Here is a 71563-nt window from a genome sequence, read left to right on the forward strand (position 1 = left end):
AGTCGGAGGGAGCAGGCAAAGCACGGAAGTGGAGATCGCTTCACTTGCTAGCGCGTTAGGGCTGAAAAAAAGCTTCAAAAAAGCTACATTCAGAATATAAGATGCACCCAAATTTTCAGCCTCTTTTAGGAGGGAAAAAAGTGCATCTTGTACTCTGAAAAATACGGTATTCAAGATGAACAGTGATTAATATTTATATGTAAGCATGTACAGGGGTGGTATTCACTTACCTTCGCTACTGGTTTGCAAATGTGATCACATGCGCCTCCTCCATATATGCACAGCGCCTTCTGTTCATGTGCAGAGGGTCAAAAACAGGATGTGATGATGTCCAAGTGGGTGGGCGGAGCCTCCCTCCGCTGGCACTACCGGATCATGCGATCCGTATAGAGCCGGGTGAATTTCACCACTGAGGGTGTAGGTATATACATAATGTATGCATATTGCAGGTCTATATGTGTGCTATGTATGTGTACACATTTGAGAGCAGGCAACAGATTTTCATTTTTAATGTGTGCCAGTGTGCCCACAGTAAAAAATGAAATAAAGGTTATCTTATCTTATCCTATCCTATCCTATCAAATCAATCTTATCATCTTCTCATTTCATGTTATCTCATCTTATAAAGTCACTGTGATGCTGAAACATACTTTAGAAGATATTAAGCCTAGCCAAGAACAGAGAATGCAATATTAATTTCTTACATAATATTGTGATAATTGAAACTATCAATTCGTGTTTCAGAAAAACACCAAAAGAATTGTTACATTCTCCAATGGGTAGCACCAAACTATATCCAAGCTAGGGTATAGGCAGTTCCCCCATTTCATTTCAGGCCCCTTCATTTGTATTTAAATAAACAGAATTTCCATTGACATTGAACATGTCTTTGGCTGCAAATATTGAGAAAACTGAGAACTGAGGATCAGACAGGAGCACAATATTGGCTGAACATGCATTTCTGTACAACATTATGAGTTGATGGGTTTCATTAATTAAACTGGCGGCTAATTAAAAATGCCTTAAGGAATCCAAATAGCATGGTATAAAAATAGATTCAGAGGACAATTTAATTACATACAACTTTGCCATGTTTTTCAATGCTTGCCTCGGCCTATTGCAAAAAAGTTTAGCCATGAAATCTGTTCTGGTTTGTCTCCTTGTTAATTCTCTTTAATGTCTTCAAGTTGGCCTTAAGAATACACCTGTTACAGAGCATAAATCCAAGGCAGCAATAATTTTCTGAGTAGGGTTTTAAAAATAGAGTCACTGATTATTCCAAGGTTATTAGTGCCGATTAGCAGGAGCCCTAGGTTTGTTTTAATAATGTAAGGTATTATTCCTTTTAGCAAACAGCTCTAAACAAAATCATGAAAATATAATTCAAAACTCCCAAAATTCTGTATAAAAAAACACAGAGTTAAAATTAGATGGTTTGCAGATGAAAAATGAGTAACGGGAAAACAAATAAATGGGAGGAGGGAGGGAGGAAGGAAGGAACGCAGGTAGGCAGGCAGGCTTGCATGTCACCTAAAACTACTGCAAAAAACAAAGAAAACACTCAAAATGTATTTATTTCAAGCCCAATGTTTTTGAAAAATAATTTTTAATACAAAACGTTTTCTTTATACTTATCCAATTTATGTTGAATTGATTCAAAAGCTTCCATTCAAATTCCACACCAAAAATTTTAGAACTTTGAATTTCATATTGATGTTTGTCTTAAGAAGTTCCATTCTGAGCCATATTTGAAGACTTTAAGAGATTTTTCAGAGATGCATTTCATTGCCACTGTTCATTTAGTTTTCTTTTTGTTTCTATTTCTTCCATCTTTTAACTTTTATCAATGGCAAGGATTGTGCCAAGGAGACCATTTGAAGGAGTTCAATCACAAAATTTCAATCAATCACCAAAAGGTCCACTCTGATATAATAAATTGGTACCTTATTCAACATGGGAGATGAAAACTGCAAGAGAAGGACTTCTAAGGAAGTTCTAAAATAACAGAGTTACATTTAAATATGGTTTGTGGACTAAACCACAATTGGCTAGACTCACACAACATAATCTAAAGCCAAATAAATTGTATTATGACTTGGAGCAAAGTGTGGTTTATAAACCATAACTTTGTCTTACTGTGTGGCTAGTTAATCTACTTAAAGAATATCATATGTGTGATCTCAACTATTATTTTCAAAAGTTAATTCAGTAAGAGCAATATTCTGTTATGCATTAGTATAGCTGTGGATAGTATTTGCTTTCTTGCTTCTCTTGAATTGGGTGATATCAACAGCAACTTTAGCATGAGACCTGTTCATTAAGGAACACTTAATTGTCCCTGATTTAGGATTCTCCCACCATTGTTGTCTTTGTTTGTCCTTCTGGTAAAATCTTCATGGCAGCCTAAAAGAGGATAATGGAGGAATATGGTAACAATGTGTGAGAGAGGAAAGGAAGTAATCCTTGAAGCCTAGGCTGCAGGTCAATCGTGGCTTAGAACAGGAGTGTCAAACTCATGGTATCGTGTTGTCATCATGTGAAATATCGCAACTTTTTTCCCTTCACTAAAACGGGGTGGGTGTGGCCAGCATGTGAAGCGTCTGGCCCGCGGGCCGTGAGTTTGACACCCCTGGCTTAGAATGTCTTTATCTTTCTTGCTTCATTATTTGTCAATAATGTAATCCACAAAATAAATTAACTGAAACTAGTATGTTCTTTTCAGTAAAAAGAATACTCACCAGCCAGAAATATTTTCGTAGAAAAGAAATATTTAAGGAACTCATTAAACCTCTGAAAGCAAAGCTTTTCTCTTTCTCTACAATTAATTCCAAGAAATTATATTGATATATTTTTTTTTAATTTAGGATACTTTTGTGGTGATTATATCCTATTTGATCATATTCCTTTAGCAAATCATCCTTCAAATAATGTTTCAATCTTTTCAAGGATAGATATTGACACAACACAGCCTACTTTTCCTAATATTTAGTTTGGGAAATGATGAAGAGCTTCACCATATTCTCTGTTGAGGAAAGAACGTGTCCTTTATTTCTTTATGGACACTTCTGCTGCTCACAATTTGGGACATGATTTTAATATCGTACACTTGTTGGAAGAAATGTCCATCTGTGTTCAGTTCCAAGTGGGGAGAAAGACACTGGAAACATGGAGACTGTTTGGAAAGCTGGTTTAATGGTAGACAGGACCACATGGTTTGAGGTTCTGGGCAATTGAGCACATGGAAGAGAGATTTTAGGCTTAGGGCCTGGGTACTTACGGGACCGCCTGCTGTTACCGCATGCCTCCCACCGACCCGTACGCTCTCACAGAGAGGGACTTCTCAGGGTGCCGTCCGCCAAGCAATGCCGGCTGGTGGCCCCCAGGGGAAGGTCCTTCTCTGTGGGGGCTCCCACACTCTGGAACGAACTTCCCCCGGGTTTACGCCAAATACCTGACCTTCGGACCTTCCGCCGCGAACTGAAGACACATCTTTTTATTCGCGCGGGGCTGGCTTAAATTTTATTGATTTTTTAATTTTCTATTATTAATTTTAAGGGTTTTTAGTTTTTATATATTTTAAAGTTTTTTAGGCCAATTATAAAATAAGTTTTTTAATTTGTATTTTAAATTGTATATTGTATTGTCTGTTTTTACTTTGGCTGTACACCGCCCTGAGTCCTTCGGGAGAAGGGCGGTATAAAAATCGAATAAATAAATAAAAATAAATAAATAAATTTATACCCTCTCTTGTGTCCCGCCTTGGAGCTTCCTATTCCTGTGTAAGGGCAAGTGTTCTGATTGGTTGTCAGACTCCCATGGGGCCATGCAGGGGTAACTTTGTAGGTTGTCTTGAGTCCAAGGCTTGGTTAAATCTTGCTGGATGATGATTTAATGAATAGGGTTGTGTTCTTAAAGGGCCAATTCCTACTATGGCTTAATGGCTTTGTCCTGGTTTGGATCTTGAGTGAGGGCTAATCTTATCATGTCCTCAGGGTGAAGGTCTTTTGTTTTGTAGATAGACTGGCCCAGTCGTTTATCTTGTAGATAGATTGGCACCAGTCTTTCTGGGGCTTTAACAAAGGTGGGGGCTGCTTTCCAAGAGCATGTTTCTCCTTTTCTCATCCAGGGAGGTATAATATTCTGCCTTTTTAATGTTGCCTAGAATATTTCATTCTTCTAGGAGAAGGGTGGGTGCTAACTTTCTACAAACTCATTAAGAAATACATCTCTGAGGAAAAAAATTATGGTAAGGACACATTAATTGGCAACTTCATCATCAATCTTCTTTTTTACCAATCATTTTATTAAAAATAAAATGAGAATCTTGACAGACTCTAACAAAAGGTAAAAGAAACAAAGTTTTTACCCTTATTTATAGGTCAAATTTAATATACAATTAACCATCAAGGAGAAGACTATGTTAATCCTGGCAGTCTTGCAGCTGTTCAGTATAAATAAAAAACACTAATGTGGACTACAACAGCTGGCTCTCAGATTCAGTTCCACTCCTTGGTAGATAAATGTCATGATTGAAATCTATGTTTCTTCTGTCTCAGCCAGGGTGCACAATTGAGTTTTGTTTCAACTTGAAACATCCTTAAATAAATAAATTGCAGATTATTAGACATTATTTTATCATAACCAGCATCAATAAATAATCTTAAATAATGATGATTACTTAGTAAAAAAAATTGCAGTTTCATTTGGAAAATTATATTAGGTATGACAACTATTGACTTCTACTTTGACGGAGTGTGATCTATTATCTATCCATCCATCCATCCATCAATCCATCCATCCAGTAGTTAAATCATTATTTGTATTATAATGTCTTTATTTATTGCAGAACTCTGCAAAAGTTTTACTGAAGTACAACAAAGCTTGCCTTTTCATGGGTTTTAGTCAGAAAGTTTAAAGCAACCAATTTCTGCCTTTCAAATGTAGCATAGTGGGGGAGGGGGTGAAACCAAGCATAAATAGTTGAGCCCGCAACTCATTTACACTTCAAATATTCTTCTGAGTTGGTTATTCCTCAATTAATAAAATAGCTGGTGTATCCCTAAAGTAGTATAAAGTGACACACTGTGTGAAATCAATTATCCTTTCCAAAATCATTAAATCCAGGAGCCTGTGACTCCATCTCTGCTAATTCTGGTTGCAGCCTCTTTCGTCCTCCATTAACTCTGGTGCTCTTAACAGGCTGCCAAAAATAATTTCCCAGAATGTAAATAATTCAGAAATTAAAAATTAATAAATAATAACAGGCAGCTCCTGGGAGATAGACTGGGTCAATTAGTCAGTTCAGCATTCTGTTTCTTCACAGCAGGGGGATACCCATATTCGTTACTTGGCTCTGGCCTCCAATTCTGGGGCCTGACTTTACGTCTCTTCATTACTGGATTCAGTCAGACACAATTACCTCCATCACTATCTCAGTTCCTAACTTCAAAGAAACACACTTTTCCTTGTCTGCCATTTTTCCTCCTTGCAGCAGCCTCAGCTTGACGTCTCTGGTATGTCTTCCATGTGGACTAATTAATAAGACTTCAACTTACCATACTCGGTACTTTTCTTTGATGTCCTACCTTAGTCAATCATCCTATTTAATTAGAATTTCAGTGATAACTTTACTTATCATGTGGGTAGATTAACAGCATTTTAATTCTCTTTTTTACAGGGTAATTACATCTGCTCTTCTTTTTTGGATAAGAAAATATTTCAGCCCAAATGCATTAGACTATATGCATTTGTTTGTGACCGATTGCATTCTATGGAATTATCTTTCTAAAGAATACTGTAATTTTGATTGCTAAGTAAATGCAGTTGATGTGGAAATGACCACTGCATCCTTTTAATGTCACATAATATTTACTGGTGCATATTGTAGGCAATTCAATTAAATCATACTAACAGAAGTTGTTGCATGCTTTAAATTCCTAAGAAGTAAATAATAGTGTACACTTTTTAAATATATTCTAGGCAACATTATTAACAAAAACAATACTATACGTTCTGGAGTTATTCCATATTCCAAGTGCTTCCTTACATTACTTCAGTTATTTTTAAGATCCTATAAAAATGGTCACTAAATTGACATTCTATGCTAGATTGGAATGAAAAGTATATTGAAAAATGTGGCTTATTTAAGGTTACATTAATGCTACATTTCTGAAACACACTTCAGTTGGAATATTTTTATTTTTAACTTGACCCCTTGCTATTTTAAATTACATTTAATGTATATTTATGTTTATTAGTATTTTAACTGAATTTGGAAGTTGGAAGATAAAATTTAAGAGGGCAAAGCCAATCTAGAAAACTACTTGATGAGTACTAGAACATTTTTAACAGCTAGAGAACGGTAGTGATGTTAGGAAAGGGTAATGATGAGGTAAGGAAATCAAATCATGGGAATTTGATAACAAGTTCCCAAAGAACAAGCATCTTCACACAAAGGATTTAATATTTAGTTCAATATTGGCCCCACATCTGTCCAATAGATGATACTGGCTTGTATTGAAAAGAGAGTCAACTTTTCCTGGCTTTGTGCTGCTTATTTCAAATTGGAGCAAGTTTAAGCCTTTTCTTTTGTGATCCTGATGCTTGTGGGAAATCCATCTTCTTAAAGGTGAAAACACTTGCCTTTTCCCACTCCTGAATTCAAATAAACATTTGATCTTTTTGTTCAAAACCAAAGCAAAACAAACTAGCAATCTAGCATTTTGCACACCAGGGCTAATTGTGCGAGTAGTTCATGAAACAATCAGGATTCATGTAGGCCAGATCTCCCTTCTGAAAAAGCTAGAAATTCTGGGTCACTTCATTTCAGTGATGTTCTTATAATAAAAATTCTACATGTATATAATTCCTTGCTCAAAAGAAGTTTCTGACAATCTTTGTTTAAAAAAGTCATTAAAATTTATCAGTATTTAAAAATTACAAAGATTGTTTCTAAAGTTCTGGAATTCCACTGATACAACAAATTGAAATGGAAAAGTTCTGAAACAAACACAAATCTTTCCAAGAGAGGCTATCCTCCCAAAATCACTTCAAGACTGCAATGTAAAATTGTTCACAAGGAACCCTAGAATTGCAGGGACATCTTTCTTGTCTTGGTAAAAGTCAATGTACAGGACTTCCCCATCAGAAAGCAGTGAATTAATGGGAATGGTACAGAGAAGAAGCCATTGGTCAGCAAGAACCTGCATTCCTCTTTCAACTTCACTAAAAAGCACTTGAATGACCTTGCTCAGACCATCAGCTTTGTGTTTTACACCATTAGAAAAAGTTCAATTCAAATTCATTGGATCAATTTATTTATTTATTTATTTTATTTATTTATTTTTGTCACAATAATATACATAAGCATCACACAAAATGGTTATATATTATATAAACATATTGTTGTTGTTAGTTGCGAAGTTGTGTCCGACCCATCGCGACCCCATGGACAACATTCCTCCAGGCCTTCCTGTCCTCTACCATCCTCTGGAGTCTATTTAAACTCATGCCTACTGCTTCAGTGACTCCATCCAGCCACCTCGTTCTCTGTCGTCCCCTTCTTCTATTGCCCTCAATCTTTCCCAGCATTAGGCTCTTCTCCAGTGAGTCCTTCTTTCTCATTAGGTGGCCAAACTATTTCAGTTTCATCTTCAGGATTTATTATTTTTTAAATTTGTATACCGCCCTTCTCCCGAAGAACTCAGGATCTGGCCTTCTAAAGAGCAGTCAGGGTTGATCTCCTCTAGAACTGACTTGTTTGTTCGCCTTGCAGTCCAAGGGACTCACAGGAGTCTTCTCCAGCATCAGAGTTCAAAGGCCTCAATTCAGCCTTTCTTATGGTCCAACCTTCACAGCCATACATTGCAACTGGGAAAACCATAGCCTTGACTATACACACTTTTGTTGGCAGGGTAATGTCTCTGCTTTTTAGTACGCTGTCTAGATTTGCCATAGCTTTCCTCCCCAGGAGCAAGCATCTTTTAATTTCTTGGCTGCAGTCCCCATCTGCGATGATCTTGGAGCTCAGGAAAATAAAATCTGTCACTACCTCTATTTCTTCACCATCTATCTGCCAGGAATTGAAAGGGACGGATGCCATGATTTTAGTTTTTTTAATGTTGAGTTTCAAGCCAACTTTTGCACTCTCCTCCTTCACCCGCATCAAGAGACTCTTTAGTTCCTCTTCGCTTTCTATATATGTTTATATATAAACATATATATGAGGAAATATGACGAAGTATAAGCATATATGTATAAGGATAAAAAAACAATAGGACAGGAACGGTAGGCACGTTTGTGCTCTTACACACACCCCTTATATTCCTCTTAGGAATGGGGTGAGGTCAATAGTAGAAAGTTTTTGGTTAAAGCTTTTGGGATTATGGGAAGAGACTACAGAGTCAGGTAAAGTATTCCAAGCACTGATGATTCTGTTACAGAAATCATATTTTCTGCAATCTAGATTAAAGCGGTTAACATTAAGTTTAAATCTATTGGTTGCTCTTGTATTATTGCAATTAAAATTGAAGTAGTCTTTAACAGGAAGGACATTACAATAGATGATTCTATGAGTTAAACTTAGGTCTCGTCGAAGGCGACAGAGTTCCAAGTTTTCTAAGCCTAGGATTTCAAGTCTGGTGGGATAAGGTATTTTGTTGTTTTCAGAGGAATGAAGAGCTCTTCTTGTAAAATATTTCTGGACACGTTCAATTGTATTGATGTCAGAAATGTGGTGAGGGTTCCAGACAGGCGAGCTGTATTCTAGAATTGGTCTAGCAAATGTTTTATATGCTCTGGTCAGTAGTGTAGTGTTTTTGGAAAAGAAGCTACAGGATTTTGGAGGCAGAGAATAGATGGGGGCGGGGCCACTCAGAATTTTTACTACTGGTTCTCTGAACTACTCAAAAATTCCACTACCAGTTCTCCAGAACTGGTCAGAACCTGCTGAAACCCACCTCTGGTATATAGCCAGACTCAATCCAAGATATTTCATTATTTGAGACAATAAAAAAGAAAGAATGAAAAGATGCCACCCTCTCCTTCCACATAATAAAACCCACTGGAGTGGAAATTGAAGATTTGTTCAATCATTATGTTTGGAAAGGGCCTCCATTATTTTTGAAAGTAGTTTAGTTGATCCACACCCCTTATATTCCTCTTAGGAATGGGGTGAGGTCAATAGTAGAAAGTTTTTGGTTAAAGCTTTTGGGATTATGAGAAGAGACCACAGAGTCAGGTAATGTGTTCCATTAGCAAAAATTCCTGCCACCCCCACATTGAAGTAAAAATGCTTTTAAAAGTAAAAAAAAAAGCCTCTGATGATCGCGAGGCTCAGCTGGGATCATCAGAGCTTTTAAAAGCATTTTTTCTACAACCTCTTTGGTTGAAGAGGTTGTTAAAAATGCTTTTAAAAGGCTCCTCTGAAGATTCCAGCTGAGTTGCCTGATCGTCAAAGGCTTTTTTTTTCTTTTAAAGGCAAAAAAAAATGCTTTAAAAGAAAAGAAAAGCCTCTGACGTTCAGGCAACTCAGCTGGGATTGTCAAAGGAGCCTTTTAAAAGCATTTTTTTACAATCTCTGGCTGAAAAAATGCTTTTAAAAGTTAAAAAAAAAGTTGGCCATGCCCACCCAGTCACATTACCTCCTACACCAAGCCTACAGACTGGTAGTAGCAAATTTTACATTTCACCACTGTCTCAAATGCACTTCTGCGCCTGGAGACAGGATTGACAAAAGTTGAAGCAAGAACCTGTATAGCGTCCTTGAATCGCTAGCTAAAGCTTAACTTCTTTCTGCAAGGTATTGCTCCATTAATCCACCAGGACAAATTCTCCTCATCATGGATCAAGGCTGTTGAATCCAACCTTGCCAAAGTAGGCTTCTCCCTAGCTTCAATACTCAAGATGGACTACGACCTAGCAAGACAAACCTTGCAACAAAGAGTGAAGGACATCAAGAGGGAGGCGGGCTTATGGAAAGCTCCAGATGCCATTAGATGTTTGTTGCTCCTGCTAGCTATCTTGGTCAGTAGGAGTCAGCAAACCACCGGAAAGCATTTTTGCTCGCCCGGTGCCATGCGCTTCTATCGGCCATCCTGTACGGCAAGTATTTATTTATTATTTATTTATTTTATTTTATTTATTCATACTTTTATACTGCCCTATCTCCCTAGGGACTCAGGGCGGTTTAGAACCAGATAAAAACATAAATATATACAGAATAAAACATTGATTTAAAAAAGTTATTCAATAGGCCGAATATTTAAAATAGAAATATAAATAATAAAACCCCATTTAAAACCAAATTTAAAATTTAAAAAATCCTAGTCCAGTCCTGCGCAAATAAATAGATGTGTCTTAAGCTCGCGGCGGAAGGTTCGAAGGTCAGGAAGTTGGCGAAGTCCTGGGGGAAGCTCGTTCCAGAGAGTGGGAGCCCCCACAGAAAAGGCCCTTCCCCTGGGTGTCGCCAGTCGGCACTGCCTGGCCGACGGCACCCTGAGGAGTCCCTCTCTGTGAGAGCGCACAGGTCGGTGAGAGGCAATCGGTGGCAGCAGACGGTCCCGTAAATAGCCCGGCCCTATGCCATGGAGCGCTTTGAAGATAATTACCAAAACCTTGAAGCGCACCCGGAAGGCCACAGGCAGCCAGTGCAGTCTGCGCAGGAGAGGTGTTACGTGGGAGCCACGAGGGGCTCCCTCTATCACCCGCGCAGCCGCATTCTGAACTACCTGGAGTCTCCGGGTGCTCCTCAAGGGGAGCCCCATGTAGAGAGCATTGCAGTAATCCAGACGAGATGTCACGAGAGCGAAGTATAAAAGGATACCATTGACGGACGCTGTTCCTGTGGCTAAGGAGAGGTGGACATTGTGGGTCGTGCTCCTTAGATGTTCCTTTTACACAGAGATTAGGAAAAAACATATTCTGCCAAGTATCCTGGCCACTCTGATACTACCTATCTTCAGTGGCTGCTTAAGGATGAAAAGTCCATAATTACAGCACAGGTGGCCAGATTCTGCACCGCAGCACTGGGGATTCATCTCAAACACGTCTTCTCCACCATAGTTATATTATATAACAAATGTGGCAAATCTTTCGCACTGCTTTTAGCGTTGAACCTACAATGGGCCACAGTTTATGGACTGTAATTTTAGTATAGCTAGACCATGTATAATTGACAGACTAGATTTTATTATAGATTTTGTTATTTATTATTTTATACTAGAATTTTTATTGTATATTTACTGAACGTTTTTATTTGTTCTGGTCTCTGGTCTAAGACTTTAATAATAAACTGAATGACCTTCTGAACTTCTGGAGGAATATTTTATGGAGGAGCCAAATGTGGAACTTTTCAGGTTACATGGATGATGTCATTCCACCAAGCAGCTTTTGTAGCAGCTTTCAAGCAAAGAGATGGGGATATCATGGTTTGATGATGCTGAGTGCTCAGGACATGGACAACTTGCCAGCATTGAATGAAGCAATTCCTCAATTGGACCTATATCCACATCTGATAACACAAAATAGCAAAAATAAACAAAAATTCAGGAAATCCCAAAGGAGATTAAGTTTTTCACAAAATTTGGTATAATAATATATTAAGTATATTTGAAATTATCTTCCCTTTGTTTTAGTTTAGGATATCTGTCACTTGAACATGGGAGCTAAATCTATTTAACCAGTATCAGCACTATTGTTTAAAATATTAATATTCTGGTAAAATATTTCTTTTAGAGATCATTTCCAAATTCCTTCATCAGCAATTTAAGTTTTGTTCTTTAACAACTGAATTATGTTACCCTTTTCTATTTAGGTCATTGTTATTTAATGTCATTTAATTGGGTCTCTTCCCTCTAGGGTTCAGGACCCAGAAAGGTCAAATTTAATACTCTAATTGCTCTGAAACTCATTTGTGGTTGAAAATGTGTTTCTTTTATAATGAGCTTGCATAATTTGTTTATACATATTTTTTTCTCATTACTTCAGGAGATAGAGATATGCTGGTGTCTTAAATTTGCATTTGAGAACATCCAGTAATTAACCAAAATAATAATTATATTGGTATCAGGCTGTGAGGATACTTCTCAGCAACATGTAAGTTACAAATTTATAAATAAGGCCATGAATACACATCAAAGCTTTTGGAAGGATACTATTTAAAAGATGAAAGCAGAAGCAGCTAATGATGGTGTCAAACCTTCATAAAGTCTGGAAAGTCAGCTTACTTTTGAACAACTGAAGCTCTGCAAATTTAAGGCTGCCCTTATATTTAGGATTCTCTGGGCCACGAATATCTAGATTTCCAGCAGATGACAGAAAAGTGCCAGAAATCCTGACATTTAAATTATAGCCAAGATACAATAGTTATAAATATGTTGAATTAAAAGAGGAGTGTATGTAAACATAATTTACATGGTATTTCATGTATTAATAATATGAATGCATATTAACATTCCATAAAAATGTTGCGGCTATCATATAAATAAGAGCATACAACCATTTTATGAGGAATTTTACAACTATTGCTCTCTACTCTCTTAAGTTATAAATATTTGGAATTATACCCTCTTTGTTGTGTGAATGACACTGTATGTAATTGAGGTTGGTAGTGTAAGTATAATTAACTGCCTGGGTCATTCAGCATGGTAAGCTTTAATATTGACTTTGGTCTTGTCTTGTTTCATCTCATTTTGTATCAGAAATGCAGGAACTAGAAATTAATTAATTATTAATTTATATTTAAAAATACTAAGTACTTTAATAAAAGCATAAATTTATGTAGTAGCAGCCCAATGCCAGGCCACATTGATGGCAGATACCTCTGAGCAGCAAGCCATGCTGTGTGCATGTTGGTCCCAGGATTGTATTCTGTGTGATTGTTGGTCCCTGCATTGTAAAAGATGGATAGTTGAATTGTGCCACATTCACAATAAATATCCTTGTCCTCTGGGAGAAACCCCCATTTTTCCTCTGGGAGAAACCCCCATTTTTCCATGGCTTTGGTTTAAGCATATTATGTGAGCCTATGACTAAGGATATGGTACATGAACCCAATCAATTATGGTTATATAATATATATTTAAGCATGCTAATAAATCTGGCCAATTATTTGAACAGTCACTGCAAAAAAAAAAATCATTCTAAGGATTATGTTCCATACCTATTATCAATTACTGTTTGTTCTTTGATCTATACATATGGAGAAAAAGTAGTAATTTTTACACAACTTGTCTTTTTTATGGAAGGTGGAAACTCCAATACAACCCTGCAAGCAAGCAAATTATTGTTGTGCTGATTGGTTGCAGTCAGCCAGATGTTTAGACTGGATTTGGCATTTTTCTCCACGAATAGAATCCTTCCTGGGGTCATAGGATAGGCAAATGTTGTTTGAATTATAGTTGGTTGCAGTTAGCCAGCTGTTTAGACTAGATGTGGCATTTTTACTTACCTACTGAGCAGGGGTGAAATCCAGGAGGTTCTGGAGAACTAGTAGCAGAAATTTTGGCAAATACCACCTCTGGCTGGCCCCAGAGTGGGGTGGGAATGGAGATTTTGCAATATCCTTCCCCCAGGCCCACCAAGCCACAGCATGCCCACCAAGCCACGCCCACAGAACTGATAATAAAAAATTTGGATTTCACCACTGCTACTGAGTCCTTCCCAAGAACCTGGGATACGCAAATGCTCTTGTTTAATAGTAAAGGTATCGTTGCAGGATATAAGCTGTTCAAAATAATCTGCCTTTTGCAATTAACTGATGGGGATGTTGTCCCTACAGATGGTGTTCAAGTAGTGCTCCAGTAGTGATGTTCTGGGACTGCATTCAAGGCACTTATTGGTAATATACTTGCTTTCTTTTGCCATAGCAGTTCTATTTCTATTTGCTGGTCTTTATATTTTGTGATTTTCTCCACTTCTCATCTGCTGTCTCTAATATTGCAATGTCCACTATCCAGACTTTTTTGTCTTTCTTGTCAACAGGTATTAAATTTGGGGTGTTGCGTGGCAATGCTTGGCTGTTTGAATTTTAAACTCCAAACGTGTTTTAGCTTCTTCGTTTTCTATTATTTTGTCTATTTTGTGGTCCCACAAGTTCTTGCTTGCAGGCAAATGGTATTTCTTGCAGATATGCTGTTATTTATAGTCAGTCCATGAGATCTTCTTGCAGGGAATTAGTAGGAGTACTGGAGCTTTTGACTTACAACAATTGAGCCCAACATTTCTGTTATTAGGTGAGTTTTGCCCCATTTTATGACCTTTCTTGCCACAGTTGTTAATTGAATAACTGCAGTTGTTAAGTTAGTAACATGCTTGTTAAGTGAATCTGGCTTCTCCTTTGACTTTGTCAGGTTGCAAAAGGTGATCGCATGACCCCAAGACACTGCAACTGTCATAAATATGAACCAGTTGACAAGCATCTGAATTTTGATCATGTAACTCTGGGGATGCTACAATGGTTACTGTGAAAAACAGTCACTTTTCTCAGTGCCGCTCTAACTTTGAATGCTACAGGATTACCTGTAGTTCCATTTCTTCAGCTTTTTTCCAGAGATATCTGCTGTCTTTTCAATTCTGATTTTGTATGCATTTGTTCTTAAGGTTTGGTTCTGTGTAGCAAGAATTAGCCTGCCTCTTTTTCAATTTTCCTGCTTTCAGCCAGTCAGGACTTGCTATCTGATTTTTTCTTAATGTACTGGCCATGTAATACTTTGCTTTGCCATGTCTCTTTATTATTCTTCATCTTTTGTTCAGGCCAGTCTGGTCTCTGGTATTCAGTAAGCCTTTATAGTGTGCTATACTGCAGTACACCACAAAGGTGCACCTCCTTCACTTCCTTCCAATGCCCTTTCTTCTTTAGTTATCTGGTATATTTGTACTATTCCAGGTCCATCTATGCTCAACATCAATGCATGGAAAAAAGCATAATTCATTGTCATTATTTTTCTGGTCTTCCTGTCCAGGCTTTTACTTCAGCTTGAGTCCAGTCCACTATTTCAGCTTTATACCTAGTGCAATCTTATTCTGTTGTTTCTATGCTGTTCTAGATGCTAAGTTATTCTTTCAGTTTCAGTTCCTCTTGTTTTTAAATTAGAAGATAAGGCTAAGAGGAGGGTGCTTGATTTGAGAATAAGAATAATTAAATAGCAAGGCTGGCTCCTTCTACAACCAATTCCTCCTGATTTGTCTCTTGAGGTACTTCTGGCAAGGATTCAATTCCTTTGTCCTGGATATTCATAGAAGCCAACAGGAATTTATTAAGAACTAATCACACAAAATTACATAAAAGAAACCATCACTTTTTACAGCATAATAGTTTAGTTTATCAGTGTAATGCAACAACCATAGTGCACCTTTATTTCAGCAAAATAGAATTGCCTATGAAATCCTAGTTTTTTTGTTTTTTGTTTTGCATTTATATCCTGCCCTTCTCCGAAGACTCAGGGCGGCTTACACTATGTCAAGCAATAGTCTTCATCCATTTGTATATTATATACAAAGTCAACTTATTGCCCCCAACAATCTGGGTCCTCATTTTACCTACCTTATAAAGGATGGAAGGCTGAGTCAACCTTGGGCCTGGTGGGACTTGAACCTGTAGTAATTGCAAGCAGCTCCTGTTAATAACAGACTGTCTTACCAGCCTGAGCCACTAGAGGCCCTAGTAAACAAGATGTGGGCTGAACTAATGTGGAATATCAAACTTGTTGAACAATTGTGTCCAGTATACTATCCAGGCTCCAGGTCACGCTGAACAAAGATGCCAAGTGATTTTGATTATGATCCTATTATAGGTCCTGTTTTCGTCCTTGTATTTATAAATGATTTGGATGAGCAGTAAGACAATTATTATCAGATTTATGTATGATATAGAAATGGCAGGGGGAGGGGAACACAGTGAATTCCTTAGAGCAGGCATGTCAAACTCGCGTCAAATTGTCGTCACCTGGCGTATTGTGACTTTTTTCCCCTTCATTAAACCGGGGATGGCCATGGCATGATGCACCTAGCCTGTGGGCTGCAAGTTTTATAGCTCTGCCTTAGAGGAAAGTATCAATATTCCATAGGCTTTTGACAAATTCAAAGGACAGAAAACAATAACATTAATTTCACTACTACAAGTATAATGTCTATTTAGCTAGAAAAAAAAATTCCAAAGCATGAGGATAGATTGGTAGAACCTGTAATTGACAGCAGTTCATGCATGATCTGTTTGTCTTGGTGGATCACAAGCTGAATGTGAGCCATCAATGCAATAGGGCTGTTTATGTAACCCTATACAAAATACAATCCCAGGTTACAAAAAAAAAAAACCATACCAAGATCAAGGGAAGTCACTGTTTTTCTCTATTTCTCCGTTATCCAGACCATATCTAGAATGCTTCGGGAAACAGAATTTTAGGAAGGATGTACCCAGACTGGAGCATATTCATGGGAAAACAACTATGATAAAGCTTTGGAATTAAAAACAAAACCTCTTGATTCATTTGCAGATGGCCTATTGATTACATAATTGTAGGCTCAATAGGTTGGAGTTAATCAGTTAATCAAAATAATGAATATATTTGTGCCTTCAGGTCAGTGTTAATACCTCATGACTGCAGCTGTTTTGGCAAGGTTTTTGGGGGGACATGATTTGCCATTCCTCTTTTCTAGGACTGAGAGAAACACTGGCCCAAGGTCACCCTGCTGGCTTTGTGCCTAAGGTGGGACCTAGCACCTCTTAATCACTACTACACCAAACTGGATCTTTATCAAAAAGATATTTAATAAATATCAGTAAAATGCAGCTCCTTATTTAAGTCAGACCAACTGAATTCAAGGATGTACTTCTCAATACTGTTTTTAAAGATATTTTAAAAAAAATAACATGGAGCATAGTTTGGTGCTCAACATGCTCCCCTTTTCAATAAAAAATTAAGACACTGGTTCAGTGGTGAAATTCAATTTTTTTTTACTACCGGTTCTGTGAGCGTGGCTTGATGGGTGTGGCAAGGGAAGGATACTGCAAAATTGCCATTCCCTCCCCACTCCTGGGGGAAGGATATTGCAAAATCTCCATTCTCACCCCACTCTGGGGCCAGCCAGAGGTGGTATTTGCCGGTTCTCTGAACTACTCAAAATTTCCGCTACCGGTTCTCCAGAACCTGCTGGATTTCACCCCTGCACTGGTCCCAATAAAATGAGAAATGATAATTAAAATTACTAAAATTACTAAAAACCCTCACAGCTTCAACCTGAAACTGTCTCTGAGGACCTCACCCCATTCCTAAGAGGTCCGTAAAGGGGGCGTGCATAAGTGCACCAGCATGCTTACCATCCCTGTCCTACTGTCCCCATTTATTTGTATTCATTCCTTCGTTCATGTCCCTGTTCATACTTCAGAGGTGGGTTTCAGCAGGTTCTGACCAGTTCTGGAGAACCGGTAGCGGAAATTTTGAGTAGTTTGGAGAACTGGTGGTAAAAATTCTGACTGGCCCCGCCCCCATCTATTCTCTGCCTCCCAAGTCCCAGCTGATCGGGAGGAAATGGGGATTTTGCAGTAACCTTCCCCTGGAGTGGGGAGGAAATGGGGATTTTATAGTATCTTTCCCGTGGGATGGTAATGGAGATTTTACAATATCCTTCCCCCAGGAGTGGGAAATTTGAAACCCAACAGCGTCATACTTATACCTGCTAACTTGTACATGTCTGATAACCAAACAAACAAATCCCAAGCTTTTGAAGCGCTACCAACTATTTATAGCTACGGTTTTAAGTCTTCATCTGCAAATTATTTTCAGTGCAGTTTGTGTTTCCTAAAATCTAAGCAAGATTACAACTATTTGTTCTTGTAAAGAAGGTTCCCAAGAAATCTTCGGTCTGCAGGTTACCTTGGTAAATCGGAGGACGAGATATTCACCCTGCAAGCGCAGCCGTTTTGTTAAAAGAGAAAGCAGAAATTACATGAAAGCATGTAGGCTTAGGTAGTGCGGACGGTTGTTATGTCTTTGATATTATGCTAAAACGTAACGCTGCGTTTTAATAGAAATCCTGCCTATTCCGATAAGCTGAACGATTCAATAACCTCAGTCTTGTGGGTTGCTTTGGCCAAAGAGGGAGGTTGTTTTTTTTTTAAAGTAATATACAACACTATTTATATTTATAGTGTAACATGACAGCTGTTAATTCCTGACGCAGTAAGAAAACTGCCTTTAATGCAGGGGTCTCCAACCTTGGCAACTTTAAGCCTGGAGGACTTCAACTCCCAGAATTCCCCAGCCAGCTTTGCTGGCTGGGGTATTCTGGGAGTTGAAGTCCTCCAGGCTTAAAGTTGCCAAGGTTGGAGACCCCTGCGTTAACGCTTATCATCCCACTTTAAATTTTTAAAGCTAAACTTCCTCCGAAGAAAAACGGCAGCGCCCGCCCGCCCCCCTTTCCCTGGGAAGCTGAACGGAGCGACGTAACCGCACTTCCGGTTTCCACGTTTCAACTTTAACCTTTCCCCGCTGCCGCTTTCTTTCTCTTCCGGCGCAAGCTTCCGTTTAAGGTTGGTTCTTCTCATTTCTGGGGAAGAGTGGGGGGGTTTGATTTCAATCGGTTTCCATCCGTTGTGTAGAAAAATTGGGTGAGCTCAAAGGTTTGTCGCGACGCGGCTGGGAGCCTGGTGTGAAGGATGGAGGGTGTGCGGTTGCGATAAATGGAAGAAATAGGAGAGGAGGAGGAGGCCGCGATGGCGATCGCAGGAAGGAGGCCTCTCAGCCCGGCCTTGGAGTAATAAGGCCTTCTCGAAACCTGCCCGTCGTTATACGTGATCTTGAGTCTCCAGCGGCTCAGCTACTGGAGTGAGCAGTTTGTTTCCCTGGCTGCTCGCTCATCTGTAGTTCTTTTTTTTTCTTTCTGCAGTAGATTTGAACATTTTAGGATTGTGACATCATGCAAATACATTTGCCACTTGCCCAGAAATATATTCTTGATGATGTTACCTAGTTTGGGTTAATGAAACGTCTGCAAGAAAACAAGAATAGAATAGTATAGAATTTTTTATTGGCCAAGTGTAATTGGGACACACAAGGAATTTGTCTTGGTGCATAGGCTCTCAGTGTACATAAAAGAAAAGATACGTTCATCAAGAATCTATTATAATCTATTCTAAAAAAAAAAAAAAAACAAGCAAGCTCAGAGAGCACCAAGAACCTCTCAGAAATCTTTTCCCAGGACCAACTTTTGGTTTTTTGGGAAGGGGAGAGGGGAAAATGTTCGTGCATCAGGGTTTTTCCCCCCCAATTTGAGGCTATCTTGTGTGGTAGTTTTGGCTTATGCTCATCTCCCCATGAAATATCCGGGGAGGACTGCTTGGGGGTGGGGGTGGGGAAATAGTATAAACTGTTGGTTTGGATTAGCAGAATCTGGGTGCAAAGCTTTGCTTTTCATGTAACAGCGAAGGCTTTGAGAGCTAGAGAGCATCAGCATTTTTAGGAACATACCAAATGTGAAGGACATGCTTAATAGTATTGGTATAAAAATATTTTGACCTTATGACATATTTTCTGTCCACAAGAATAAAAATAATTATTCGTGCTTAATGTCAGCAGCATGACTTTTATAATCAAGGAGTGCAAAGTAGCATTAGATGTGATGAATTCTGACTCTTAGCAGTCCCACACTGCAATTATCCAGAGATTGTGGATACTGTAATCCAAGCGAATGGGATATTGGAGATGGCTGGTATATGGCTAAATCCAAACAGTTCTAGTCCAGCAATGACCCTTGTCATAGTCCATTCACTTTTTCTTGTTTTAGGCACTGAAAATGGTCCAACGTCTGACATATCGGCGTAGGCTGTCCTACAATACAGCCTCTAACAAGACCAGGCTGTAAGTCCAATCTAGAATTCTTGGCTATTTTCTAATTGAATGTCTTTTGTTTGAGTTTGTGACCATACTAAGTATTTGTTATCTGGTTCATATAGGTCCAGGACACCTGGTAATAGGATTGTTTATCTTTATACTAAGAAAGTTGGCAAGGCACCAAAGTCTGCATGCGGTGTATGTCCAGGAAGACTTCGTGGTGTAAGTCTTTTTATATCTATCTATCTATATAAATTAGCTTTGTACAAAGACCAAGCAGCAGGACACAAGACAATTTATATGAGAAAATCAGATTTGTGTGACTAGAGAAATAACTTGTTTTTTTTTTCCATTGTGAAAATCTGTTTCATATTGGTAGTTTTCTTTGCCTTACATTGCTTTGTGTATGTGTTTGTGTACCATAAACATATAGTAATATATATTACTAATAAGTGTTTAGTAATTCACTTACTGATAACTATTCACGTGACTACTTTTATGTCCCTTTCTATTGATTTATATTTAAATAGGTATAATATAACTTCAAATTTAGTAGTAGTTTTTAGCTTTCAGAAAACAATGCTAGACAATAACATGATTGTTGAGCTAAAAATACTTTGCTTGCTAGAATTTCCTCTTTTAAGGCAGCATTTTTCTTTTATCCAAGCTCTTTAAAAATTCTTTAACAGAGAACATTAACTTTTGAAGTGATGTGGTAAATGCAGTGGTATATTCCAGCTGCACAGATACCTATTTGTTCTGTCACCTTTATTTTCTTAATCTTAAATTATATTGCCAGCTATCTCACTAAAGGTGAATGTGGGTGGCATAAAATAATCCAATACATAAAACACATAAACACATAAAAATATTAAAAAGCATCAAAAATTAAAGATTACTAAAATTATGCAAACCCTAGGCGTGGAAGAGGGTGAGTATATCTGTCTCAATAATGGAGCTATCCAAATATGTGTTCCTGGTTCCTGGGACCCCTCCCGCAGATCTTCAGGGATTTAGGGAACATCATGAGGGATGGATCCAACTTTACCTCTGGTGTGTTGGGAGAGAAAATGTTCCATGAAACAGGGACTAGGCCAGAGAAGGCCTTCCTGGGATCTACCAAATGTAAGTCCCTGATAGATGATCCTCAGCATATCTTCTCTGTCAGATGAAATGGGACAAGCTGATGTAGTCACTTCATATGTATGAAACTATTATATTTAAAGTAATTTCAGGAAGTGTAGGTTTATCTGTTGCGAAAATATTAACAGCCAAGTCCAAATTTTGACAAACTTAATAGTGTTTTAATGAAATACATAGCAATACATCATGCCTACCTGAAATTTTCATTTCAGTGAATCTATTCTGAATATTTTTCTTTTTGGTATTAAACAGTATAGTCTTTGAAATTAAAACAAGCTTACTCATTTATAATACTTATTCAGAAATCTTTTGTCATATCATTATGAACAGGTGATTTATATAAGCATAAAAATTATAAGGGCTCTTTTTAATCCGATAAATTTCAGGAGTGAGTTACAAAAAGATGTATTTTATTTTCGATAGGTCCGCGCTGTTCGTCCAAAAGTTCTTATGAGACTTTCCAAAACAAAGAAACATGTTAGTAGAGCCTATGGAGGTTCTATGTGTGCTAAATGTGTTCGTGACAGGTAAATGATATTTTTAGTACAATTTTGCTGAACTTCATAGGTTCGTTTGAATGTACCCCAATTACATATATATTATAATTTGCTCTCTGTCAGTTATCCACAAAACTATAGATGGGAACATAGTTTAGAATAGTCACCTACTTTAGAATAGTTTTACGGCATGTTGATGTAAAGTTAATTGAAATGTTCAAAGTAACCTAAAGAGCTATATCCATCTGCTTTGTTTTATTTTACCTTTCCATTATACAGTTGGAATATCTAGCAACTGTAAGCTTATAGATCCATTGGAAAGGGGAGAAATGCATATATTTGTAACCCGTGGAGGCAACTTGATGCTAAAGAGTCTGTTTTATAAAAAATGTCCTTTGTAAACTTAACAAAATTAGAATTAGAAAAAGAACTACTGTTTCTTCCTACTTCTTCATAAAGGCTTTATTTTAACGTGACATGTAGATTGAATCTACTAACAAATACTAAATTTTTAAGTGATGCTTGTTATGATTGTGATATGGCTTGTTGCTGAATTATAACAATGCTTTTCTTATTTATTTTTTAGAATCAAGAGAGCATTCCTTATTGAGGAACAGAAGATTGTTGTCAAAGTACTGAAGGCACAAGCACAGAGTCAAAAATCAAAGTGATTTTTTCTATTCTCACCCAATAAATGAAGATTTAAATAATCTATGAGATGATTTTTCCTGAATATTAAACTATTGGCAAGAACAAAGATATGAGATCCTACAATAGAGTCCTTTTCCATTCATTTTTGGTAATACTGCTTCTAAACTTTAATCTGTAAAACATTTTTCTGTTTGTATTGTGCTAATAGTGATATTTACAAAGTCAGAATATTTTACAATTAGTAATCAGACATGAAAGACATAGGTGTACAAAAAAAAACCTGTCAAAAGAAATCAGGAAGAGAAAATATTGTAGGTGATTTAAAGCCTGAGTATCAATAATGGTGCCTGATTTTTCAAGTATATGTTTAAGGTGAGTGGTGTATAAAGTAAAAGCATTTAGAATGCTGTACTGATAACTAGAAAAACAATCACTTTTAAAAGGCAATTGTCCAGTTAAATAATTATGACTAGGTAAGGGGGGGGATCTTGGAAATCATATTTACTTGCTGTTAGGTTTATCATAAATAGGTTTATCAAACAACTGGAACCAATATTGAATTAAATACCTTAAGTGTAGTATCTATTTTACCCTACAATAATATTGTGAAGGGTGGATGGACAGTGACTGGTATCAAATCAGCCAGTAAATGCTATAATTGATGGTCTCCTTGATGGCAGTTCAGCACAACCACTGAACAGTGTTAAGTATAACTAATTACGTAGTTAAATATTCCAACAATGACTTGTTCGAATGCCTTTCCAAGTATTCATTACAGAGGTGGGTTTCACATAATTTTACCATCTGTTCCCCGTGCACCAAAAATGTGAGCACACTCGTTTCGCTTGTGCATGTACCTTCCGCATATGTGCTTTGCTCTTGCGCAGCTTAGAAAACGTGGCTAAATAGGACGGCAGGTCACCACTACCAGTTCTCCCAAACTGGCTGAATACCACCACTGATTCATTAATTGTAGAAGATTTTGCTGACAGAAAGGGAATTACAATATTTTCAAATTAAAGTATGTATTGTAAATGAGCATTGATAAGTGTTAGGTAACCCTTCAAATTTTAGGTAAGTAAAATCCTGTCAGATAATCTTTTCATCTAATTACCCAGTCTCCTGATTCTCAGATGCCCTTGGAGAAATCACAAACAAGTTGTGATACACAATAGAATTTGATAAATCTGTTTTTGTTCCTCCTGTACCAAACGCACATAGTTCTCATTGTAGTTTTTATAGAAGTCATATGCTTTCGTAGCATAACACCCCAGCTAGTGTACAGCTATAGGAAGTAGAAACATTTTTAAAAATGAAAATGAGATTCAAAAGTTTATTAACTATGAAGATAGTTCTTTAAAAAAATTGGTAAATATCTTTCAAAACATCATCTTGATTATTCATTCCATGTGTTTTGAGATAAATTCCTGCAATGATATATCGGATGCATTTGACGATGCATCTAAAGTTGGCAAAAGGATTTGAATCAAATATGCAAAGAGCAATGCTGATCATTTCTATGATCTTCAATTACTATTTCTATTTTTTTATTTTCTGAAGAGAATAATCTAAATGTTTCATTTTTGATGTGTGGCCAAATGGCTTATCAAACTGAGAAAGTAGTATAATACTATGGAATTTTCTTTCTTTAATCAGTTATAAGGGCCAAGTGTTTAATTTGGGGATATTATACCCTCAACATTGTAGCTTTGAAATATTTTGACCTATGTTTCTCAGCATTCTTGACAATTGGCTTTGTTTATTCAGGTTTATGGGAATTCTCCAAACAACTGAAGAAAGCTGCATTGGAAAAACATATTTCAAATCCAATGCTATCATTTGCATATATCGGGAGGGAATGAATAGCACACATTACTTTGATAGCTTTAGTTTGTGAATTGAATTTTTTCTTAGTCTGAGCTATTAGTGTTTGCAGAAGAGACAGGCTAATATAACTGAACTGCAAAGTCCTATGTTGGGATTACAGCATTGTATCCATAGACTGAGTTCATATGTGTGCTATGTTAGGCAAATCACAATGGCTCAGTTTACATCCTAAACCACAGAACCAAATGAAAGTGTCACATGATGTGAGGAACCCCTGGTAATAGTATCTATCAAAGGTAAATTCAGAGTAAAAATACTGCATATAAATTCTCATTTTATAACTACCATTTCATTTTGTGTGTAAATGATTAGGCTAAGTGGCATGAATGAAATGGAAAGTAATGCTAAAATGGTGGCTACTGCTAATGAAAACCAGAACTTAGAATTCTAAAAATCAAGGGCTGCAAAATCAAGGATTTAAAATAAAGCACAACTCCTAGGTTTTTAGCTGCTAGGCACTTCTAAAACTTGAACCACTTTTCTGTGTCTCAAGGCGATTCTGGACATTTATTCAGCAAATAAGTTCCAAATCTTTCAGTCAACCATTAGGGAACCGACACAAAATAATAGGGTTTTAAGAGATCCATAATTCTCGGGTGAGAGGGTAGAGGAGAGCCAAGGGAAATTGGGTGAGAAAAGAGCTGAATTAACGTTGGAACTACAAAATCTTCATACATCCAGAATCTCATCTCAGGCTTAAAAGAACGTTACATCTCCATATTTAATTAAGGCTTAGCATATTCTGCTGAAGGAAAACGGACAAATTAAGAAAAATAATAGAAGTTTCTAGCGAAAGCATAGCTGAGCATAAGCGCAATTTCTGTGAGGAATTATAACTACAATTGTCTAATTGAAATAAACCTCATTGCCGCTCGCACAGAATTGCACTCTCCGGCCGGAGCGGCATCTTTTCAAACCACCTTTTAGGATAAATACACGTAGCTATACCATTGGCTGGTCCCATTTTGATTGTGGGCGCGGCTTTTACGTCATCTGCTTCTGCCAGGGCCACGTTTATTCATTAAATGACCACGTCAAGCATGTTAAGGTCCTGGAAGATTAATATCGGGTTAAACGGCGTTCATCACAATAAAATGCCTCCTGGTAAAACTTTTCTACCAGTAACCTATCATTAAAAACTGCCCTTTTTCGCCCATCATTTTTATTCGCTTCGCTTCGCTTCTTTAGTAGCTCACAGCTACAGCGTTTGTGTATGTTTCCCTTCCAGGACGTTACTTTTCGGCAGGTCTGTTACAGTGCTTACGGTGGCCGCGATAGGCCAGCCCAGTAACCGAACTCGGTGGGCAGGAAGGCAAGCGGCTACGAGAACGGCGAGGCTGGAGCTGGGATCGCTATGGAGACCCTCTACCGAGTGCCGTTTTTGGTGCTGGAATGCCCCAACATTAAATTGAAGAAGCCGAGCTGGGTGCACATGCCCTCGGCCATGACGGTCTACGCGCTAGTGGTGGTTTCTTACTTCCTCATCACGGGAGGTAATTCCAGAGAAAAGCGAAGGGCTGAAGCCGCCGGGATAGGGCGCAAAGGGTCCAATCACGCCCCCGCCCCAGGTGAAGGGGTTCAGGAGCCGCCTCCCAACCAGGCTGGACTATGGGGGGAGATGGGAGGAAGGGACGACGAGGGCGACGCCCGAATACCCACCGGGAGCGCCGACCCCGTCACACCGGGGACCCCCTTTCCCTTTTTCCTTCCCCCCGCTCGACCCTTACACACCCTTCTGCCCCTGTCCGCTCCTAATGTACTGATGCATGCGAGAAGCACTCCGATGTTCCCTTGAAAAGTCTGTCCAGGTGACAAGTCTGTAGAGCAGAGGTCTTCAAACGTGGCAGCTTTAAGACTTGTGGACTTCAACTCCCAGAATTCTCCAGCCAGCTAGGCTGGCTGGAGAATTCTGGGAGCTGAAGTCCACAAGTCTTAAAGCTGCCACGTTTGGAGAGCCCTGCTGTCGAGATTCCCAGTCATCCAGGTCATGGTTGTCCCAAAGGTGACCACACAGATAAAATTCCAAATGGAGGAATATTTCCCCCCCCCCCCTTCATCTCTTTCTTGACATCCCTAATTGTCTGCAGTTCTGCGGCACAGACATGCCAGCCCATGCCATGTAAAGCCTCAATTTGTTTCCTCCAAGGCAATAACTGAATAACTGAGGATCTCCCATAGACAAAAGTCCTTAAGAGTTTTCTTGGCAAGATTTCTTAGGCTTGAGAGTGTTTGACCCCAAAGTCACCAAGGCCTCATGGCTCTCCTGCAAACTTTTATGTACCGCAAAAAAGGGAAAGGATGATGGCAGAGAGGAAGAGAGCGAGCGAATCGTAACGGATGCTGAAGACCCTTATAGACCAGGGGTTTTGCAGCTCGGAAGCCACAAGTTTAAGAAACAGCTGAAAGCCTGTCTCCTAGAAATCGCAAAGTTGCTTTTTCAGGAGGCAACTAGGCTTTGTTTTTTCTTTCAAGACATTTCACTTCTCATCCAAGAAGCTTCTTCAGCTCTGACAGGATGGTGAGGAATGGAAAGATTTATATTCCTTGCAGACAGCTGGTCATTTGCATTTTTAAGAGAGCCACTGAAGCACTTGAAGTACAAGGGGGTTTTAAGATGGCCATTGAAGCACAAGAGGTTTATCTGTGTCCTCAGGGTCACCTGAGTAGTGCTTCCGGTTCCTATAGTCTGCAATTTTTTCCTTCTGGAAATCCATTCCTACTCCTACAACATTCCAAGGGTGTTCATCCAGAATTGCACAGCTAAAAGTCTGTAGAGATTCTTAGTCATCCAGGTCATGGTTGTCCCAAAGGTGCTTTTTCAGGAGGCAACTGGACTTTGTTTTTTCTTCGAAGACATTTCGCTTCTCATCCAAGAAGCTTCTTCAGCTCTAACTGGATGGTGGGGAATAGAAGGATTTATATTCTTTGCAGACAGCTGGTCATTTGCATTCCTTTTAGAGAGTCCTTGAGGCCACTTGGAGGCAGTTGCTAGAGTCTAGTCTGACTAGAAGGCACAGCTCAGAAAAGGAATAAGGGTGGCTGAGCCAGAAGAATTCCCTATAACAGGAGATATTGTTACTGTATTGTTCTTTAGTTAGTGTATTGTTAACTTATCCAGAACATTCTATCTATACAAACCCTCTTTGTCTTGGAGGGAACAAATTGAGGCTTTGCACTTGGGTTGGCATGTCTGTGCTGCAGAATTGCAGACAACTTGGAAGAGATGGGGAGGAAAAAACCTTTTACCTCTTAGTTGTATTCTAGTATTTTTCTATATTTTTGCAGCCCAAGTCTGAAAAAGTCTGTTCTATATAATCAGATTTGCTGATGGATAGAGCAGGGAATAGGCAACAGATATAAAAGGGTCATTATAAGCCTAAAAGAAAATTAATGGCAAGGTTCCGTGTTTTCATTTAAGTGCTTGCTTGCTTAATTTTGCCACATTGAATTTTGTTACATTTTTAAAATGTTTGAATACATATATTTAAGTACTTCTGTTCTCTGTGTTAAAAATATAGTAAAATGAAAATTTAATAATTTGAAAATTATTTAGAGATCCCAAACTCCATTAGTCAGAAGGTGGACTTACCCTGTTTCCCTGAAAATAAGACATCCCCTGATAATAAGCCCAATCGGGCTTTTGAGTGCATGGCAATAAGGCCAAGCACTTTATTTCAGGGTTCAGAAAAATATAAGACAGGGTCTTATTTTTGGGGAAACACGGTACTGAAGGTGAATATCAGCCATTTCTAACTGATCTTGAACTAAGAAAGTTTCAATCCCTCTGGGTCTATAAAGTAAATCAAAGGACTTTCTAGGAGAGAAGTAAATTTTACTGCTAAAAAGTGGCTGAAGGAAATTTGAAAAGCGGCTAACCAATAAAACCTACGTGGTGGGTATGTTTCTATATATATATTGCAGCATTAGAACCTGAGGACAGGCAAAAGTGATAGTTTTGAACTTTAAGAACTACTATGTAACTATTAGCAAGAGAATGACAGACTTGTGAACTTTTTGGAAGAATTCTTTTTAATTATTTTTCTTTATAAATATTTTTTTTCCTTTGTAGGAATAATTTATGATGTGATTGTAGAACCTCCTAGTGTTGGTTCAATGACTGATGAACATGGACATCAACGGCCTGTGGCATTCTTGGCATACAGGTAAGATGTAATTAACATTAAAAGTATATCAAAATATTAAAATGCTACATTGCAAAATTATTATAGTGTCAAATCTCTTGTCTACAAGAAAGAAGGATATTAGTAGTATATTTTCATTATTATTATTATTGTTATTATTTTGGTACGGATGCGCAAAATCGGTTAATCTGGGAGGATATTGTTCCAGTGTGTTCTGGCAGATTTCATTTCCTTCTGGATTTCCTCCAGATCATACTATTCAGGGGAAGGGGGAGTGGGGAAAATTGGGCAATTTTGACGTAAATTCTCAAAGTAGAAGCAGCTCAAAGTGTTCCAGGGGTGATCTGACCTTTTGTTAAAAATGTTGTATTCGGAACACTTTGAGCCACTTCTGGATGATTTCCTTCAAAATATTTCTAAGTCCCCATCCCTGGAACAGCATGGTCCAAAGAAAACAGCACAACAAAGTAGAACAATCCAGAATTCTTCAGAACAGTCCAGCCAAGACTGAAGAATTTTGTACATTCCTTTTTTAGTCTGCCTGGAGACCTTTCCCCCCCCCCTTCCCAATGCATTATAAAGTCTATGTTAACTGCTTATTACGTTCTTTATTTTCCCTGGTTTGTTTTATTGCTCTTTTTATTTGGATTTATGGTGTATGGATTGTTTTTGCTCCTATTTCTGGCTTTACCTTAGTTTCTTTTCTTTCTTTTTCTGTTTTCATCACTTTTTTTTTAATAACAAAAGAAAATGAGGGTAGCAGCCACTGGACTATGGTGGCTGAAGTAGATATATTAAATGTGTGCGATGGCAGTTTCCAAAAATGTTGAGAAGTAAATTTGGACTCTTAATTTTGTGGTCCACTTCAAATTGGTGGAATAGATTCTCTCCAAATAATAAATGTTCAGTGGTTCGAATCCCTAGTTCTGCGTAACAGGGTCAGCGCCTGTTACTTGTCCCAGCTTCTGCCAACCTAGCAGTTTGAAAGCACGTAAAAAATGCAAGTAGAAAAATAGGGACCACCTTTGGTGGGAAGGTAACAGCGTTCTGTGCGCCTTTGGCGTTGAGTCATGCTGGCCACATGACCATGGAGACGTCTTCGGACAGCTTTGGCTCTTCAGCCTTGAAACAAAGTTGAGCACCGCCCCCTAGAGTCGGAAACGACTAGCACATATGTGTAAGGGGAACCTTTACCTTAAATAATAATTGTTTAAAACTGACACCTATCCCAGCTCTTTCAGCAGATTTCTCACCTTGTTTTAATGCCATTAATTCCCTAATAGATCAGTACAAAAGACGCGTTTCCCTGCAAGTGAACATTGTTCTTTTGCCTACCCTGAATTAGATGATAATGGGATCTATTGGTATAAAATTCCTGCATGTATAAATCCCACGTAAATTTCTGGACCCTTCTAATGTTAATCATTTACTCATTTTATATGCAGAGTAAATGGACAATACATTATGGAAGGGCTCGCGTCAAGTTTTCTCTTCACAATGGGTGGACTTGGTTTCATAATACTGGATCGTTCCAATGCACCAAATATCCCAAAGCTGAATAGATTTCTGCTACTTTTTATTGGATTTGTGAGCGTCTTGTTGAGTTTCTTCATGGCGAGAGTCTTTATGCGAATGAAATTACCGTAAGTCATTTTTTTTCCCCTCGGATTCTTTTCTCCCTCATTCGTAACATTTGTTTAAACCAAAATTTAAATTAGCACACAAAAAGAATAAAACTTGGACATAAATTATTTCAGATTATTTTTTAAAGACATCTTATTTGGAGAAACGTAAGCAAACACGAGTCTATTTGTGTATATTTATTTGGTAGGATTGGAGATTATTACATTCATGAAATTGTAGAAGTCAGTTGGAGAAATAAACTATTAATAGTGATAAAGGAATTAAATATTTTGAAATGCTATCTAGTACTTCATAGTACTTTAAGATAATTCAGTGTTATTCCTGGATTAAAAATTTTCAAATTAAGAATAAGATTATGGTTAGTAAAGGTTTTCAATTTAATAATTGAAGTAACATCCAACAAAACACATGTAATTGGTGGTTAATTTGCTTTAAAGCCTACTACATATGGACTACAATATATGACCATGTAGTCATTACATGATGCAAGGAGAGTCTTCTGCAATTCCTTTAACAGAAGTACATCTTGCATCTGACTTTTTTTATCCTTCTAAATTATTTCTGTCTTGATCAAGAATGGCTTTGTGGTCCTTCAAATGTTCTACCTCTGATTACTGGTACTGATAGAATAAGAATTTAGCATTATTTAATGGATTCAACTGTGAACTAAAATAGCATTACTTTTATTTCACATTTCCATTCAAAATTTTCTTTGTCTTCTAGGGGCTACTTGATGGGTTAATGCCTTTTCTGATTGCTGCAGATGGAAGATTGTATTTCCTTCTCATTAGGAAGAAGAATGGATAGCAAAAATACATAGCCCCATCATTCCTATCTAAAGCCACAAGAGAGAGAGAGAATGAGTAGACTAGTCAAAGGATTGTTTTCTCATTTTCTCCTTCTATAAACATGATTTGTTGCAGGCAGTTAGTTTAGCAAACGTGTCCCCATTTTTCTTCAGTATTTAAAAAAGGAACATTCTCGTGTTATCAGGCCTAAGTGTATTATGTCGGTACAATAGACTCACAACTACAATCCTGTTCCCTGTCCTTCATGGTCAACCTCAGAGTAATAATTCTATACTTTCTTGTAATACCTTGGCTTGGTCTATCTCCTTGTGAGAGACCCTATTTTGAAAATGTGAAGGTAACATTAACTTTTTCCATATTTATAAAAAACAACTCAGTGATTGCCACTGTATGTTTAGGAGCTCGATCAGAAAAGCAACTAGTTTTGTGTTCACCTGTGGATAAGCCAACCCAGAGGACAGAGCAGATCAAGTACTTACAAGATATGAAAGAGAGGAGAGTTGGTGGATCGTGGAGAATGCCTGCCTGAGGGTTTCACCTCCCTCTTAGCATTACTGGCAATTGGTGCTTTAAAATATTCCAGGTAATACAGTCTTCTAGCCACTTGCAAAGGCACTGAAAAATAACTGTTTCTGCACATGGATTTGTATCTGTGTTGTGTTATGAAGAAAAGATTACACTGACATCCATGTTAGTAGATGAATCTAAACATATGCAAAATAAAACCCTGAATTGTATGATAGTAATTGTTTCTTTAAAATTTTTGAAAACATTAAACATTTTTCTATTAAAACACTGTGTATATTGTACATATTTAGTGCTCTTTTACATTTCTAATAGTCTTGTGCTTTCCTAAGTTTTTTTTTACATTTCATAGTAGAGATGTGGTTTTTAGTAATATTCTCATTTTTATAGAAGAGGAGAAGTGTTTATGAAGCCATGTAGTGAATCTGTGGCTTTAGGTAGTTCCAGAAACGTTTGCATTATTTCAGATGTAATATTCAAACTAGGGCCACGTATAGATAAGAATAAAGCAGGCATGACTATAAAGTTAAAAGTAATAGCTATCACTGAAGTGACAGCTAATTAAATTAAAAAAGGGAACAGTGGAAAAGAAGCAAAGGAAAACATTTTAAAATTTGGATTTGTCATCTAAATTTGAGTAGTAATAAGTTAAAAAAGTATGCTCAAAGATACTGGAGCAGTGAATATGGAGCATATTTATGAGATTCCCCTTTAAACACATAAAACAGCTTACATTTCAAAAAATCAAAATCAAGTAAAAGCATAAAAGTCCATAATAAATGATTAATGAAATAAAAGTAGACTCCTGATGACTATTTTAAAAGAACACTATTGGGGTGCAATTCCAAAGCTATAAAGTCACTATAAATGAACAAGACATTTCAACCAAAAAACTCCAGAAGATGTTAGCTAGTTTGGTAACAAAACATCTTGGAGCCAAGCAGTAAGCTTGGAAAATAAACCTGTCTAAAAGTCACTTTCTCTAATCCCAGAAAATAAGGGGACATTTTAGCTGACAGATTTTTAAGCAGGACTTTTAAATACATACATTTTACGACTTTTAAAATCAGCCCAAACAAACTTCAAGATAGAGTCAAAAGTAATGTTCCTTGCTTAACTTTAAATTATTAACTGAGTACCAGTTTGCAAATTCAAACTCTTAAATGGCAGCCCTATATATTCTTAGGGCAGTTCTGATGTGTTACCAGATTGTGAATACTTGGGGCTTTATTATGTGAACCCAAGAAGAGAAGCAAATGGCACATGGGTCAAAGCAGATGATAGTACATATAAACACTGAATAGTTTGGGTGCAGAGAGTAGTGCAACTAGTTCAACATCAAATAATATTTAGAGTGGCTGTGGATGCCGGCATCCCGGTACAGTCAGCTAAATCCGCGGCTGACCATCGGTGGCGAGTCATTGGCCCCGATGGAAAGGGTTCGCAACTTAGGCGTCCTCCTGGATGAACGGCTGTCTCTAGAAGATCATTTGACGGCTGTCTCCAGGAGAGCGTTCTACCAGGTTCGCCTGGTACGCCAGTTGCGCCCCTTTCTGGACCGGGATGCCCTATGCACGGTCACTCACGCACTCGTGACGTCTCGCCTGGATTACTGCAATGCTCTCTACATGGGGCTCCCCTTGAAGGGCATCCGGAGGCTACAGTTAGTCCAGAATGCGGCTGCGCGGGTGATAGATGGAGCCCCTCGTGGCTCCCGCATAACACCCATCCTGCGCAGGCTGCACTGGCTGCCTGTGGCCTTCCGGGTGCGCTTCAAGGTTTTGGTGACCACCTTTAAAGCGCTCCATGGCATTGGGCGGGTTATTCTGGGACCGCCTACTGCTACCGAATACCTCCCACCGACCCGTGCGCTCTCATAGAGAGGGTCTCCTCAGGGTGCCGTCAGCGAGGCAATGTCGTCTGGCGACGCCCAGGGGAAAAGCCTTCTCTGTGGGGGCTCCCACCCTTTGGAACGAACTACCCCCCGGACTCCGTCAGCTTCCGGACCTTCGGACCTTCCGCCGCGGGCTTAAAACATACTTATTTAATTGTGCAGGACTGAGCTAGATTTTAAATTTGGTTTTAATTGGGTTTTAATTGGATGTTTTAATTAACGGGCTTTTTGAATAAGTTTTTTAACTGTTTTTATACTGTATTTATATGTTTTTAAATGCCTGTAAACCGCCCTGAGTCCTTCGGGAGGTAGGGCGGTATATAAATATGATTAAATAAAATAAATAAATAAATAAAAAGTTAATATTTATTGAATTATAAAATTTACCTGGGAAATCTAACCATTTTTCAGCATCCTCATGTCAATTTATGACTTCCTTTTCATCCATTTTTTCTTGGATACAAACCTAACATTTGCTGTAGTACCATTGTTTGACCTAACTCTACTATTTCCATACAAATCTCTAAAATACTACTTACAACATTGCTGCTGTTGACTTTCATTTTCCTTATTCACTCTGTTTCTTGTTTAATAATTTTTCATTTGCTTGAAAACATTTTTATTTTTATTAAAATTTCTCTGCATTTTATATTTATGTTCTGGGATTTTTTTAACAAATGTCTTTCAGTTGGCTTTGGTTCCTTATGTTTATATGGGAAAGTTCATGCAACTTTCAGACAACAATTTCAGGAGTAGTTGACTATTGTTTTCCTCCTAATGCTAAGAGAAAGGGACTGCTGTGAAACAATCCCATTGGCTTCTATGTCTGAAGCAGGAATAGAACTTGATTTCCTATTACCAGTCCAGCATCTTAATCACTAGTCCAGGCAATACACCATGACAATAGAAAAGAAGAATAGAATAGAATAGAATAGAATAGAATAGAATAGAATAGAATAGAATAGAATAGAATAGAATAGAATAGAATAAGCTGAAAGGGACCTTGGAGGTCTTCTAGTCCAACCCCCTGCTCAAGCAGGAGAACCTATACCAAATTTGATAAGTCATTGCCTAGACCCGTGATGGCGAACCTATGGCATGTGTGCCACAGGTGGCATGCATAGCCATATCGATGGGCATGCAAGCTCAACTCCGGTGGGCATGCGCATGCCGGCCAGCTGATTTTTGGGCCTTCTGGGCCCACTGGAAGTTGCCAAATGGGCCATTTCCAGCCTCCAGAGGGCCTCTGGGGGGTGGGGAAGGCCAGTTTCCCCGTCCCCAGACTCCTAGAAACTCTCTGGAGCCTGCAGAGAGCGGAAAACAGGCCTACCAGGCCCACCAGGCCATTGTGTGCCAAAAACGGGGGGGGGGAATGTGGGTGGGGCGCACGTGCATATGTGGGGGGACGGGGTGCATAGAATTATGGGTGTGGGCACACGTGCACACAACCGCCCCGCACTTCCCTGGCTTTTGGCACACGATGGCAAAAAGGTTAGCCATCACTGGCCTAGACTTTTCTTAAAAACATCCACTGATGGAGCGCTCATGATTTCTGGAGGCAAGTTGTTCCACTGATTAATTGTCCTCACTGTTAGGAAGTTTCTCTTTAATTCCAGGTTGCTTCTCTCTTTGATTAGTTTCCAACCATTGTTTCTTGTCCTGCCCTCTGGTGCTTTGGGGAATAATTGGAGCCCCTCTTCTTTGTGGCAGCTCCTCAAATACTGGAATACTGCTATCATGTCTTCATACTTCAGTAGATGGCAGATTAGCTCATCTTGGCTAGTTTCAAAAGCTAAGAAGAGTTGATCCTGGTTAATACGAGTGGGCCTTGACTTATTACCACAATTGAACCCAAATTTCCCTTGCTAAGCAAGACGGTTGTTAAATGAGTTTTGCCCCATTTTACCATCTGTCTTGCCATTGTTGTTAAGTGAATCACTGCTGTTAAGTTAGCAACACGGTTGTTAAATGAATCTGGCTTCCCCATTGACTTTGCGGTCAGAAGGTCACAAAAGGGGATGTGACGATGCTGGGACACTGCAACCGTCATAATACAGGCCAGTTGCCAAGCATCCAAATTTTGATCAAGTGACCATGGGAATGCTGCAGTGGTCGGAAGTTTGAAAAATTGTCATAACTCACTTTTATCAGTTCTATTGTAACTTCGGTCACTAAACAAATGATTGTAAGTTGAGGACTACCTGTACTTGGACAGTGACTGATATTGATTAAATTGAAATGTTGAAAAAAACATTCCATGAGAAGGCTACCATGATATATCTGAATATAGCCACTGGAAGTTGAGTTCAACTTAAGAGCACCTTTATATAATAAAACTATACCATATTTTCATATATTACAGTCACACTGCTTCTAAATTATATCATTAGACACAAATTCTATTCTGTTCTGTTCTATTCTATTCTATTCTATTCTATTCTATTCTATTCTATTCTATTCTATTCTTTTCATGCTCCATCTTTGGAACATAAAAATGCATATTTGCTGATTGATTTCTTGTTCACTTCTAGTGAATCCACTGGAAGCTGATCATCATATCTGAACATTAAACAAAGAAGGTGTTTTCAAAAAGTTGCATTTATGGAAATACCTGGCTTGTAATTCACACAGGATTTTGTATAGTTTGCATTCAGAGTTACCAATTTGTTATTTAAAATGAAGCTTATAATATATAAGATGAAATAAAATAAAATATTGTACCAGTTCATCAGCAGGTGGCACTGCCTGCACAGATTATGTAAATGGATAGTTTATTATATACACAACAGTGTGAAATCACAGCTGCCAGTTTTTAAGCTGGTTTTGTCCTTGCACATCAGATTCTTCACAAAAATGTAGGATGTTGTAATGTATCGGTATAGCATATACATGGATCCAAGCAGTGTAATTGACAGTGCTTTTGTAATTGACAGATGGAAATTTTTGTCAATGCACAGTTTTTCTAAGGTCTATCCAAGAAACCACCACAGCTGATTAATGCCATATTCTTTTCATTTTGATTTTCAGATCTTGACAAACTGATCTCGCCATTCTTTGTCTTCTAATATATTATCTCCTGATATTGCCATATTAATTTTCCATACTTTCTTCTTTTCTTTCTTTTTTTCAACTACAGTTAAAGTTCAGCTTGTGTCCATTTAATAGTTTCAGTAATGTACTGTATCCATAGGTATGCCCAGAGATTGATGGCTTCGATGCTGTTTCCTCAGTCCAATTTTTTCTTTAGCAATTTTCTCATTCTTTGGATGTATTTGTTTTTATTAATCACCTTTTTAACTTGTCCATGCTTGATGTTATCCAACAGAAAAATGGCCAGATGCTTTATCCACGTACAGTCTTGTCCATGATTCTGGGATAGGCAGGTGTTGTCTAATAGTGTTAAAGATATCATTGCAGGATGTAAGCTGTTCTACATAAATTCTTTCTCTTCTGTTGACTCCAGATATTCGCTATCTAAACTTTTTGACATTTTTATTGAAAATTGTTAAGTCTGGAGTATTGTATGGCAGGTCCTTGTCTGTCTGAATTTTAAAATTCCAGAGCACTTTAGCTTCTTCATTTTTTGTGGTTTCACCAGTTCTTCCTTGTAGGCAAATGGTATTGCTTGCAGGTGTTCCAATTCACTGTTTTTGCTAGTTTGTCATGTCATTGTTTCAAGTCCAGGGGCCTCAACAGCAAAGCTGGATGAGGAACTCTGGGAGTTGAAGTCCACAAGTTTTAAAGTTGCCAAGGTTGGAGACCCTTATTCTAGTCAGTATGTATGATCTTCTTGCAGCAACTAAGTAAATGGTCCACTGTTTCTTCTTATTATTAACCACTGAATCCCTAAGGACTCCAGTGATTTGTAGGTGAGACACATAAGACACAATGTAATGAACAAAATATATATCAATAAAGGTCTATGAGTTAATAAATATAAAAATTAAAATTAAAAAAACCAAGCTGTAGATGAGGTCACAGCCCAAATGCCTTCCAGAAAAGCTCAACATGAGCAGCTTCCAGAAGAGTGTTAACATTGGACCAACCAGATGTCTACCCAGAAACCATTCAAAGGAACCAGTGCAGTCACTCAAAAGCAGTCCCATCAAACCTTGCCCCTAAGTGAGTTGCTGCAAATTATTCCCCCCCCTCAAAAAAAAATCAAACTTGCTGAGCTAATTCCAATGGGAGAAGCCATTCAGTAGATGAAATTGCATGCAGAAGCCTGTCAGCACCACTGGGTGGCCTGCAGCACTGTGTGATGTGCCCAGTGATGAACGCCAGTCAACAAATGAGCTGCTGCACTTTTAACTGCAGTTTCCAAGTGATCTTCAAAGACAATCCCATCCAGAGGGCATTGCAGTAATCCAACTGCAATGGGTTTAGTTACCATAATCACTCTACCACTTGATTACGAAAACGTAAGTCACAGTAACTAGATCCTTCCATTCCAGGCCACAGCTTCCATCTCCTTTTCTAACAGCAATCCATGAGTCAAGAAATGGCAGAACCTCAGCAGCAAGTTATTCATTCATTCATGGATTCACTCACTCACTCACTCACTCACTCATTCATTCAATCAATCAATCATTCAATTTTAATGTATCTTATGAACACTGTCCAGATTTTGGAATTTTATGAAACTAACCCACAGTTTACTATTTATGGATTTTATTTTTGTATCAATTCACATGTCTATTTTTTTAATGGATAACAATAGTCATTCACATACATATGGTTTCAAAAAGCAATTCTTCAAACTTCAAACTACAGCCAGTCAAGCAGATTTCATCTAAAAAATGTCAAAAATGGTTTTTATCTTACAGCTTCTTGACATAAAGGTGATATATAAATTGAACTCTCTGTCATTTCTTTTCAATGGAGTGAGGAGTCATAGTGTATTGTACAACCTTTATATGGCTTATTTTATTTTACATAGAGTATACATGAATCCAATCAACTGGTTAGTTCAATAACCAGTGGCTTATACATGTATGAACTAAGTCTCAATCTACACGTTTTTTGTTTCCTCATGTATGCAGAGAGATTTAATGCACAATTATTATTAAATATCCAACTAATAATAACAAATGTTTTCTGAAATACAGAAATCATTCCTTGATAAGCAATTATAGACATAAAATTATCAACTAGAACTATAAATAGCTTTATTAACATAATCTCTATGTTTGCCATTTGCCTCTCTGAGATAGATTGCATGGTTTGAAATTCTTGTAACTTTCGGAACTTTCAAGTGAAGGAGAACTTAGTAATTGTGTACAGCATGATGGAAATGATAATGGAAGAAAATATATGGGTAAGATTGCTTTCCCCAATCAAGTGTCCTTTGAAATTCTATGCTGACTAGCAATTTTGACTATTCCATTGCATCACAAAAATGCTTAGAGAAAGCTAGTATCTAATTACTGCTCTTCAAACTCTTGTTTCATTTGTTAAAATGTCCAATGAATATTAAGCACTTAGAACAATTAATGAGTAGAGAGAGATCTATTTCTGTAGACAAAGAGATAAATCCTCAACACTTGTGTTGAATCTCTTATATGGAGTGATCTGCTCTATTTAATTTTACATTTGATGCATATATTTTAACATAGTTTTTATATATAGTTATGTTAAAATGCTCTTACCAGTTGTCAGTTATAAATATCAGCTTTCATAAATGTCTGTCTTAACTGATTACATGACTTGCCATTTCATATGGGGCTTCAAAATACTTGACCTTTTAAACAGTACAGTTGTATGGATCTCATGCAGGTTGCAGCTATTACAGCTAGATTATTTATGAATATCCTCTTAGCTGCAAAAAAAATGACAAAAGGTTTGTATGAAGTGTAAAAGAGGAGACTGTTGCAAATATTGTTTTGGAGAACTTACAAACACTGAAATTCCTTCTTCTATATATACCATCATAAAAGAAAGAGGAATCTTATCCATTTTTAAAAAGTTACGTTGTGCATGTGTTGATGTTGATTTTTAAGAGGTGAGCGATTGGGTTGAACCTTTATTTTTAAGAGGCGAGGGATTGGTGATTTTGGCATGTTGGGATTACAATCTGTTTTAATTGGTTTTAATTTTTGAAGAAAAATCAGATGGGCATATTTTAAATCTCAGGTTTGAGATTTATTCAGGTTTTGATTAATTCCAGACATGTATAGCAGGACTGGGTCTCTAAATAACTGTGTTGATCATAAGAAGCACCCCATAAGTGCTTCTAACTACAATTTAAGTGTTGCGGCCTCTCGGCCACTGGCCCCTCCAGCAGCCGAATCAGAGGAGGAGTTGGCATGGGAATCAGGGTCAACATCAAGGTAATCTGAGAGCTCCGAGGGAGAAGAGGGAGTGGAACTGGCAGACAGAGAGACAGAGGTGGAGCCTGGGCTGTCAGCCCTCAGATAGTGAGTCAACAGCCCCCAGGTCTGGAGGTGGCTGATGAGGAAGAGAAGGAACAGCTGGGTCCAGTGCCTGATGCGTTGGATGCGTAGAAGGCAGAGGAGAGGAGAGCAGTGGAAATCTGTAGGCCAATCCTTGGGAAGGAAGAGCCACCGCTGCTAGCAAAGCCCCACCCTAGCTCTGGGGATAAAAGGCAGGGGGCGGAGAGGAATAGATGTGCAGACAACTATTCATCTCCCTGCTGGACAGACTTGTTAACCTGCGGTGAGAAGAAACTTTTTGCTGGAGCTGCTCCTAATAAAGGAATCTTTGAGTTAACTTCAGAGGGTTTGTCGTGTTTGGGGAGCTGTTTGCTTTTTCTTGGCCTCCTTTCTCTGTTGTTCGCCCAGAACACCTGCATGATCAGACTTTCCTGCTGGGCCGTGGTATATCAGTTGCACTGCATTGGTTACAAGTACACTTCTTTTTCCACTTCTATCAATGTGTGCTTCTAATGCTCACCAACATGAAATAGGGTGGCCCGGAGGTCAGGGATCTCTATTTCATAAACTCTCATGTTTTCAGTGTCAAACTACATCGGATTTCTTTTTTGACCCATGCTTAAAGTGTCAAAGTTTTTAATGTTTCCCAGCACCCCGACTTGTTATTTCAGAGCTGAATCATTCCCATTTCTGATCCAGCTAGGAAGCTGAAAGCCAGCTATATGAACTGAATTTAAAACACAGTAAGGATTTCTTTATGAACATTTCTCTGTTCTTGAATTTAGTCACTAATGTTCTTTTTTATATTGTTATTTGATTGCCTTTAACTTTTGCAGTTTGTGGACACACTCATGGGAATGCCTGACCTTCTTTAACCCTCTGGGGTCTTTCTTTTAAGAAAACCGCTAGTCAATCATTTCTCTGTTGTGGCTCTGAGCTCTTTTTTGCCTAGGAACCAGAAAGAATACACAGACACACCCTCCAGCAGCATCCAATCCACTGATGATGATGCCACATGTTTGTGCTTTGTCCTGAGGTGACCCTTTCTATTTTCACAGAACTTTGTGCAAATTCTTTTACTACTTGCTTAGCAGGCAAAGGGTGTGCCCAGCCCATGCTGTTGATCAAATGAGCATTGGTGAGCATTGGATAACATCAAACTAGCTCATGTTTTTCTACATTGAGTAATTTAGTGGGAATTAAGAATAAGGCTTAGTGTGGGAAGGGAGATTAGCTCAGCCATAAAGGGAGCATCAAGCAGGCTATATATGAATTGATTGTGATAGAAGGATCCTCCTGCTTTATTCGGGCAAGAATAAAGAATCTTTTTTTCCAAGATTCCAAAGGAGGAAAAGGGAAAGCTCTTAGTGTTGAAGAAACTATTAGAAGTTCCCTTTAAAAAGTTCATTCTTTTGGGTGTTTGATACTTTTATTCTAGTCTTTAGGGACAGAGAGAGTTGTATTTTAATTCCTGAAAATGAATGGATTGATTGAATTTATAAGTTCACTCATTTCAATCTAGTCACTCTGAATGACCAACAAAACTAAAAACGTAAAATAAAACAAAGTAGAAAAATACAAAGTATATTTCAGAATCAAATAATATGGTAGCCCAAGAACCTGAAGAAAAACTCAGCTCTTTAATTTTAAATATATTTTGAGCAATATTAGGGCCAGTAAGTCAGAAATACTGCTATATACTGGCTATCAGACCTGGAAGCCATCTTTTACGTTTGGGCCTTCAGGCCTGCACATCTTCTCCTGTGGGAAAATGGGAGAGGGGATTGCATAGAGTATGGGTGATATGTAGTCAAAATAACATTCCTTTCTCAGAGAGTCAAGGATGCATTGCCCTGGAACCTGGAGTCGGATGACTGGGAGGTGTCTCCGGTTTGGACAGTGGATGATTGGACCATGTGATGGACATGAGGGTGCCAGGCAGGGACTAAAACTTTCACTTGGGTGGGGAAAACCTGGAAACTTTCAGATTTGGGTTTTCCCAGATGTGCCAATATGACATCTTCAATAAAAAGGAACTTTGAGGAAACTCAAGCCTTGGAGTCTTTTGTTGTTGGGGGTGTTACTTAAAACTCTGACATTGGCTCTGTTTGCATAATCTCATGAATCATAAAATTATATTAATATCTTGTGTGAATGCAGCCGTTGTGGTCCAGGCTATGAGGCCCATAAAACTGGAGTATTTGAATAAAACATTAATAATGAGTAAGCATGTTGTAGAGCACAAATTTAAACGTACTCCTTGGCAAGCTAAAGGCCTCTTGCCTTTTTGCCACATATTTTTACCTTTCCTAAACCTGAACTACTCTGTCTCATTTGCCCTGCTTTGGCCTGAAGTGGCATAATACTGTATATTAACAGATTAACAGAGTTGGAAGGGACCTTGTAGGTCATCTAGTCCAACCCCCCGCCCAAGCAGAAGACCCTACATCATTTCTGACAGATGGCAGGTGGGAACCAGTGAGCCTCTTGATTTTGTTCTTTAAAGTCCAGTATCCCTCACCATTACCCATATTGGAAAGCACCCTTAACAGGCAGCGCCTTTTAAGATTAGGCTGCTGAAAATGTATTGTAACTGAACCTGAGATGATCACATACAGGAAAAAAACGGGTGCTTTTCCGAGCAGCAGCCAAAAGGTCAAAGGACTGAACACTCAACACTACTGGGAGCAGCTTACATTACAAAATTACAGTGGAAGAGAAGCACAAAGCACTTCATCAAGCTGCTAAAATAGATCATGACTCGGAGAAGCTTCCCTTTCTGTTGTGGGAAATAAGAAGCTACTATGTAATTTACTTTTACCTGCTGTTGAGTACCTACAAAGGACAAGCAGGTCAGATGGGTTCTACCAGTCAAACTTGGATGAGTTTGAAGAATTTTGTGGGTCTGGCCTATTTGCCTACTGTACTTGAATCTTGGAATTTACTGCACATATTTTAAGGCTGCCCTACGCCAGGTTTAGTAACAGCGGCAACTGCAAGAATTGTTGGTTTGTTTGTTCTTTCCCTCAGAATGACAAAATGAGAGTTAGTGTGTCATGCTACAACCTGTTTTGGATTTGCATGCCACATAAAAGTAGATCTAGAAAACAGGCAGGCTTATAGAGGCAACACTTAAAAAATATCTTTCTTCAACCAACATGCAGCATATGCTAAGAGCGTGGCAGGACTACTGCCAGACAGCAGAGAGTGACTTGCTGGAGTGACTTAGGATCTTTCCTGCCAACTTCTCCATTGACCTTGCTTGGGGGAAAACTGATAGGGAAGACTCAAATGATGGCCATGGAGCCATGGGCCAGTGGCATTGCAGCTGTTGTAAGTGCGAACTGGTTGCCAAGTACCTGAATCATGGTCACATGACTGTGGGGGTGTTGGGATGATGAGAGCTTTGAGGGTTAGTTGTAAGTATCACCTGTTAAGCATCATCGTAACATGGAACAGTTGCAAAACACATTGTTGATAATGGAGGACAACCTGTCCATAGAATAGAATAGAATAGAATAGAATAGAATTTTATTGGCCAAGTGTGATTGGACACACAAGGAATTTGTCTTGGTGCATATGCTCTCAGTGTACATAAAAGAAAAGATACGTTCATCAAGGTACAACATTTACAACACAATTGATGATCAATATATCAATATAAATCATAAGGATTGCCAGCAACAAGTTATAGTCATACAGTCATAAGTGGAAAGAGATTGGTGATGGGAACTATGAAACGATTAATAGTAGTGCAGATTCAGTAAATAGTCTGACAGTGTTGAGGGAATTATTTGTTTAGCAGAGTGATGGCCTTGGGGAAAAAACTGTTCTTGTGTCTAGTTGTTCTGGTGTGCAGTGCTCTATAGCGTCGTTTTGAGGGTAGGAGTTGAAACAGTTTATGTCCAGGATGCGAGGGATCTGCAAATATTTTCACGGCCCTCTTCTTGATTCGTGCAGTATACAGGTCCTCAATGGAAGGCAGGTTGGTAGCAATTATTTTTTCTGCAGTTCTAATTATCCTCTGAAGTCTGTGTTTTTCTTGTTGGGTTGCAGAACCGAACCAGACAGTTATAGAGGTGCAAATGACAGACTCAATAATTCCTCTGTAGAATTGGATCAGCAGCTCCTTGGGCAGTTTGAGCTTACTGAGTTGGCGCAGAAAGAACATTCTTTGTTGTCCTTTTTTAATGATGTTTTTGATGTTAGCTGTCCATTTGAGATCTTGCGATATGATAGAACCCAGAAATTTGAAGGTTTCTACTGTTGATACTGTGTTGTCAAGTATTGTGAGAGGTGGAAGTATGGAAGGGTTTTCCTAAAGTCTACCACCATTTCTACGGTTTTGAGTGTGTTCAGTTCCAGATTGTTTTGGTTGCACCACAAGGCTAGTCGTTCGACCTCTCGTCTGTATGCGGATTCGTCATTGTCTCGAATGAGACCAATCACTGTTGTGTCATCTGCGAACTTCAGTAGCTTAACAAATGGATCATTGGAGATGCAGTCATTGGTATACAGAGAGAAGAGAAGTGGGGAGAGCACACAGCCTTGGGGGGCCCCTGTGCTAATTGTACAGGTATTTGATGTGATCTTGCTTAGCTTCACCTGCTGCTTCCTGTTTGTTAGGAAGCTTGTGATCCACTTACAAGTCTGTTCCGGTACCTGTAGCTGGTTTAGCTTAGTTAGAAGAATGTCTGGAATGATGGTATTGAATGCTGAACTAAAGTCTACAAAAAGGACCCTTGCATAGGTCTTTGGAGACTCAAGATGGGGTATGATATAATGTGGGGTATGATATAATGTGGGGTATGATATAATGTGGGGTATGATATAATGTGCAGCAGTATATACTCATTCTGAGAGCTTAAAGAGTTTTGACAGAAATGTTTAAAATTGGGAGTTCTTTTAATACTCTTATTTGCTTTACCAATAATATGAGCTGAATGACCAAACAAAACTTTCCGCTCATTAATTGTACTGAATGGAGAATGTGTAAATAGAAAATTATATAGATTTCTGTGGAACATGATTCTTTCCTACATAATGACTATGAGACTGTATTGTACATTTGTCCACATGCCCTGCACTGACATTCTAAGAAGCACCAATTGCAGTGGTGTCTCATCTGTAGAGGTTTTCTTAGAATCTTTTATGTGTTTGCTTGTCACATTTGAGGGGGGAGAGTAGCACCCAAGCTATATTATATGTTAGTAGGATTTTAATAACATCCACAGTTCTCCAAAATACTGCTTCACAAATATTTCTCAAAAGTAGGGAAGAAAGATATGTGTACTGTAATAGCAAAGAATTCTAATTATTTTCATTTTGGTCAAATAATATTTTAATTAAAAAGAAACCTTATTTACATAGAACAATGCCTCGTGCTTACATCTTTGTAATTATATAAACTGACTTAGTTTTAAGCAAGCACAAAATTTAGGATTCCATGCAAGGTTGCACATATGCCAAAAAGGAACTACCTTTCTCAATTGTGAAAATCTTCAGCCTAACTGTCGGTGAAAGGTTTCATTGATTGATACATATAAAAAAAAACATTGCTTATTTTGTTAACAAATTTCAAAAGCATTATGTTCTATATCAGGAGTGTCAAACTCAATTTCATTGAGGGCTGCATTAGGGTTGTGTTTGACCGCAGGGGGGCATGGCCAGCTCAACGTCACTCATGTCGGGGGGCCTATGGTGGCCCAAGCACTCTGCCAGCAAAAATAGGCTCCCGAGCTTCATTCTCAGCCATAATGGCCTCCTGCAACCCTCTACCACGAAAACTGAGCTTGTGAGTTGCACACAGCCACCCCAAGCTCCATTTTCGCTGGCAGAAGCATCAGGGCCAGTCCTTTGCTGTTTCCAGGGTGGCCCCACAGGCCAGATATAAGCGCCTCGCTGGCCAGATCTGGCCCGCAAGCATCGAGTTTGACACCCCTATTCTATATAGTATTTCTACTAGGCTAATTAATAAAACAAGGTAATTAAGGCTACATCAATGGAATAATCAATAGATATTGAAAAAGGGGATTTCAAAAAAATTAGCACTGTAGCAGATTATTATTATTTTTTGCAGATTTACTCCAGGTGTCAAAGAACCACCTTAATAACAAAAATATTGCTGAAATGAAAAACTGTGCCAATCTAGCTAGTCAAGGAATATTTTCTACATTAATAATTGACTTGGTTTTTTTCTTCACCAAACCATTTCTGTTTTGTACTCTGCACAGCTTCCAAAGTCCTTTCTTGCATTCTGATGGCAGTAGCCTTGTGCGTGCCTTTTACTTTTGTTTCATATATTGGTTTCATCAGTTGGCAGATACTTGGCTTGGCAACCGGTTGAGAAATACATTCACCTATAAATTCTTATTAGACTATTCTATGCTCATCAAGGACCGCACTTCAGTCATATTAAGTTTTTTAATAGTGATTTTATTGTATTGTATTGTACTGTATTTTATCTGGCTGTTAACCGCCCTGAGTCCTTCGGGAGAAGGGCGGTATAAAAATTATATTATTATTATTATTATTATTATTATTATTATTATTATTATTATTATTATTATTATTATTATTATTATATAGTTATTGTAGGAAACTAGAGAATAGAGGGTCAAGCTGAGCTCCATTGGAATATTAATCTTTTCATTCTTCTTAGCAAGACATTTACAAAAGCAGGAACTGTTGGATGGCATAAAATCCATGTACCAGAGCTGGAACAATATATGTCTAAAACTATGAAGCTGCAGTTTAAGAACATTCAATTTTTTCTGGGTTGGTTCTTGCCAAACTAACTTGTTCTGTCCTGAAGTAAGGTAAAAGCTGTACAGTCAACAAACAACTCGCAGTACAATCAACATTCTACAACCCTTTTCCTCTTATACAATAATGGGAATAACAGGATCCCTTCCTATTATATAATGTACAACGATACATTTATTGTTGCAGATGAGTTTTTAACTACAAACTACAAGCGAGTAGGTACTGCTTTATAGTGCCTTGTCAGAAATTGAACTACTGGTTTAATAGGGAAAGTATTAAGGTTCATTTCAGTTATGACCGGTATTGATTTCTTGGGCAAAGCTGGTTACCTTCTGCCTCAGAGAAATACAGGTTGACAGAAAGTGAATGTTGCTGTGACAAATTATGGCTGTGTAGGGGACAACTGCTCGTTATAAAGGAGTTAAGTAATACCAGACAGCATGTTGTAATATTTACACAGATGGTTATAATGAACCTCATGAAGTTTGCCTTGTGGCACAGATGTTAAAGAATAGCTATTATGGGTAAGAAGTTAAAATTCAGCAAAAAGTGTGTGATGAAACTGGGTTTCCTAATCAAATCATATGCATCAGAAGAATATGTGCAAAGATAAAACAATACTGTATTGCAAAAAAACACACAAAAAAAGGAATGACACCATCCTGTTATGGCAAAAATATCATTGCTTTATTGAGAATGATAAAATAATAAAAAAGTAAATACTGAGCCTCTTGAGGTAAAATCAATTTCAACTTTGGTTTTTTAATTTATTAATTCTGTCTCTATCAGTTTTATATGTTCTTTCAAAGTTTCTATTTTTATATACTGTATGTCAACTTTTAGTATACTATATATTTGCTGTTGATTTATATGTTTTAATTTTATTTTAATTCTGGCAAGTTTCCTTGAAACAATAAGTTGTACATCAGGAAGGAGTTTGTAACTCTCTTTTTGACATAAATTTCAGTAGGTAAGAAACCAGTAACTTTTAAGTAGCTTCATTTGTTTGGGGAAAAGGTCACCAACACAAGAAGTAGTGCAGTGGTGGGATTCAAATAATTTAACAACCGGTTCTCTGCCCTAATGACAGACTGGGTGGGCGTGGGCATGGCTAGGGAGTGTCACAGATAGCACTCGGCCTCCTGCACCACCACCACCGGGAGCAAAAACAGACCATGGGGGGGATGTGCTGCACCCCGCACCCCATTTTGGGCCTAGGAGGCCTCCCTGCACTTACCCTGTTCCCCCCAAAATAAGACATCCCCTTTTGAGTGCATGGCAATAAGGCCAAGCACTTATTTCAGGGTTCAAAAAAATATAAGACAGGGCCTTATTTTCAGGGAAACATGGTACCTGGGAATCAAAATGGGGCGCATGGGGACTCCGGGAAGGGGCAGGGCCAGCCAGCAATTTAATTACCGGTTCGCCCATACCAGCCTGAATCCCACCACTGAAGTAGTGACATGTAAGGAGACGATAAAAAGAGCTCAATATCACAGAACTTACGTTTCCAGACTGTCTACTATTTAAATATGGATGTAAGCACCACGTTTTGTGAGATGCAATGGAGGAATGTTATAAAATCTTAATTAGGTAAGTGTAAGATGCAAAACTATTCTTACCGGGAAAAACATTGGCCGCATTTCCTTTTCAAGTGCTAATTGGAAGCAGAGCAGAGAGAAAGAGAAAAACAGATCCTTCTTTTATTATTTATAGCAAAACGAGAGATTAATTATAGGTGCTACAAGTCAAAGGATTTTTCTTTACTGCTGAGTTGAAGTGTTATCCATCCAGCCTTGAGTCAGCAGAAAACTAAACTGGAATGAAATTTGTTGTCTCTGCTTTTGACCCCTATTCTGCATCTGTATGACTCTGTATCAGGCCACCTGTAGTTATTTGGCTACAGATGTTAATGTTAATCGGTGGCAAAGTGACAAAGACTAATGGTGACCTTGGATAATCTTGAAGTAAGGGAGTCAGAAGGAATACAGTAGCATTTTCTTCTGTAACCCCTTTAATTAAAAGGCATATGTTTTTGCAAGTTGCAGTCACTTCATTGGATGCCTGGAGTAGTTAGACTGATGTAGGATTTCTCTTTCTTTGAAAAAAAATCTCATCATTTTAGTTGTCTCTTTTAAAAGGCAACTGGATTGGTTTTTTTCCTTGCGGAAGAAGAAAACGTTTTGCTTCTCATCAAGAAGCTCCATGGATTCTGGTGGGACGGTGGGAGCTATGGAAGGATTAGTTCCAACAGGATGGTGGTGGGGGTTGGAAGAATCATATTTCTTTGCAGTCATCTGGTTGTTAGCAGTGTTCTGACACACACTGCTAGAGAGAAGTTCCCTGAAGATGGGCTCCAGGATGAGTTTGAAAGCTCAGAAGACAAAATCTCTGGTTCCGGTGACCGAACCTGATTGGAACCTGCAACGTTATTCTGGACCACATATTTCATTTATGTTACTACTCTCCCTGAGAGCTCTTGAGGCCAGTTGGGGGTTTATATGTGCCCTCAAGCTCACCTGTGTCAGAGTGCAAATGGGTGTGGAACTTTCTTGGAATTACAATGGGTGTGGAACTTTCTTGGAACAAGTAAAAGGAGCTTGGGGATTTTTCAGAACACAGGTCTCCCTCAACAGAGGGGGAGGAATCCGAGACAGCACCTATTTCCTGTCTACAGCACAACACAGTAGACAGGAAATAGGTGGTGTCTGTTGAGGGAGGGCTGTGTTCTGAAAAATCCCCAAGCTCTTTTTACTTGTGCTCATTCAAGTACATTATCCAGATATTAAATGATATAGGAATGCGGCTAACTTTTCTGTGTGTTCTTTAAGCAGCTGTTGCAAGATTGTAAACGTGGTTTCCATCTTGTCCTTGTCTTATGAGTATATGGCTTCGGGTGATAGTAATATTGCAAAAAGAGATGCCTGGTTTTCCACAAATCAATCTCATGGGCAAAGCACAAAGGTGGTTTAGGCCTGACATCAATCCTGTGGAAAGATAGGATCGTCTGATTACCTAACTTGGAAATTCAACAGTGAAGTATTTACAGATCAATTGCAAAAAATGCTGCCAACGTATTCTGTACAAGGTTCATAGAGCCAAGAACTTGCCACCCCTGGGTTGATTGCTGGGCTCAATTTCTTTACAGATTTGGACCAGCATCCAAGAAGATTCTTTAGATTCTTTGTTTTATTTGGTTCATTTTAGAAAGAATGAACAAAAGATAACGTTATTTGATCTTTTGGGGGTCCAGCCATATTCAAGACAAATTCATTATTTCACTCCTTTGCCAAACATTTTTATTGTTTTGTCTAACAGGACCCTCCAAGGTTTTCTTTCAAGTCCCCAAATTCAATGAATATTACTGTAAAGCTGAAGTTCCTTGGCAAGATTAAGACTTGTGACCTTCAACTCCCAGAATTCCCCAGCCAGCATAGATACCTGGAATCTGAAAAATATATGCTTTGCTAATAGGTTACCAGGTCTGGGATGCAAAAATCCAGATGATTACCATATTAACAGAGCATCACAGAGATATTGAAGGGTAATTGTTTAATTATTATATAGTGATAATTTGGATCTTGTAACACATACCTGGTAGCTTCACAGCTGACAACTAGGGTTTCCAGTGTCCTAATGTGGTACCTTTCAGAAATCTGTAACAGAAATTTCTAGAATGTTCAAAGGCTTCCCAAGAAGGTGCCCTATATTCTTATGTTCACATTATACAGCTGGTTGCTATGGGTTTATTGATAAACCCATAAATCCAATATTGGCAAACTTGAGAAATAGAAAATAATATTTATAGTTCAAGGTTGAATTGTCGGGTCCTAAGCTCAGAGAGCACCAAGCATCCCACAATCTTGAGAAAACATATTCAGCAGTTTTTCAGGTATTCTTCTCCTGTTTGGCTATCTTCATGAGAACCTTCATGAGAAGATTGGAACTGAGAATCTCATGAAGGAAGAGAATGTTGTTTTATTCCATTTATACAACCTTCTGACAAAGATTTAAAAATATACGTGCCAGCCAGGTTTGTGGACAGTTTATCAGAAACTAAAACAACAAAGCTTTTCCTGGGTTGAAACTCTTCACAATGTATGAGTCTATAGGAGGCTGTTGTGGTCCGCCAGCAGCCTGTGGAGCTGGCAGCAGAGTTGGACAGTGAGGAGGCTGGGGAGGAACACGAGCTAATCCTGGAGTCAGGGGAAGGCCTGGACAAGGGCTCTGCATCGGAGGCAGAGATGGGGCCAGGGCCATCTGGGAGTGATGCACAGACTCGAGTCAGACAGCAAAGAGGCAGAAGAACAGGAGAAGCCTGCGCCTAGTGTGCACAAACAGTTAAAACAAAAGGGACAACTCAGGAGTAAGGCCTGGAGATGATTGGCCCTCCCATAAGGCTTAAAAGAGAAGCAAAGGCATGTGGGCCCTTTGCAGGAAAGCAATGTTGTTAATTCTGCTCCCAGTTGGCATCTTTGTTTGATTTTGGACTCCGTGTGACTTTGCCAAGTAGGTCTTTGGTCCTTTATCTCAAAGGAGATAAAGGTTGGTGATTATCCCGAAGAACTTTTTGCAACTAATTGGGACTCAGCTGTGAATGAAAGTAATTCACAGCTGTTGCAATAAAAGAGGGTTTTGGGCCTACTCGTGTCTTTTAATGACTCACTAAGCCTAGGTCACAACAGCAGCAGAATGACTAAAATAGATTAGAAATAAAGTCAGAAGAAAAGTCAGTAGTGACGGATTTTATTTTCCTGGGCTCCAAGATCACAACAGATGGGGACGGCAGCCAAGAAATTAAAAGACGCTTGCTCCTGGGAAGGAAAGCTATGGCAAATCTAGACAGCGTACTAAAAAGCAGAGACATCACCCTGCCAACAAAAGTGCATATAGTCAAGGCTATGGTTTTCCCAGTTGCAATGTATGGCTGTGAAAGTTGGACCATAAGAAAGACTGAACACCAAAGAATTGAGGCCTTTGAACTCTGGTGCTGGAGAAGACTCCTGCGAGTCCATTGGATTGCAAGGCGATCAAACCGGTCAGTCCTAGAGGAAATCAACCCTGACTGCTCTTTAAAAGGCCAGATCCTGAAGATGGAACTCAAATACTTTGGCCACCTAATGAGAAGGAAGGACTCACTGAAGAAGAGCCCAAAGCTGGAAAAGATTGAGGGCAAAAAAAGAAGGGGACAATAGAGAACGAGGTGGCTTGATGGAGTCACTGAAGCAGTAGGCGTGAGCATTTTAAATGAACTCCAGAGGATGGTAGAGGACAGGAAGGCCTGGAGAAATATTGTCCATGGGGTTGCGATGGGTCAGACACAACTTTGCAACTAACAACAACAACAGAAGGAAATATAAAAGAGCTCACTTCCTTTTTCAGAAAAAAAGGAACACAAATAATTTCATAAACATATTAAATTTAAACTTTGTTTTTCCTATTTTGGGCTATGAGTGCAAATTGAGGTAGTTGCTCTACCTTGAATATTTAAAATTCACAGCAATATGGGTTTGAACTTTGAATAATAATTCACCCATTCCAAGCAGCTGATGTCCATAAGCATTAACCATGTTAATTTATAGCTATGCTAGTTTGAGATGGGAGTAAAGATCAACCCAAAAAAGAAAGTAACATTACCAAGTATTTATTACACATTGATGGCAAATTGTTCATTTAAATACACAAGGATTCCATGGTTAGATAATTTTATTCTTTGAAATAAATGAATTAAAAATTACCTAATGATCAATTAGAGTGATAAAGAATACTGATAACATTAATGAAACAATTGACAAACATCTGCTAAAATGAATACAATAAATGTCACAGTACATCAAAATGTTTAGTCAAGTTTAATGAGGTTTTATCATGCTACATGATACTAATACAAATCTAACACTGAGTATAAGCCATGTTATTTTCCATATTGTATACCTAAGGAATCAAAATTTATTTTCTCTTGCATACATACACAAATACAAACACAACAAAACCTATCATCTGATTCACAAATCTGATTCATAAGTCTTAAAAATGTACCCACCATCACAGATTCTTCCATGCGTCCTTTTGTTCAACTACTTTTGAGTTGTACAAGTTATATGTTTGTAAGGCATAGGACTATACGTTCATCATTAAAATGTGAGGCATCATTAATATTTAAATTTGCTCCCTGAAATGTCAAACGGTGAGTCAAAATATATCTGTGGCATCTCAAACAAAGAAGGCAATACTAATTTTGTCTAATAAAATAGTATTGCAAAACCGGATGCTCCAAATGTTGACCATAGGTAAAAATGGATATTTCTCTATCATATAGAATGAATTATAAGAAATAATAGACTGAAGCCATTTTTCTTTAAACACCATCAGCTACACAGGAAATCCTTCCGTTTCACGTCCTAATTCTTTTACAAGGCACTGCATGGCTTTCACCAGAAAACCCGTTTTCGTGTCTGCAGATGGTTCCATTAATTGGACTGATGTTTTCATTGTTGGATTCTAACTGGGAATTCCCACAAGTAGGCAACTGAAAGAAATGAGTAAATTGAGAAACAAGCAGATACTGACTTCAACAAATATTTGATTTATTCAGAACAGCCAGAACTATTTCTCATTCCTGCTTTTCACTCATGTAGTTCCAAGAGAGGAATGCAATTTGGCCTGATTGATTGGATGAATGAGCTGATCAAAATATTGATATTCAGAATTTGTATCTCTTCACATTTTGCAGGGTAGTTCTTGTATGTGTGTATGTATACAACATGTATGCATCTACAGACACACACATGCACACACAAACAAACATATATCAGAATGCATATTATATGGAAAATATATTTACAAAATGGGAGTTTTTGAGAGGAGAAAAGAAAGCAAGAAAATATATCCAGTATTTCAAGATATTTTTGTAGATTTTTATTTGTGAACTGATGGACTAATGTATTGGAATGACTAATGAAAATACAAAAGAGAAAGTGACACAGACTGGAAATATTTGATGCACTATTAGTGAATGTACATGTATTACTGTAGGAAAGAAAACAATGTAATAGTACAAAATTTGCTTTTTCCAAACTTACTTTTCTTTTAGACTGAGTATTTGTAGGTAGACTGCTTTTAGTCCTGATTTGAGTGGCTTCTTCTAAATCTAGAACACAAAATAAATTTATTTCATTATGAAAAACTTCTTTTGAGTGTAAAGAAATATAAATAATTGATCACACAATTCCACACATGAATCTTGAAGATCACCTAATTCAATTCCACTTAGTATAAGGCTCCTAAGCTTGAAGTCCAATGTATCTGGAAGCAGCAAGTTGAACAATTCAAATCTATGCATGCCTTCTTTAAATTTGCTCTTTTTTCAAATTATTTATGAAATGTATTAAATTATTGGAGTTTGTAGTCCATAAACAATACTACTTCCTAGCTTATCAAAGCTGTAAAGCAGTAAAGTTGTTTTATTCCCCTTTGGATTCTGTTCAAAGAATACATTTCAACAAGAGTTTATCTAAATCAGGGGTCTCCAACCTTGGCAACTTTAAGCCTGACAGACTTCAACTCTGGCTGGGGAATTCTGGGAGTTGAAGTCCGCCAGACTTAAAGATGACAAGGTTGAAGACCGCTGATCTAAATTACACAAAGAGCTTACCTGAGAGCTGAAAGCTATTAAGTTTTGTTTATTGGATCAGACTATATACAATCTAAGACCCTATCTACCATGATCATGCAGATGGTTATGAAATTATTTACATGTTTGTCTTAAGGATCAAGTCTTATCTTCCCCGTATTTTGGACTAGCCAGGTTCTCCATGGAATGGAGCTATGGATTTCCTTTTTCCCCTCCTTTTTATTAATATAAATAGAAAGAGCAATATGTTCAAAATCCATTAGACAGTGTGTTGTATAGCTACAATTCTTTTGAGTAATATACATCATAGTAATAATAATAGTATTCTCTAATAGTAATCTCATAATAACAGTGTTTTTCCCCTCATAATATTAATACATGTTGTTAATACTAATCAAAATTAATAAGTTACAGTAATCAACCCTAATAATAAAATTATTCTTTCTCTTGTAATTTTAGAAGTGCTAACGCCTGTTTCTCTTATCTAACCATCGATAAAAAGCTATGGATTTCCTATTTACACTGAGCAAAGCTATGGCCACTGCCTGTATCCATCTCCACTCCTTCTCCTGTGGGTCAATGATGACATACCAACCTCTTCCTATTATATAGTGGTGTGGCTTTTAAAATAAACCTAGACAAAGTCAGTATTCTACCTAAATACTTTACCTGTAAGGAGCTCGTCAATTTGATCTACTACAAACTTTGCATCTTCCATGCTGAAGCACATGGGTGGCTTAAACTTCAAGACATTTCTGTAAGGCCCGTCTGCACTCAGAAGGATCTTCCTTTCTTTCAGCCTAATTAGACAGAAGCAAAAAAGCTACTCTTGAACACTAAGAAAAATATGTGATGTTTAATTTTAAGAAATTACTTTAAAACTACTTTTAATCTGGGTGAATTTAACAACATTTTGGTGGTGACACAGCTTGAGAATACATACATACATGCTATACATTCATACATACTACTGGAAGTATAATAGGAGGAGAATTCATGGGACTTTCAGGAATTTTCAAGAAGACACAGGTTCTTAAGGATAAGAAGACATCTTACAGCAATAATATATTCAGCAATTTCCCTTCCATGGTGCCTCAATTGCCTAAGGTAGGTAATGCATTCTATATTTTGGTAAATTTCTTGGCAAAGGTAAGGAAACCAGTAAAAATGAGCACCTGCTGGGTATGAATTCATTTACTTCAGTTTAACATTACATTTTGATAAGATACTTACTTGTAAATGATATGCTGGGCTTCAGCAGTAGCTGGTTTTCTCCTTACTTGATCTTTCACAAGGTCCACACCAATAAATAAGCCAGCACCTCTAAAAACATAAAGAAGGACATGTAACAAAATCACGAAAATCACGTTTCACTATAAAACAATAGGTCACTTCATGATAGCTGGGTGTGTTTATATGTATCTGTCTTTCTGTGTGTGTGCTTGTACGGGCAAAACTACTGAGTGCTAGGCAGACTTTTCTACAAAGGTGTCCATGGAGCGAGGGGTCAAAAAAAAAGTCAAGATGGCAATCACCACCATGCAACTGAACCCCTGCCTCTTTTTCACATGTATGGCACAGAGCACCTTAACTTTTCTGACCCCTTCCTCCAAGTGGACATCATCATCATCACCACCATCATCATCATCACAAAAACAACAACAGAGTTGGAAGGGACCTTGGAGGTCTTCTAGTCCAACCCCCTGCCCAGGCAGGAAACCCTACACCACTTCAGACAAATGGTTATCCAACATCTTCTTAAAAATGTCCAGTGTTGGAGCATTCACAACTTCTGCAGGCAAGTTGTCCACTTATTAATTGTTCTAACTGTCAGGAAATTTCTCCTTAGTTCTAAGTTCTACTAACTGTCAGGAAATTCCAACTTAGTTCTAAGCAACCGTTATTTATTTATTTATTTATTTATTTATTATTTATTTATTATTTTATTAATTAATTTATTTATTTATTTATTTATTTATTTATTTGATTTCTAGACCGCCCTTCTCCCGAAGGACTCAGGGTGGTGTACAGCCTTATTAAAACACATAGGAACACAATAAATTTAAAATACATTTAAAATGAAATATTTAACCGGCCAATTTAAAACTAAAACGGTCAAACGACCGATATAAAACCCTAAACTATAAATTTATAAATAAATTAATACAGTTTAAAATTCAATTAAAGCTAAGTTAAACTAAAATATCAAATTAAAATAATATTTAGGCTAGTCCCGCCTGATTGAATAGCAGAGTCTTCAGTTCCCGCTTGAAGGTACGGAGGTCGGGAAGTTGGCGTAACCCAGGAGGTAACTCATTCCATAGCAAACCTCTCTGCTTTCCTTTGAATTTGGAGCAAAGGCAGGGCTATTCTTTCTCTGCATGCAGCAAAGATGGTGGCAACAGAAAAGAATGCCAGTATAGTTTATCTTTAAGAATGTAATATCTGGAGAGTGATCAAACATTAATTAAGTATACACTACCCTTAACCAACAAGAAGAAAATTTGCAGTGGGTAGCCACCCTTGAAAAAGTTTTCCTATTGTAAAACTATTGTATGCACAAAAATGGAAGGATACTTCGATTCCTATTATGGATTAATGGTTGCAGAAATTGATGACTGAAATGGCAAAAGTGACCATTTTGATTAAAGAAAAGAACACAAATACTTGTGTTTCCACATGGAAACCATTTTTGAACCTCGTGCTTGATGTGGAGAAGAATGAAACTTTGACTTTGGGATTTACTGATTAGATTTATAAAAATGGCTTGTTTATACTATCAGGTAAAAGCAAAAAGTTGTGATTTGATGTTAATGCCTTATTTTATTGTAACAGAGAGAGTCGGAAGTCAACCCTTCTTTTTCTTACTTTTTTATCTTTCCTCACTTCTCCTTCCCCTTTCCCTCCCCACTGCTTTCCTATTTACTTTGTTTTTTCTATTTTATATAACTTTATAACTCAGTAAAAATGCTAACTTGAAAAAGGTTTCCTTGTTTCCCTTAGAAAGTAAAAGTTCCAACTGGTAACTGGTAACAGTTACTTCTTCAGAAACACGGTTTCTAATCTATGTTGACCTTTAGAAGATAAGCATCATCATTCTAAACTATATCTAGAAATTGTAAAATTCTTTCAGCATAGGCTAGATATCTTTATCTTCACTATAACCAGTAAATAGCTTGGCAGCTGCATCTTGAACTACCTTTTCTTCAGAGTCTTCTAAAGCAGCTTTTTAGTTTGCATTACTTTGGTCAGCCCTAGTTGTATTAGAGATCTGAGGGCAGTATGTCACAGTAATGTTTTTTTGACCAATGAACAGGTTTTCTTTTATGATGGTAATAACCTAAAAGTACATTTTACCTTACCTGACATCCCCCACCAATGAGTGTTTTTTCTGCTGTTCCTCGAGTAGTCCAAAGAGGTAGTTTCCAACGTGTGTGGCATTACCTTGTAGATCTTCCTGTTCTATTATATCCAAGACAGCCAAACCAATTGCACAAGATACTGGGTTGCCACCAAACTGAAAGCAAGAATAGTTGAGATTCTAATAGTTGTATAGGACAGCAATTTCAAATATCTCTTTCCCCTTAAATGTGACCTTATTTCACCAAGGGCAACTCTCTATTGGAGAGGAGAGGAGTTTTTGACAAAATACTCTATTTGAAAGATTATGTGGTCCAATTTAGAGATGATTAGAATGAAACAGTACAAAGCTAAACTTTAGCATCTCAGTAACAGATTGAGTAGGTGCACAAACCACCTCTTCTCAATTGCCTTATTAAATATCCCACTTCCTTTTAAATCAGGCTGGCTGATTTATATTTTAATAGCGTAAGTACTATAGTTTCCATTTTGGAAGACTGTATATCACTAAAAACTTGATTTGTATTCTGATGATCAGAACTTAACTGTCTGATTAGAAGTAACACTAAAAGTGATACTCACAGTATTGAAGTATTCTAACCCTGAGGCACCAAAGGCTTCTGCAATTTCTCTTGTTGTGACAACACAAGACATTGGGTGGCCATTGCCAATGGGCTTCCCCATAGTGACAATGTCAGGCACAAAGTCTTCACCTTGTAGCTGGAATGCCCAGAAATTCTTCCCAACCCGACCAAATCCAACTTGGACTTCATCTGCTATGAAAACTCCTCCTGCTTTGTGGACAAATCTGGAAAAAAAAAGTTCAGATGTCTCATTATGACCTTTCTAACCATTGATTTGTAACCTTCGTCCACATGATAAAATGATTAATTATATGAACTTTAAACATACTGTAGCTCCTAAAAATCTCCTTTGAGATCTGAGAATTATAAATATTGCTATTGTTATAAAATACATGCTGCACTCTTTATTAGAGTGAGTCACCAGAGCCTGAAAGGAACTAAGTGGACTTGAAACATTGCCTGGGGCCCAACATATTGTTGGTTTTTAGTTATTGAAAGGCCAAATCAAATGAAAAATTTGAAATTGCTACCTTTGATCAGAAAAATCATCAGGTATATCGTTCATAAAACTATCCCCTCAATATATCCATAGGGGGGCCAGGTCTGAATGCTTTTCTAAACCACTCTGCGTTATTTACTCCATACATGTTTATTCTGCTATTCATTTCAATTTACATGCTAAAAATAAAACAAGGGAAATATTCATTGGCATGATAACTCTTCTCAAACACTGTTTCTCTAAATGTGTACATTACTGGGAACAGTGCATACTAAGATATTACAGTGGAAAAAAAAATCACCATCATTGCTATTGGGCTGAATTACTTGCCAAAATCTTCTCGTTACAAGTTGTCTGCTACTTCAGGGAACAAAAATTACAGCCACAAGCCACTATTTCTTAATAGGTACCATGTTTCCCCGAAAATAAGACCCTGTCTTATATTTTTTGCCACCAAAAAAGGCACCAGGTCTTATTTTCAGGGGGGGGGGAATGTCGTCCACTGACTCGCCTCACTTGCACATGTTGCCCCCGGCCTCTTTTTCACTATCAGAGCCTTTAGGAACTTCTTCATCCGGCAAGGCTGCAAGACTTTGCTAAAGGCCTCTGCACCCAATAACAGAGCTCTGCATTTGCTGGCTGAGGAACTCTGGGAGTTGAAGTCCACACGTCTTCAATTTGTCAAGGTTGGAGACCCCTGGGCTAGAGAGGCCTTCAGGAAAGCCTTGCCGGCAGAAGAAATGGGCAGAGGTGTGTGAGACCTGGCTGCAAGTATCCGAAGGTAAGTAGTAGGGCAGCTCCACACACTCCATTCCCACCCTAGCTTAATTTTTACCTGTGCACCCTGGAGTGGGCGAGGTCTTAATTAGGGCTTATTTTGGGGGTAGGACTTATATTGGGCACACATGTAAAAATCAAGCTAGGACTTACTTTCTGAGAAGGTTGTATTTTGGGGGAAACACGGCAGAATGGGGCATTAAATTATTACTATTCACCAATCTGGTGCCCTCCATATGTATTGGGATTCTTAGATGCTGGCTATATTGCTATATTGAAAATTGTAGGAAGGTATGATAGTAAGATTGGAGAACTCCTGCTAATTGTCCTGCTACAATTAAGCCATTCCACGCACTATACATACTGTGCCACTTTCTGGAAATAGCCTGCAGGTGGAATTATTTGGCCTCCACAACTCTGCATGGATTCAGCAATAAAGGCAGCAATCTAAGTCAGAGAAGATGTTGCAGAAGAAGGTGTTACAGAAGAAAGAATGGTCCCCAACCTAGTCTTTTGCAAATGACCCAACAATTAAATGTAGGCTATCAAAACAAGAAAAGTAAATGAACAAAGAGTTGGGGCAGTTGTATGCATAACTATGAGTAAGGGATGCCCAATTTTTCAATGCCAGGTCAGGCATCCAATTGAATTATTAAATTATCACAAAACATTTAAGTGTTGAACTGATCTTCAAAGTGTACCAACATATTTAAGTATCTACTTTAGATGGAATACAGAGAGTACAGAGAGATTTTACTTCCAGATTATCTAATAAATGATGAGGTTCCGTATTTTGATTAATGATTCATGATTCCAAATCCTCAAATATAAAAAGAGTATTTGGCACATTCTTTTATCATATATGGCACACTGGAATAGACAGTTGCATCTTCTTTTTCTCAGCTAAGGTACCTAAACATACGGCCCAGGGTTAAATGTTCCACAGAGTGAAATTTTGGACATCCCTGCTTTAGAAAAGACTTAAAAAGAAAGGTCACAAAAAAGAGCCACTGGACAAAAAGAAGCCTACAGATAAAGTAATTTCAGTTTCTGGGAATAAAAACAACGCAAACAAACACAAAGACATTATGTCAAATCAAGAGTCAGTATCAGCACTTTTGGTAGACCAGAACATGAAGCTTACTTTTTTCTTTCTGTTTTTTTGCCCTCAGCATTAAGTCACTGCTGTCCCCCAAAACTGCCTGCAGCGCACGTTTGCTATTTAACTGACTGCCTCCCACACTTTGCGCAACCCTCCCTGAGAATCTGTAGGTTCCATGGTAGCTGGGCAGGAGGGTCTTCCTGGAAAGAAGCTCATGCGGTAACGTGTAAAGAAGTACACATAGACTTGAAGAGGTACACTACAGCCAGGCAGTAGAAGATTCCCCATTGTCTGTAAAACGTTATCACAGGTCTACGGCACCAAAACCTATAAAGATATATATGAAAAGGGAGAGAAACAGACAAAGGGAAGAAAATAGAAACTACCTGTTAGATTTTGTTTTTTTTTAAAAAAAACGGTTAAGGAATTAAAGACTGATAGAGTTCTGGACTTTAAGGTAGTTGGAGAAAATAAGTTAAAAAAGGATGCAGCACTTTTTAGGACTTTAAACATCCCTGGAAACAGTATTATTATGATTATTTATCAGCTTGTTTTTGTCAAGAGCTGTGCTGTGCTTCAGATCTGATTGGGAAGAATTAGGTACAAAATGTAGTATGTCCTTGTGAATTATTAAGGCAATCCTTAAGCACATGATTGCAGATAAGTGTTAGATTTGTAGTACAGTAGGTTCCAAAGTGCTTCTTACCAAATAAATTTGAAGCAGTGCATATCCTTAATTCTATGCATTTAGCTAACTTTAAATTATTATCTGGTTTAATTTTCAGCTTGTTTTCCTTTTTCCCTTTTTAGTTAAACACTGTGAGTATACTATTTATTGGATCACCACAAAAAAAATCAATAATTATTAATAACCAAAATGAAATTTAATCAGCACTGTCATCTTCATGTGAAGTCTAAAACTCACTGATCAGCTGATGGTTGCGATTTCACTTTTGTTGATCCTTTTGTGATGGCGATTTTTGTACCATAATTAATTACCTGTTAATAAACAAAGTCTATTCTTCTGAAATTCCTTCTTTAAAATCACTTTAAAATATTTGTAATTGCTGATTTTAAATAGCAACTTTTGCTCATGTATATATCAGATACTTTGGTATTTGCTCTAGTCTTCAGCCTTTCTTACTTGGACTTTTAGTTAACCAGAGCAGGGGTCTCCAACCTTGGTCCCTTTAAGACTTGTGGACTTCAACTCCCAGAGTCCCTCAGCCAGCAAAGCTGGCTGAGAAACTCTGGGAGTTGAAGTCCACAAGTTTTAAAGGGACCAAGGTTGGAGACCCCTGAACCAGAGTGTTTTCTTTTAAACCTAATCACACTACATTGTGTTTTGTTATCCTTTTATCCTTTTGTATTTATTTTGGTTGAGTTTGGTGGATAAGGTTTTGTGGTTTCTAATTCTAAATTCTATTTCACCTTTTTTCAGCCAAAATGGTAAACAATTTTAATTATGATTGAGACTCCCAAGAGTTGTAATCTAACAATTTTGGCAAGTGCTAGGTTAGGGAAGGCAGCTTTCTTATATACTATTTAGTTTTCCTTTAGGTATTAAAACAAAGTTAATGTATTATTATGTAACTTGCTAGAAAGTCAGTGAGACAGATAATGACTTACTGGAATCCCTTTTCTAAAATCAGAAGTAAACTGGAATGAAAAACATATTTCTGGGGCATCCATGGAACCATACCAGAGGCAGGTTTTAAAACCCATCACTACCGGTTTGCTCATGGACGTGTGGGTGCTTGCACACGCAACGCTTCTGCACATCCACAGAAGTGTCTGGGTGGGTGGGCAAGAGCCTCCTGCTGTTGTCACCGGTTCACCCGATCCGGGGTGAACTGGTAGCAACCCACCACTGAACCATACTGATTTTCTGAATTCAGTATTATCTGAAAGACGACATGTACTGAAATTGTTAGGCTTTCAGCATAATCTTCTTGTAGAATGGAACAATCTTTTATTTTCCTGCATTTATTTTTTTATATTTTTGAACTGCTCATCTAAATGAAATGAAAAAGAAAAAGAGTTGTTTTTAAATCCTTAGTGAAGAAATTTTAAATACAAGTCTGAGGAGTGTCCGTAAAATATTCAAATATAAAAACAGTGCATAAAAGTTAAAATTTTAGAAAGAGGCCAGGTTGATTAAACACTGTTAACATTAATTAAAAAAGGAAGAGATGGCTTTCAAAGCACTCTGTGGGTTCTCTGGGCTTTCCCACACAAGGCCGCAGAGTCATGTTTTGTCTTCTTTTCTGAAGCCCAGGAGAGTGGAGACCTGCTTCACCTTCGTGGGGAGAATATTCCACAATGCGGGGAAGGTGGGGGGGGGATGCAATGGTACAAAAGGCCCTTTTCCCAGAACCCGTCACTTTCAGTTCTTTAACTGATGGGATATGCAACATACCTTCCCTTCTGACTGGATGGGATGGGCTGATGTAATGGGAATTTTAATTTGGCTACAAGTTCCATGCTGTATGTGTTCCAATTCATGCTTGGGTTCAAATAAAGGATATCCATTCAAACACTGCTTATAATTCACAGATGGAACATTTGTGTATCTTTAGCTATTATTATGTTAGTTTGTTAAACAAGATCCCTGGTGCTCAGCAAGGATAGAGAAAGCAGACTTTTGCTAGGATACTTCCTATTCGTAGCCACGAAAGGTATCAAGAAGGTAAAGAGAGAAAGGGGAAATCCAGATTTATTAAACCCACGTCAGTCCTCATTTAAAACAGTGCTTGTAAAACTCACAAATATGAATTAAAGGGGATAGGGAACACCTTAAAATCCAGAATCTGTTAAAAAAAATGAAAGACATTTCAATTCTGTAAGATAGTTAAGTGGTCATAATCAGGACGAACACTGATGGATGGGGAAGAGGCAAGAGAAATCTTTTTTTAAAAAAAAGTTTCAAGAGCTAATGTACCTTACGGCCATTCTTTTGAGCTTTTTCAATAATATTTCTCACATCATCAGCATAAGCACCTGCTGGATCTTCATGGTCTTCTCTGTACTTTCCTCTGTAAATATCTGGGGAAGGTGCCTAGAAGGCAAGACAAATCTTTGAAATATTCCTTTTAATGCAAGTATATGCAAATACGTATTGATTTTTCTTTTTAAGGCTTTTTACATGAAAATAATAACAGATTGCATAAAGCCTGCCCCATTTTAGCTCAGTAGATCCAACTTCTATATAGGCATGTGCAGGAATTGACAGAAAGAATATGTTGATAGGGAGAACCTAGAAAACTTGAAATATAATAATACTCACCACATGTATAAATTCCTTTTTGGCCTCTTTTCCCAGCTGATTAAATTTATATGGACTGATATCAATCAAGGAGGTCAAGTGACCATGATAGGCGCTGAAAAAAATTATGAGTACAGTGTGATTCAAAATATAGGAACAATGTTTTAAGGTTTTGGACTTGGATTGGGAAGACTCAATCTAAGGTCCAAGTCTCAATATGAACATGCAGTTGACTAGAGGGCTTTGGGCCCATTAATAGTTCTCAGGATAACATTAAAGGAGACTTCTGTGTGTCATTTTTGGAATACCTGAAAGACCTCGCTGAAGACCATGAAGAAAACCTGTGATTGCTAACTGTAAACACCAACTTGAGGACTGAGTCTGTCTGTCTGTCTGTCTATATCTACCTACCTACCTACCTATCTATCTATCTATTTCAGCACCAAGAGGAAAAGCAGACTATCATCAGTATATTAAAGTTAAAGGTTCCCCTCACACATGTGTGCTAATCATTCCCAGCTCTACAGAGTGATGCTCATCTCCGTTTCAAAGCTGAAGAGCCAGCACTGTCTGAAGATGTCTCCGTGGTCATGTGGCTGGCATGACTAAATGCCAAAGGCACAAGGAACGCTGTTACCTTCCCACCAAAGGTGGTCCCTATTTTTGTATGTGCTTTTAAACTGCTAGGTTGGCAGAAGCTGGGACAAGTAATGGGAGCTCACCCCATTACACGGCACTAGGGATTTGAACCATTGAACTGCCGACCTTTCGATTGACAAGCTCAGCATCTTGGCCACTGAGCCACTATGTCCCCTTTATCATCAGTATAATAAACTGGTGGAACAGTGGTTAAGTACAGCATTGCAGGCAAACTGACCATAGTCTAGAGTTTGATTCTGATTGGGGCAAGGTTGACTCAGCTTTTCATCCTTCTGACATTGGGAATATGAGGACCCAGATTGTTGGGGGCAATATGCAAATAATGCTGACATTCTAAAACAGCCAGAGAGTGGCTATAAAGCACTATGGGACAGTGTATAAGTTCAAATTCTAATGCTAAGTAAATAAAATTGTTCTACTGAATAATTACAGATCAACCAATTTTTCTTCCCACATTTCATATAAATGACTGAGGTAGTATACAGCTCAGATTGATCAAAAATTCATCATAATCTATGCCTGCATTTATGTAATTCAAGGCAACATAGAATCAGCTTTTTGTAGCATTTATTATTTTACACTCTATACACACTGCATACTTACTGGTCAAGGGTTATCACATCATAGTGACCGCTATACTGCCGAGCCAGGCGCAGAGCAAGGTCATTTGCTTCAGAGCTATAAAAAAAGTATTAGAAAAGTAATTCAGGGGGTTTAGCCCAAAACATAGTAATTGAAAAAAAAACAGCAGCAGTGTATTTATAGCATAAACACAATATTAAAACATTAATATTGCTGGTTGTGTTACATCTGATTCAATCAAGATAAAGGCAGGGCAACTGCCTGATTTGCAATCAAAGTTGCATAATATAACAGGATTTTCTTTTGGCATTAAAACCAAAATGTTGTCCATGCATGTTTGCACACACCTATAGAATAGACAACCTTACTAAATCTTTGTGTAAGGCTCTTTGGCAATTGCCAAAAAATAAATTTAATTATTTCCAAACATGATTCTCACAGAGTTTCTTAAGCAGGATTTATTAAGAAAAGCGGACTGGCGTTAAATACCATATTTTTCGGAGTATAAGACACACTTTCCCCCCCCTAAAAGAGGGTGAAAATTTGGGTGTGTCTTATACACTGAATGTAGCCCTGCCCACCCATCGCCCCCCACCCTTTGGCCTCTGCCTCCTAGCAATTTGCCTCCTTGCAGCAAACAGCAAACAACCCATTTCAGTTTCAGCACAGCCTGATTAGTACAAGCAGCTGGAATCGGTCTCCCGACCATCAGCTATTTCAGGCTGCAGGGATTGCCATTGCCTATTGCCTCATGGACCTCCGCTGTTTGCTGCAAGAAGTCAAATTGCTGGGAGGCAGATTTTTTTCCCCTTGTGCTAATCAGGCTGTGCTGAAACCGAATGTTTGCTGCAAGGAGACAAATTGCAGAGGCAGATTTTTTTTTCTTGTTTTCCTCCCCAAAAAAGGTAGGTGCGTTTTATAGTCCGGAGCGTCTTATACTCCGAAAAATATGGTAAATAGCAGTAACTATTTGTCATTCAAAACCAATATGCTCTCAACTACATGAAGGAGAAAGGAAGAGATTTTTTTCTTTATTAACAGATTTTTCTTCCTATGATCCAGAGAATTGGCAGAAAAGTCCTCCTGACATACCCAGAGTTCACAAAGTAGCACACAGAAAGCTTCTCTGGTAGAGTAGCTGTGAGGCGTTGGGCATACTGGACCAGATTGTCATGCAGGAATCGAGAATTGGTATTAAGCAGCTCCATTTGTTTCACTGCAGCCTTGACTACATCAGGATGGCTGTGTCCAACTAAAAAGGAAACCAAGTACAGGAAACCTTATTCCACGGATCTCTCTAGCAACACAGTGTAAGTGTACTTATTTCTGTCCTGGCTTAATGGTTTGCTTTCCCCATCGCCGTAGACACGTATCAAAATGAAGGCAATTATTGCCTGATTTTGTGTGGCTTTTGGTTGTTAATGAGGATGTTTGACCCTCAACACCCTAACTGACCATATAAATACAACACATAGAACAGCCCAATGCACACATTTTGGAGACAGAGAAGTTCGCTGAGGATGGGTTCCAGCACGAGCCCCAAAAGCTTGGAAAACTCAACCTTTGGTCCTGGTGACCAACTCAGATTGGATTCTGTAAAGTATCAGTTTTATTTTATTTTTTTTGCTCAGGATAGCTGTCCATGTGAGTCTAGAACAGGGATGTCAAACTTAAGCTCTGCGGGCTGGATCCGGCCTGTGGCATGCTTAGATCTGGCCCACGGGGCCTCCCTGGAAACAGCAAACAGACCGGCCTTCTGTGCCTCTGCCAGCGAAAACGGAGCTCAGGAGGGCTGCGTGTAGCCTGCCTATGCTACGTTTTTGGCCACGATGGCCTCTTGCAGCACTCTGCCAGCAAAAACGGAGCCCAGGCGGGCTGTGTGCTGCCCCCCCCCGCTCCATTTTTACTGGCATAAGGCTGCAGGAGGCTATCGCGGCAAAAACAGAGCCTCAACAAGTGACGTCAAGCTGGCCACGCCCCCCAGCCACCACCCCTGGCCACATGCACACCCCAGCTCCCCAAGGTCAAACACAACCCTGATACTACCCTCAATAAAATTGAGTTTGACACTCCTGGTCTAGGAAAATACAGATGTGGACCATGCTCCTCTGTACACACACCTTTGAGGAAGTCCTTTTTCCCCCCTTACTTAAGTTTTCTTTTCTAAACTTGACAAGAAGGATGATGAAAATTTATGTACTTTGTCTATTAATGGAAATATTTCTGGTAGAATGCGTGAGCTTCTGGCTCACCTATTCATGGCTGAATGAGTCAATTTGGTAATTTGATTGTAGTTGATGTTGGGACATTAGCAGAATCCTTAATTCTTACCATGTGCTACATTGTTAATGCAATCCAAGTATTTTTCTCCATTCTCGTCGAACATGTATTGTCCATGAGCCCGCACAATCTTAATGGGATCTTTAGCAAAGAAAACTTTGCATGACGGCCTGTAAGAGATGATATCAAATTGTTTTAGTTTGGATCAGCTCAACAGCGTTGCTAAGCCCACATGTACACAAACACAAAAATGCTTTGCATTCTTTACTTTCAGAGGTCCTTTAGCACTGAGACCTATTAATGTGCTTGGCGATACATTAAACAGAGCTGAAGTTCATGATGCATGCGCATTCATTGTTTAGTGTGAGGAATTTGAGGAAAGGCCATGCCAGGTCAAAACAGCTAACATGACAATTCAGTTTAGCTTAGCCAATTCAGTCATTAATCTGCAAGACACTTAAGTGATTACAGCAAGTGTTGATATACTAATGGAATTGGTGTCTGAATTGGAATCTCAGTTCTACTGTAATCTGTTAGCTGAGAACTTGTTTCCTACAATTTTGAAAATCATATGAGCAGGTTCCTCTGTTCCAAGCTAACAGAATAGAATAGAACATAATTTTTTATTGGCCAAGTGTGATTGGACGCAGAAGGAATTAGTCTTGGTGCATATGCTCTCAGTGTAGCATAAAAGAAAAGATACCTTCATCAAGAATAATAAGGTACAACACTTAATGATAGTCATAGGGTACAAATAAACTATCAGGAAACAATCAATATCAATATAAATCATAAGGATACAGGCAACAAGGTTACAGTCATACAGTCATAAGTGGAAGGAGATGGGTGGTGGGAACGATGAGAAGATTAACAGTAGTGCAGAACTAAGAACCTAAATCAAGTTTTAACCAAGAAACTATTTTGAAACAATAGACCTTTGAAGACATTACAAAAAGGAGACTAACCTCCCTCCCACTTCCTGTCTGACCTGTCCTAAATTTGTGCCTGGGGATGCATGAAAGGGTTCCTTCCATCTGGGGGATAAATTGGGAGACAAATCAATAACACAGTTGTTATTGAGGGGGGGAAAAACCCCAACCTAAATAACTTACCAGTCTGTCTACTTTTATATTTGGAAGGTTATATACCAGGAAGAACAAAATAGTTTGGGGTTTTTTGTTTTTTTTTGCAATAGTATTTTGCAAAAACCCTGATGAAACAACCCTTTATGTTTGTACAGAATTTTTGTCTTGGCAAACAACTTAGGTTTTGCATAACATCAGCAGGCTGGTTATGCAAGAATTACACTTGCTGATGCTTATATAAACCGATGGTTATATGTCAGCATGTCAACACTGGCATCTAACTTTGGCTCATCTAATCCAATTCATGATACGTGCATCTTAGTGTGCTTACTATATTTATCACTTTAGGGAAATCAATACTGATCTAGTCTTTTAGGTGTTAATGTGACTATTTTTACAGAAGTGAAATCATTGGAAACCAAGATATGAAAGCAAGGATGATTTTAGGATGGAAGATGATAGACTTTTATAGTTCAAGGTGTGCCTTTAAATGAAAAAGGAAAGTACTTTTGTTATTCTTAGGACTTACTCACTTTACAAAATAAAAGTAAGTATATTGCAAGTGTAAATGTCACTGAAAGTTAGTAAATGTAGGAACAATCAAAATTAAGTGTTTCTAAAATCAACCCTTAATGCAAAATTAATCATCAATAAGCAATCGGCCTAGTTTATGTAACTTTTCTTTGCAAATGTATGCAGCTGCAACAGAAGCCCTGCCGAGCTCAGTTTTGTAGGCTTTTATAGGGAAATTTTAAACTAATAAAATGAAGAATCACTGGAGCTTGTAAACCAAGGTAGCTGTGTGCCTTTTCCATTGTAAATACTTTCTGAAAGTAACAGGTTCAGAAAAGATGTCATTTTGGTAAGGTAAATATGCCTCTCACCCAGTAAGGAAGCCTGCAATATTATCAGTATTTCCAATAATCTTCGTTTTTGCTTATCTTTTCACTTCAATCCCAGCACTTCTTTATTCTAATCGGTCAGTAGAGCAGAAGGCTGAGTTTTGAGTATTGGCTCTGTCTTGAATTGCTTCTCCTTCAACTCCTGGCTTGACTCGGCAAGAATGGACTGAACCCCTCCCTGCCTTCACACAACCCTAAACCGTCCAGCGGGAAGCCCTAATTCCCATCTTGGGCGGACCCGAGTCACTTTATAAGGGGGAAGAGGGGCATCTTCAGATGGACGAGGGCTTTCCGTCGGGAAAAAGGGCGGCCGCGGACTGGAGGGCGGAAAAGGACGACCCTACAACTACTCTGCATGGGGGAATGCCGCCGCCCTTGCCAGCTCCATCTTCCCAGCCTCCTGGGCTTTGCCCTCTCCGCTCACCCGATGTGCTTCTGCCGCAGTTCGAGGGTCTCCGCTTTGCTGTACATCTCCATCCTCCTGACCGCTCCCGAAAGCTCTCCTGCTCTCCGCAGCCGTCGGGGACTCGCTCGGTGCCAGCCCTGCCAGCGAGAGACATCTTCCTTATATCCCGCGCCTGCCTGGGCGTCGGACTCCGCCTCCGCAGTCCGCTGCCAACCTTCCTTGCCCATCCCCGATCCTCCCACCTTCGCCCCAGGCCAGGCCGGGCCAGCCGAGCCGCACAGCCGGGCCAAGGGGCAGCGCAAGGAGGGCTGTTTTCGCCTCGGCGGTCACGTGCAGAGCGAATGATTCTCTCTGCCTATTTATCCCTCCGTCAGTAACGCCGCTTGCCGGAGACGGTCTGGCACGAATTGGCCACGCTGTGAAGGGGCAGCCCGCTGAAGCTTCAGGAGAGGGTCCAGTAACGATGAAATAGTAGATTGTTTTAATTCCAGGCATAAAAATACTCCGTACACCGAACTAGACTGTGTTGTTTCTCTGTGTCATATAAAATATGTGGGTATATGCATAGTTTTGTATTTATTTATTTGTTTGTTATTAGTTATTTATTATTCTGTCATGGTTATGTAGTGTATATTGGAGGTTGTGACCCTTTGAGAGATGTATGTAACGAAATTTCATTTTAATGTATGCCGATTAGTCTACATTCAGAGTGACAATAAAAGTTACTCTTATTGATGAAGGTATCTTTTCTTTTGTGTACACTGAGAGCATATGCACCAAGACAAATTCCTTGTGTGTCCAATCACACTTGGCCAATAAAATTCTATTCTATTCTATTCTATTCTATTCTATTCTATTCTATTCTATTCTATTCTATTCTATTCTATTCTATTCTCCTACATTTTTTTTCAGTCTTTTATTTTTTCACCTCCTCCTATTGATTTCAATGGACCCAAATCAACGGGGGCGGGGGGGGGCGGGATCACATTGATGGAGCATTCAGTAGGAAGAAAGGAGAGGACTCAAACATTCTGTTCATTCCACCTTCTTCATGTTTAATTCTTTGAAAAATGATCTTCTAAGATACCAGAGAAACATTAAAGATATCAGGAGATACCACGGACCTGTAGCTGACGAGTTGAAATTCTGATGCTTACTTAACATTGTTAATATAATATAATATAACAACAGAGTTGGAAGGGACCTTGGAGGCCTTCTAGTCCAACCCCCTGCCCAGGCAGGAAATCCTACACCATCTCAGACAGATGGTTATCCAACATTTTCTTAAAAATTTCCAGTGTTGGAGCATTCACAACTTCTGCAGGCAAGTCGTTCCACTTATTAATTGTTCTAACTGTCAGGAAATTTCTCCTTAGTTCTAAGTTGCTTCTTTCCTTGATCAGTTTACACCCATTGCTTCTTGTTCTACCCTCAGGTGCTTTGGAAAACAGCCTGACTCCCTCTTCTTTGTGGCAACCCCTGAGATATTGGAATACTGCTCTCATGTCTCCCCTAGTCCTTCTTTTTATTAAACTAGAAATACCCAGTTCCTGCAACTGTTCTTCATATGTTTTAGCCTCCAGTCCCCTAATCATCTTTGTTGCTCTTCTCTGCACTCTTTCTAGAGTCTCAGCGTCTTTTTTACATTGTGGCGACCAAAACTGAATGCAATATTCCAAGTGTGGCCTTACCAAGGCATTATAAAGTGGCACTAACACTTCACGTGATCTTGATTCTATCCCTCTGTTTATGCAGCCCAGAACTGTGTTGGCTTTCTTAGCAGCTGCTGCACACTGCTGGCTCATATCTAAATGGTTATCCACTAGGACTCCAAGATCCCTCTCACAAGTACTACTATTGAGCAAGGTACCACATATCCGGTACCTGTGCATTTTGTTTTTTTTGCCTAAATGTAGAACCTTACTTTTTTCACTGTTGAATTTCATTTTGTTAGATAGTGCCTAATGTTCAAGTCTGTCAAGATCTTTCTGTAACTTGAGCCTATCTTCTGGAGTGTTGGCTATTCCTGCCAGCTTGGTGTCATCTGCAAATTTGATGAGTTCCCCATCTCTCCCCTCATCCAAGTCATTGATGAAGATCTTGAAGAGTACTGGGCCTAAAACAGAGCCTTGGGGTACTCCACTGCATACTTCCCTCCATGTGGATGTAGTTCCATTGAGGACTACACATTGTGTGCGGTTGGTCAGCCAGTTACGAATCCATCTGGTGGTGTTGCTGTCTAACTCACATTTT

At 38.5% G+C, this 71563-nt stretch overlaps 3 protein-coding genes and 2 long non-coding RNA genes across 7 annotated transcripts in view; 3 read left to right on the forward strand and 2 right to left on the reverse strand.

Moving 5' to 3' along the window:
- Positions 1–10846: 10846 nt before the first annotated feature.
- On the reverse strand, positions 10847–18165 carry LOC131203268 (uncharacterized). The gene is made up of 3 exons (XR_009156328.1): positions 17871–18165; positions 12819–12885; positions 10847–11509 (listed from the first exon to the last, which is right to left on the reverse strand). It is a non-coding gene; the product is annotated as an uncharacterized LOC131203268 (long non-coding RNA).
- A 284-nt stretch (positions 18166–18449) lies between these two features.
- RPL34 (ribosomal protein L34) lies at positions 18450–22176 on the forward strand. Its single transcript, XM_058193292.1, has 5 exons — positions 18450–18526; positions 19780–19853; positions 19949–20048; positions 21393–21496; positions 22053–22176. Exons 2-5 carry the CDS (start codon positions 19789–19791, stop codon positions 22135–22137), a joined length of 354 nt encoding a protein of 117 aa, XP_058049275.1. The 5' UTR covers positions 18450–18526; positions 19780–19788; the 3' UTR covers positions 22138–22176.
- A 3076-nt stretch (positions 22177–25252) lies between these two features.
- OSTC (oligosaccharyltransferase complex non-catalytic subunit) lies at positions 25253–30936 on the forward strand. Its single transcript, XM_058193290.1, has 4 exons — positions 25253–25497; positions 28074–28167; positions 29592–29789; positions 30514–30936. Exons 1-4 carry the CDS (start codon positions 25359–25361, stop codon positions 30530–30532), a joined length of 450 nt encoding a protein of 149 aa, XP_058049273.1. The 5' UTR covers positions 25253–25358; the 3' UTR covers positions 30533–30936.
- Positions 30937–51863: 20927 nt separating this feature from the next.
- ETNPPL (ethanolamine-phosphate phospho-lyase) lies at positions 51864–69598 on the reverse strand. 3 transcript variants are annotated; one of them, XM_058193279.1, is made up of 13 exons: positions 69329–69598; positions 66969–67087; positions 65730–65889; positions 64659–64733; positions 63417–63510; positions 63072–63188; positions 59393–59475; positions 57751–57976; positions 57171–57325; positions 55042–55131; positions 54478–54608; positions 53258–53325; positions 51864–52704 (listed from the first exon to the last, which is right to left on the reverse strand). In XM_058193279.1, exons 1-13 carry the CDS (start codon positions 69535–69537, stop codon positions 52570–52572), a joined length of 1662 nt encoding a protein of 553 aa, XP_058049262.1. In that variant the 5' UTR covers positions 69538–69598; the 3' UTR covers positions 51864–52569. The 3 variants fall into 3 exon arrangements, with proteins under 3 accessions (XP_058049262.1, XP_058049263.1, XP_058049264.1); XM_058193280.1 differs by lacking the exon at positions 69329–69598 and adding an exon at positions 68887–69292; XM_058193281.1 differs by lacking the exon at positions 69329–69598 and having other exon boundaries at positions 66890–67029.
- A 128-nt stretch (positions 69599–69726) lies between these two features.
- The window catches only part of LOC131203269 (uncharacterized), an 8927-nt gene continuing 7090 nt past the window's right edge, over positions 69727–71563 (forward strand). The window contains exons 1-2 of the long non-coding RNA XR_009156329.1: positions 69727–69862; positions 71066–71158. This is a non-coding gene — a long non-coding RNA (uncharacterized LOC131203269). The remainder of the gene's footprint in view (positions 69863–71065; positions 71159–71563) is intronic.

This window comes from Ahaetulla prasina, chromosome 8, assembly GCF_028640845.1.
Source record: "Ahaetulla prasina isolate Xishuangbanna chromosome 8, ASM2864084v1, whole genome shotgun sequence".
NCBI lineage: Eukaryota > Metazoa > Chordata > Lepidosauria > Squamata > Colubridae > Ahaetulla > Ahaetulla prasina.

Coding starts and splice junctions, on each gene's coding strand:
- RPL34 (XM_058193292.1), top strand. CDS start 19,789: ATGGTCCAACGTCTGACATATCGGCGTAGGCTGTCCTACAATACAGCC. Junction 19,854..19,948: donor GCCTCTAACAAGACCAGGCT/GTAAGTCCAATC, acceptor TGGTTCATATAG/GTCCAGGACACCTGGTAATA. Junction 20,049..21,392: donor GTCCAGGAAGACTTCGTGGT/GTAAGTCTTTTT, acceptor TATTTTCGATAG/GTCCGCGCTGTTCGTCCAAA.
- OSTC (XM_058193290.1), top strand. CDS start 25,359: ATGGAGACCCTCTACCGAGTGCCGTTTTTGGTGCTGGAATGCCCCAAC. Junction 25,498..28,073: donor TTACTTCCTCATCACGGGAG/GTAATTCCAGAG, acceptor TTTCCTTTGTAG/GAATAATTTATGATGTGATT. Junction 28,168..29,591: donor GTGGCATTCTTGGCATACAG/GTAAGATGTAAT, acceptor TTTTATATGCAG/AGTAAATGGACAATACATTA.
- ETNPPL (XM_058193279.1), bottom strand. CDS start 69,537: ATGGGCAAGGAAGGTTGGCAGCGGACTGCGGAGGCGGAGTCCGACGCC. Junction 67,088..69,328: donor CTGCGGCAGAAGCACATCGG/GTGAGCGGAGAG, acceptor CATCTCTTACAG/GCCGTCATGCAAAGTTTTCT. Junction 54,609..55,041: donor GCCCAGCATATCATTTACAA/GTAAGTATCTTA, acceptor CTGTCTAATTAG/GCTGAAAGAAAGGAAGATCC.